A 72,089-nucleotide genomic window follows, 5' to 3' on the forward strand; every position below is an offset into this window, starting at 1 on the left:
TTGTGGTCGTGTCGTCGGACTTGCGGCCACATGTCTTGGACACTCGGGTGAAGAGAGGGGCGGAGCTGTCAACTGATCACCACCTGGTGGTGAGTTGGCTTCGATGGTGGGGGAGGATGCCAGTCAGGCGTGGTAGGCCCAAACGTGTTGTGAGGGTCTGCTGGGAACGTCTGGCAGAGCCCCCTGTCAGAAGTAGCTTCAACTCCCACCTCCGGCAGAACTTCGACCACATCCCGAGGGAGGTGGGGGACATTGAGTCCGAATGGGCCATGTTCCGTGCCTCTATTGTTGAGGCAGCTGACCGGAGCTGTGGCCGTAAGGTGGTCGGTGCCTGTCGTGGTGGCAATCCCCGAACCCGTTGGTGGACACTGGCGGTGAAGGATGCCGTCAAGCTGAAGAAGGAGTCCTACAGGACCCTTTTGTCCTGTGGGACCCTGGAGGCAGCTGATAGGTACCGGCAGGCCAAGCGGAATGCGGCTTTGGTGGTTGCTGAGGCAAAAACTCGGGCGTGGGAGGAGTTTGGGGAGGCCATGGAGAACGACTTTCGGACGGCTTCGAGGAGATTCTGGTCCACCATCCGGTGTCTCAGGAAGGGGAAGCAGTGCAGTGTCAACACTGTATATGGTGGAGATGGTGCGCTGCTGACCTCGACTCGGGACGTTGTGGGTCGGTGGGGGGAGTACTTCGAAGACCTCCTCAATCCCATTAACATGCCTTCCAATGAGGAAGCAGAGCCTGGGGACTCAGAGGTGGGCTCCCCCATCTCTGGGGACTGAGGTCACCGAGGTTGTCAAAAAACTCCTTGGTGGCAGGGCCCCGGGGGGTGGATGAGATACGCCCGGAGTTCCTCAAGGCTCTGGATGTTGTAGGACTGTCTTGGCTGACACGCCTCTGCAACATCGCATGGACATCAGGGACAGTGCCTCTGGATTGGCAGACCGGGGTGGTGGTCCCCCTCTTTAAGAAGGGGGATCGGAGGGTGTGTTCCAACTACAGAGGGATCACACTCCTCAGCCTCCCTGGAAAAGTCTATTCAGGGGTCCTGGAGAGGAGGGTCCGTCGGATAGTCGAGCCTCGGATTCAGGAGGAACAGTGTGGTTTTCGTCCTGGTCGCGGAACAGTGGACCAGCTCTATACCCTTAGCAGGGTCCTGGAGGGTGCATGGGAGTTTGCCCAACAGTCTACATGTGTTTTGTGGACTTGGAAAAGGCATTCGACCGTGTCCCTCGGGGAATCCTGTGGGGGGTACTCCGAGAGTATGGGGTACCGGCCCCCCCTGATAAGGGCTGTTCGGTCCCTGTACGATCGTTGCCAGAGCCTGGTCCGCATTGCCGGCAGTAAGTCGAACCAGTTTCCAGTGAGAGTTGGACTCCGCCAGGGCTGCCTTTTGTCACCTATTCTGTTCATAACTTTTATGGACAGAATTTCTAGGCGCAGCCAGGGCGTTGAGGGGGTCCGGTTTGGTGGGCTCAGGATTGGGTCACTGCTTTTTGCAGATGATGTTGTCCTGTTTGCTTCATCAGGCCGTGATCTTCAGCTCTCTCTGGATCGGTTCGCAGCCGAGTGTGAAGCGGCTGGGATGAGAATCAGCACCTCCAAATCCGAGACCATGGTCCTCAGCCGGAAAAGGGTGGAGTGCCCTCTCAGGGTTGGTAGCGAGATCCTGCCCCAAGTGGAGGAGTTCAAGTATCTCGGGGTCTTGTTCACGAGTGAGGGAAGAATGGAGCGTGAGATCGACAGGCGGATCGGTGCGGCATCCGCAGTAATGCGGGCTCTGCATCGGTCTGTCGTGGTGAAAAAGGAGCTGAGCCGCAAGGCGAAGCTCTCAATTTACCAGTCGATCTATGTTCCTACCCTCACCTATGGTCATGAGCTATGGGTAGTGACCGAAAGAACGAGATCGCGAATACAAGCGGCTGAAATGAGTTTCCTCCGCAGGGTGTCTGGGCTTTCCCTTAAAGATAGGGTGAGAAGCTCAGTCATCCGGGAGGGGCTCAGAGTAGAGCCGCTGCTCCTCCGCATCGAGAGGAGTCAGATGAGGTGGCTCGGGCATCTGATCAGGATGCCTCTTGGACGCCTCCCTGGTGAGGTGTTCCGGGCACGTCCAACCGGGAGGAGGCCCCGGGGAAGACCCAAGACACGCTGGAGGGACTATGTCCCTCGACTGGCCTGGGAACGCCTTGGGATTCTCCCGGAAGAGCTAGAAGAAGTGGCCGGGGAGAGGGAAGTCTGGGCATCTCTGCTCAAGCTGCTGCCCCCGCGACCCGACCTCGGATAAGCGGGAGACAATGGATGGATGGATTTGGAAATCAAGGTCCTAGAGTCTGGAGGAAGAGTAGAGAGTCGGAGAATTCAAGGTGTTTGAAGTCCAGTGTGATGCCATGTCATCTGCTGGTGTTGGTCCACTGTGTTTTATTAAGTCCAAAATCAATGCAGCTGTTTACCTGGCGATTTTAGAACACTTCATGCTTCCATTTGCTGATAAGATTTATGGAGATGCTGATATCCTTTTCCAAAGTGACAAAACTACTATCAATGGTGACCATAGTATTACTGTGCTTGATTGGCCAGCCAACTCATCAGACCTGAACCCTATTGAGAATCTATAGGGTATTGTCAAGAGGAAGATGAGATACACCCAACCCAAAAATACAGATGAGCTGAAGGCTGCTATCAAAGCAACCAGGGCTTCAATAACACAACAGTTGTGTCACAAGCTGATATCCTCAATGATATGTTGCATTTATGAAGAGTTTCTTGGTAAAGGAGCCCCAACCAAGTATTGACAGTAAATGAACATACTTTTCAGAAGTTGGGCATTATTGTTAATCCTTTATGGATTGATTATAGGTAATATTATAAAACTTTGAGATACTGGATTTCTGCTTTTCATGAGCTATCTACCATAAGCATCAAAATTAAAACAAAGTATTTCACTTTTCGCCTAATGAATATAGCATATATGAAGGTTTACCTTTTTGAAATTACAAAAAACAATTACCTTTTTCATGATATTCTAATTTTTTGAGATGCACTTGTAAATTAGCAAGATCCTCACAAATAATGTATGCTTGAAATAATAAAGATTAAGAAAAACTCAATAACCATTTCAATTTCCTTGCATGATCTGGCACAAAAGACTGGAGAATTTGAATCACTGGTTCATAAACTTTTGAAACTTGATGTATTGATAAAGTAATCATTAAATTGATACATAAATTCCTTTATATTGATAACCGGGGCATTTTTTGGGGTGGAGGTGTTTAAAGAGGAGTTCAGTGGTCTGTCATATCTTAAAGTATTATGTGGATCTTGTGACGGACGCCCCTTCTGTGTATGTGCCAGGGGAGGAAGCAAGGGGTGCACAGTACCTCCCCCGGACCACTTGGTAGCACCCCCCTTGGGTGACTGTGGTGCCTCAGATACCTGCAGAGCTCTATGGGATGGAGTTGTACACAGTCCTGTTGGGATCTGGGGTGGCCACCAGGGGGTGCTGCAGCTGGGACTCCTGAGCCCTTATGGGCAGTGTTTTTACCACACCTGGAAGTGCAGCCGGAACTCGGCAATCAAGCACCTGGAGCACTTCCGGGTGAACTATAAAAGGGGCCAGTAGCCACCACTCCGAGAGCCTGAGTCGGGAGGAGGAGGGCAACGCTTGCTGGGTATAGTGGTGGTGGAGGAGACCAGTGTGTTTTGTGTAGTGCTTGAGCTGCTTTTGGGACTGTGTACTGCCTGTGGGACACGGGGAAGACGTGCCCACAGGTGAAGAAAAATAAAAGTTTATTTGAGTTTTATACATGCCTCCAGTGTCACTCTGTGTTGGGTTGGCGCCTATATAGCGCCTTTGTTACAATTTCTAAAGTGATCATAAAGAAAATATGCTCAGTCCAACATTTAAATGCAGGAATCAATATGTGTAATGCATTCATTTCACTCTAAACATTCAATAGGCCAAATCTTGGCATCTCTTTAATTTAAACATGATTATAAACAGTTATGAGGGAACTGAATTACAATAATCATCTGTTAGAAAAATTAGATAAATGTCCTAGGAACATCATTAATTTAATATTTAAGGAACCAACTGAACAAAAAGGGTAAGGCAGACAACAAGAAATATTTTAAAACTTAGAATCTGTTAAAGTATACACATATTTCATTTTCTCAGTATTTTTCAAATGTCAGTGGACTTTGATTGAAACAATAATGTGCTATTTTTTGCTACAGTCTAAATGTAAAGAAAGAAAGAAAGAAAGAAAGAAAGAAAGAAAGAAAGAAAGAAAGAAAGAAAGAAAGAAAGAAAGAAAGAAAGAAAGAACACAGTAAATATTTAACATCTAGTTCATTGAAAGTCATGGGACCTCTGGAAGGTGTGAGAGAGTATGAACATAAACTGACTCTGACCCATGTGAACAAGATACCGATATCAAAAGAAGCTTGATTAGGATGTCAGTGATAAATGATGGAAAATTCAGACTGCATTTTCAGATAAGAAGTTTAATGTGAGATTCTGTAGTCAGTCTTAATCATTTTCAGACCTATAGCACAGTCCTATATTATTTTGAAAGCAGGAAAAAATATCTTTAACACATCAAAAGCTCTACAGCAAAGGAATGGTGAGTTCTTTAAATGCTGTAATTAGTGCAGTTTCTGCATGAAGGCTTTTTCATGACACCATTCTATCTGAAAATATTACTTATCCAGATGAAGTTTTTTTTGTTCTTTTTGTTTTGGCAATATCATTAAAATCAGCAAATAGCTGAAATGCTATCTTCAAATGTTAGGGCAGGCATTGTATTTTGTCAGGTGGCCTGACTGCAAAATATCTTCTTGTTCATTAAAGTAGCTTCCTTTTCCACAGTTGTACAGTTTACATCAGCTAAGGCCCAAAGAGATCAAGTGTCTTTGCGATCTGTTTCAGCAGATGAACCAGAATTCATACTGCAAACATTCTGCTGCTGTTTGCTTTTCCAGTCACATTATGTTGTTTTATGTGTGTAAAGCAATGAGATGTGATATTGTTTACTTTGTAACCCAATAAATTTCATGCTTAGATCAATGTGGATGTTTTGACAAGGCATGCAAGTGAGCTCTTTGTAAAATTCCACAAAGCTGAACACAGGACAGCGTGAAATTTTCTGTTTTTCTGACCTGAACGGAATAAAACAGAACACAGATTCTTGTGGAAAGATAAATACTGCAGAAATGAACATGAGCCATGCTGTAATATAAATGTGAACTGTCCAATCTGTTGAAAGTGCTTACATTGTGTGGTGGCTATGTATTTTTATTCTGATAATAATGAATGCTCACATTCAGAGAAAAGCTTAGCAAAATGAGAACATATTTATATAAACAAAGGATAGCCCACTAGAAATGTTAGCTTTTTGGCATTCTTATGAGAATCATAGCTATTCATGAGGAAACTGTGGTTACAACACATCTCTGTAGTCTACAGAAACATAATCATGTTTGTCATAATTGGTGTGTTGGTATTCCCAGTTTGATAATGTAACCAACATATCCCTGCTGTAAACCATTTCCCTTTAGGGACTGAAACCCATTTTGTAGCTGCTGCTTAAATCAAAAATAATCCATTACAGCAAAGTAAAATTATTTCAGCTCAAGGGGCTTATTACATATTTGACTGCATGCAATGACATCACTCATAACAGGATTAAAACTTGAGCTTAGTTACCTTCTCCACCTTTCAATATTACCTTGCATCTCAACAGACTCCCCAGCACTCCCACAGTTAGCATCCCCTGACATGAAACACTCTCCAGACAGGATATGAACACACATCCTGTTACTTCATGTTTTGTTAGCTGAAAATAATTAAATTTTTGCAGTTTAACACTGTTACAAATCATATGAACTTCTAGATAGACTCAAAATTATCAAAGAAAAACATCAGTAAACCCACTATGACTGCTACAGTATCTACATAGGAACTTACTGTAAGTATTTTTATTCTTCTCTCTCTGTGTCTTTCTTTTTGTCCAAACTCTGCTTCAGGATTACTTATGCAATATTTGCTCAGCCTACAGGAGAACACCCTGATACGTAATATAAACATTATTTATTAAACCAAAAATTATGTGCATCAAAATATCATAACTTTCCAAAAAGGATTCTTCAAAGAGCTATTATTTATTATATGCCTGCAATAAATATATAATTAATATATGTAAATATATAATTGATTAACTCTATAATAAAACACTAAAGTCTGTGTGTCAGACCTCTCTGAGCAATCTGATTGGTCAGTTTGCCTTTGGTGATGCATCAAAACAGGTAAAACAAGGGTGAGACATACAAGGAGGAGAAATGGCAAGGGAGGCATGCGGGGAGTCATTTTCAAAGATGACGAGTATAAAAGCAGACAGAATTTGAGTAAACTGTCTCAAAATAATGAGGCAGTTGGAGAAAGATGCTTTATGGGAACGCACTCGAAAGATGGCGCTCTGGCTAAGAGACGTTCACATACACAAAGTATCTAAAAGTGCATCGGGGGCAAGAGAGAGAGTAATTAAAAAATATTTGGTATTACCTGTCTTTGCCAGGTAGCATGGTTAGTATATATATATAGAGAGATATATAAATGCAAAGTGGACTCACTCATGAACAAAACCAGTTTTTCCCTTTTAGTTAAAAAATGGGCAGGATGGTACATGTAGATCAGTAGGCGTCTGCTAAGAAAGGACATTTAGATATATCAATATTTAGGAGTAAACCTCACCTTACAATAGAGAAAGTAAATATTCCAAAATCTCAAAAATGCTTTGGCTGATTTGATTGAAATTTGGTGATGTTATGGATAAATGAAAATTTGGCATGCTGATTTAGACAAATAATGACTGCATGCAGGAGCAAAAGAAATGGATGAAAGTTCAGTGAGGATTAAAGAAAATGTGGTTAGCAAGTGTGTTATTAACTTCAAGTGTGTGCCAAGTTATGTAACTTTGAGCATCGCTGTCAATGGAGGGGGAGAGAGAAGAACAGGATGAAATGGCATCTTTGGGTACAAGCACTGCTTGAAGTTCAAATAAATAACCTCAGGAACTCCATATCTTTCCTATTTTGTAGGCTTTTTCCCTCCCTGGGAGGTCAATCAGTGAATTTCAAACAATTGATCTAGTAAGAAAGACGTTTAATTTATTTACCACCACCCCACCTTCATCTTCTCTACAACTTTGTGAAAAATGCTGATATGGGGACTACAATTCCCATCAGCCAGTGTGCTGTGCCAGAGTATTTGATCAGCGCTCATAAACTTTAAACAAGAGCATAGCAAATGCAACATGTCACTGAAGGTACCAACTGCTGTGTTTCATTTTTCTCAACAACTTTGGGACAAGAATTTTATTGTCAACACTGGATTACAGCATTTATCTTTTTGTCTCATCTTGGATTATGTTTAGAAATGTTGCATTTGCAAAAGACACTTTTCCCACGTTTATTTTAATCTGGATCCTTTTCTGAGACTGTATGGGTCCAAAAGGGGTTTATTCAGTGTTGCCAAACCCTTAAGGAGCAATCTTTCCTTACCCCAATATTAAAAGCTTCTAAACCCAAATGCTTATTTTTAGTAAGTTTCACCATTGCAAGCTTGCACATGAAACGTAATCTATTCGAAAGTAAACTCAATTGGTTTGCTTTTCACTACCAATTGCAATATTATAGTTGACATAATCTACAAAGTGAGATTCGGGCAAGCAAACAGTGGCAGTGTGATGCACTTGGCCAAGCGTGCTCTTTTCTTTACTGTGTACACGACATGTAGTAATAAATCTGAAATACACTAACTTGTAACAGCCGACCCCTTACCCAGCCAGCAGCTACACCTCCAAGACCTGTGGCCTGGATAATTTACTGAGGTTAAATCTAACTAACAAGCCGTACCTCTAACAAATTAAACTTTTCCCCCACAATCGACAGTGTAAATGTAAGCACACAAAAGCAGATATGTAAAATTAAATGATTAATTATATTAAATGAAATAACAAGACAAATGCCAAATAGAAATATATACATATATAAACATAAATATCCCTCCACCACACCAACAACAAGACACCACCATATATAAATACAACAAACCCTCCCTTGCCCCTGTAACATATAACAAACAATGAACAACAACAATGAATGATATATGGAATGAAAGATCGTGAATTTTAGTCCGGTTATAAAAACTGTCCTGAATACGGATGACTGAACTAGAGATAAATGAGTTGTTTGATTTTCCCGGCAATTGGAGCAACCTCACCGTGATTCCTCGGTTTTTGGTGGACGAAAATCCGACCCCGGAGTTTCTGCAGATGAGGGATGGAAGACAGTCCGGCAAAATGAAAAACAAACTGGTGCGAAGGCGCGATGTGAAATAACAGCATGTAAGTTGAATCCGTGGTTAAAAAAATGGTCTCCTTTCTTCTCCTTTCTTCTCTCTTTCTTCTTTCCTTCTTCTCTTCTCTCTCCCCTTCTCTTCTCTCCTGATTGCTTAAATAGTCCTGTGACAGCTGTAATTGATTAATAGTGAACAGGTGTTTTCCAGGTTTGGGGTTGCGGTCTCCTTCCATCATCGGGGGACGGCAATCACTGATACACACAAAAACAGCAAACGGGACAATGGAAACAAGACGCACTCAGTACTAACATTTGACAACACTATAAACTATGTAGCCCCGCTACAAACTGAAATACACTACTTTTTTTGTCAATGCATAGCCTTGCATTTTTGAAAAAGCCAACACTGTTGTCACCTGCCTATTGACATTAAGTTCACAATACCAATCAGCGTCAAGAAAAAAAAACCCCTCCAAATTAACCAAAGGAGCCATGTCTCAACTGTACAGAATTAAGTGCAAATTTGTCTACAGCTGATGGAGTTACTGTTTTTCAGAATGTGACAGAAAGAGAACAGTTCAGTGCTTTTGAATGAGCAAAAGTAAACAATAACTTTTTTTTTCATTGGTAGCTGTTTATTCAAACCCATTGTATTATGAGGCAGTGCTAATTTTAGGTTTTAATGCTAATGGAGTATTGTTATTTTTAGCAGTTTTTAAATCACCTTATAACATTACCAAATACTGCTATTGGTGATGTCCTAAGAAAAAGAGCTCTGCTGTTATCTCTTCCACTCCAACAACCACCCCTACCCGACACCCTGCCCAATCACTATACATGCTTTCCAGGGTCCATGAAGTACACAGTTGATGATATTATTTCTTTCCACTGTTCTTTACTGTACAATGCTTAAAACATACAGTTCATTGAATCATTCACATGAACAGGCTAGAAATATAATTTCTATTTGCAATAAGTTAAAGTAAAACACAATTCAGTGTTAGAATCTTATTGTCTGACTATGGGTATGTATACAACTGAGTGTTATCTGAGTGTTATAACACTGCTTTTGGTGCCAGGTAAGGTCCTTGCTAGCGTCATCCTCAATAGAATCTATGATCACATGCTCACCTACCAACAAGCGGAGCAGTCTGGTTTTACATCTAAGGAGTCCAAATATGACCACATTCTTTCACTGAGGGTTCTCATAGAGCACAAATGCAAATATCGGCAGAGTTTCTTTGCAGCCTTTGTTGATTTTTGTAAAATGTTCAACTCAGTTGATCGAGGTGCCCTGTGGGACATCCTGAGACCAGGGGCAGCCTTAGGCATGTGCAAACTGTGCACCTGCGCAAGGCCACCAAGCCAATATATATTGAATATAAAACAGAAAGAGAAAATAACGGCACAGCTGATGGCAATGTGGTCGAAAAACATTGTGTTTCTTGTTAATTAGTACGCTGTATTTACTAATGTCGCTAGAGTCGGAGCAGTAAGCTATATGTAGTATTATAACGTTCTGCAGTAATGAGAATATCATGGGCCGCCACTTGGTTTTCAAGTTACGGACACGTGCATATAGAAGCGAAGCTAGTGCAAGTGGGCAAGTCATCTTACAAGTTAATGTTTCACCTAGTTTTAATAAAGTATTAGTGTTAGCACAATAGTCATAGTGAATATCTGGTCGGATAGGGGACACAAGACATTCGCAAACCCATTCTAAGCAAAATGAAGAGATTTCGAGTACACGAATCTGGTTATTCGAAACGAAAGAGAAAGGCGGCACAGGAGGCTTTCATTGCCTCACAGGAAGGAGCAATCCTGAACTTTATCACCCAAGGGAAACCAAAAGATGGAGAATCCTCCGGCCAGAGTACTGCTGATACGCAAAGTGAAACAGGCATTGATGACCATGCAGTGTCCGCAATGGATGTGGCCATCCGCCATGCATAAGATACCATATTGACATTGGCGGGCGAAGGGGCCACCAATTCTTTCTCTGCCCAGGGCCGCCACGAGCCTAGAGCCACCCCTGCTGAGACTTCTTAGATATCAGTACCTGTACACTGTGAGTGCTGTACAGAGAGGAGGCAGAACCTCTGTGTTTTTCCCATTTGTTTGTGGAGTTTGTCAGGAGTGTGTTCTTGCTACTACTCTGTTCAATGCTTGCATGGACTGGGAGTTGGGCAGAGTTGTTGGATCCAGCGGCTGTGAGGCATCTGTTGGTGAAGAAAGATTCAGTAATCTTGACTTTGCTAGTGGTGCTGTGATCTAACAAGAGTCAATGGGGGCTCTGATCAAGGCTCTCAAGAGACTGAGTGAGGAGTCTGAGTGTCTGGGCTTGCAAGTGTCCTGGGTAAAAACCAAGTTCCAGGCCTTTAATGACCTCTTAGGCACAGCTGTCAGCAGTGCGTCTGTCTGCGGACAGAGTGTCGACCTTGTTGAGAGGTTTACTTACCTTGGCAGTGACATTCATGTCTCTGGTAACTGTTCCTACAAAGTCAGTAAATGGATTGGGAGAGCATAGGGGTTCATGAAGTCACTGGAAAGGGGTGTGTGGCACTCTCAATATCTTTCCAAAAGGAACGTCCAAGACTTTAGAGTCCTGGTGCTTCCTGTTTTGCTATATGGTTGCAAGACATGGATGCTATCCAGTGACTTGAGAGGAAGAGTGGACTCCTTCAGTACTGTGTCTCTTCGGACAATCTTTGGGTACCGCTGGTGTGACTTTGTGTCGAGTGTGGACACTTTTTGTGACTGAAGACAGAGAAGAAAATTAAAATTAGTCAAAACCTTTTATTAATACATACCAGGCAAGGGTAAAATGTCAGAGAAACACAGTCCTAGGACACCGCGCTTCATCTGCCTCGAGCGCAGATGTCCTTGTTCTTTTATACCTTTCTAATCTCCTGATCGTTGACCACGTAAGCAAAAAATAGCATCCTGACTCATTGTACTTTTCCAATTTTGTAAAGTCATTACCCTAAAGGTATATTTTCTTGTCACACACATCATCAAAAGAAAACTTCCAGAAAGTATACATGCTTCTTGTCACGTACGCAAAACACAAACAAGTTTCATCACTCTGTCCTATTTTCTATACACACATACATTTTGTTCAATTACATCTTTTTATGTTTTCACACTCCTCCCTTTTTGAACAAAAATGATGTGGGCCTATATAATTCTATCTTGAAATGGTTGATGAAGGGGAAGGGGGAGAGAAAATGGAAGAAGCTACACGAGACATGCGCTCCTCATGTAGCATATATGCCCTTTCCATAGAGGCGGTAAAGTACTTAGATATTATATAGCGAACCAAAGGAATAATACAACAACCAACCAGGAGGAGGAGACAAAATGTCACAACCAAAGAAATGAAAACAGATCTTATCCATTGTCCCCAGGATCCGAAGGAGGATGCAAACCACTGATCCCAAGGATTTGTAATGCCAGAATTAGTGGAAAGTTCTTTAGAGAGAGCAGTAAGGCCTGCCAATGCACGAGTTATTGATCCATCTGGCGCGGTATTATTTGGAATATATGTACAACAAGCATCACCAAACATAGCACAGACACCTCCCTTTTCCGCAAGTAACATGTCCAGGGCTAGACGATTTTGCCAAGTCATCAGAGAAGTACGATCAAGCTGTTCATGTATGCCTTCAATAGCATCTTTGGTGAAGTTAAGGAAACGTTGTTGGTTATAATAAAGGTAATTAATCCAGTCTACATTCTTATTAATAGTAATTTGGGGTATGATAGATTCAAAACCGGCTGCGACTTGATCCCTAGCTTTAAATCTGTCTGGGACACCCCTAGGGACTCCAATAGCATCTATGTATACTCCAGGGCCATGTAAGGAGATATTAGTAGGCGTATGGAAAAGGGAGCGGGTATGTCGGAAATAAAAAGGAGGTGTGGAATAATATGGGGAGTGAGAGGGAGGTAAGGATAGAAGTCTAAAAGGCATAACTAATTGGATTGGAGCACAGGTACCAGACCAGTTAGGGGGAAGGGTGGCAAATAATTTGGACCTACTGCACATCCACCAAATATCTGATCTAGGAGTGGTTTGGGAGAGAAGAAAGGAAGACAGAACGGTGTTCAGAGAAAAGTTAACCTGAAAAGTTTGAGAACAGAAAGAAAATGGTAATTCTCCTACCCATGTCGTTCCATAAGATTTGAAACATGTATAATTTCCTTCGTGAGTTTGAAACATAGGGGTATCCATGTGACGGGTGGGGGGAAAAAGAATAGATAGATTAGAACACTTTGAACTAGAGAGGGGTTTCTTGGAAGTAGTGAATAAATACAGAAGGCAGGGCAACCCCACGGAGTCAGAAATGTTAGATAATGGGAAAGGGACTGTAGCTAAATGAGGACGGGCTGCAGCGCACGCATAACAATGAGAACGATTAACTTGCTTAGCTGAATAGAGAACCCACTGCAACCATCTATTCTGATCTCCATAACCAGTTTCTACTGAAAAAGTGGATGAAAGGGTGGAAATATTCATAATCTTAACAGGAGAAAAATCTGAACCAAAAGTTGGGGAGATGGGTGTGTGTGCCAGAGAATGAGGGGTGTTAATAACAGGATTGTCAATCTTAATTAGAAATCTCCCTAAAGGGTCTGTTCCAGATACATATGCCCCTAATACATAAATACCTGAGTCATGTAAAGAGGGGTTCTTCAAAGTAATGATCAAGGGGTTACAATGGTTGTCAGCACATTCATGAGAGGCATGTCCTTTTATGATAGAAAACCGATTTTTCAAACCGTATTTTTGGGCCTCAAAAGGTTGATAACCCCAGTCCTCAGTTCCAGTGTTAGCAAAAACCCATTGCCAGTTGTCGCAGTCACTTCCCCTCATACACACGTATTTGTCAGATCCGGTCCACTGGGCTTGTCGACCAGTCCCACAGTTGATAATAGAGCAGAAATCAAACTGCACTGATGTGGTGATTCCTAACGGGAAAGTCAAGGTGACCAGGGCAGTAGACAAGGGAAAGGAAAAACATAGTAGCACAGCAATCAAGGGTGCCATCTCTTGCAATGTGAGGCGTGAATCCAGGCAGGCAGTCCTTCAACTTTCACGGCGTGTGGTGTGGATAGAAGAATTTGGAATGGTCCTCTCCACCTAGGCTGATGCCAGTGTTTCCTCCGAGTATCTCGAACCAGGATCCAGGTGCCCAAAGGAATTGGTAAATCCTTGGAAAGGGGGCTGGTCCTCCAGGCTTGATTAACCTGCTGGTGGATTTCCTTCAACGAGGTTCGCAAACCTGCAAGACTAGAGAGAAGATCATTGTCCACAGTATGCAAATTCACATTACAACCATGCCAACGGGCATGGGACGTCCGGTCAGAATCTCAAACGGCGATAGTCCCAGTTGTCGGTGTGTTCCGTCCCCCTTAGTCCCATTAAAGCTAAGGGTAGTGCATCCGGCCATGATAAATTAGTTTGTTCACAAAATTTTTGCGAGTTTAGCTTTTAAAGTGCCATTGCATCGTTCTACGATGCCTCCGCTTTTAGCTACTGTTTTGGCATCGCTGTGTTTTGAAGGGAAAACCTCTATTCATCGGGAGAACACATCGACAATCACAAGACAATATCGGTACCCTTTAGACGGGGTTAGTTCAATGAAGTCCATTTGGAGGTGTTCAAACGGACCCATTGGATTAGGGGTAACGGCGGGACTTACCTGGGTACCCTTTCCCACATTAAACTTTTGACATATTGCACAGCATCTGCAAAATTGCTCTGCATATGTAGAGAAACCTACAGCTTCCCAATGTTTTTCAACATCTTGAACCATGGCATCTCTACATGCGTGATCGAGGCCATGGGCGATTTTTTGCCATTCCTGGGAAAGAGGCTTTTGGGAGAAAAGGTTTGTTAGTGTGTTTATGAGTCCAGACTCCATCAGAGAGGGACCCTTCTTTGGACCATTTTCTCCTTTCGATATCCGTGGCTGCACTCTGTAAAGAAATAATTTGATTATCAGGGTCCTGGTCATTTCTCTGTTGGAATAAAGAAATTGGTGTGTTATTATATGCAGCCTCTTTAGCAAAGTGGTCAGCTAATTCATTCCCTTTGCTAACAGGATCCTGTGTATCATTTAACAATCGCTAGCTTCGATGGTTTGGTTATGGCTTCTAAAAGGGATTCGATCAATTTCTGATGTTGGATGGGTTTGCCAGTACTGGTCTTGAGTTGTGCTTAAAGGTTATCTATGCAATATACTTAAACGCGTCTTTTCCTTCATGCTTATTATTAACAAGGAAAACATACGTGCTTGAACCTTTATTCGTATCAAGTGTGCTGACCACTGCGTCACCATGCTCCTCCTTTATAGTACCTAAAATACACAACTTCCATTCATATCACAATTAGACACACATTCATATCACAATTAGACACACATTCATATCACAATTAGACACATTCCGCTTATCGCCAAAAAACTTGTCTCCCTTCTCATGTAATATTATTAAAAGAGTATTTTTCCTTCAAACTTGATCAGGGTTTAAAAGGAAAAATATTTTTGTATATTTACAAGCCTTAAACAAAAGTGGAGACATTCATTTGCGCTAAACCAATTACACAAATCGATAATTATCTTTTTCAGTTTTTTAGTTAGAGCTCTCCAGTACTGGTCTTAAATCCCCTTAGTTTCCATAGTGTTCCATGATCATGGCAGACTCCAAAAGCATACCTGGAATCTGTATAAATTGTTACGATCTTCCCTTCGGACAGCTGACATGCTTGAGTGAGTGCTACGAGTTCAGCTGCTTGTGCACTTAAACTTGATGAAATTCGATTTGCTTCCAGCAGGCGGTCCCCTTGGACCACTGCGTAACTAGTTGAGATGTGAAGTTTTGGCTTGTACTAGGATAGAATGTACAGCGTGAGGCACTTTAACTGTTAGGGGGCTCATGAGAACTACATCCGTGCTTGCTAATACAGCTTCTGTTGTTGCAGCCACAGCACGAAGACACGGAGGAAGTGCTGCGGCCACTGGATCCAGTTTTTTTTTTTTAGAAAAAATAAGTCACCGGTCTTTGTTTATCTCCATGTTGTTGCGTCAGTACTGCATTCATAAATCCCTGCTTTTCGTCCACGAACAAAGTGAATGGACGAGAATGATCAGGCAAACCTAGCGCGGGCGCAGATAAAAGAGTAGCTTTGAGGGTACAGAGAGCCTTCTCAGCCAATTGTTGCAACGGCTGTGCTCTTTCAGTAAAATTTAGAACCCACTGTCTGCAGTAGCCCAGAATACCTAAAACAGACATAACCTGTTGTTTTGTTTAGCTGCAGCTTAACCTTAGAAACTTTATGGCCATTTTTCCCCCAGAAACAGCAACAATTTCTGAGTATCTATTGTACAATCTTCTTTCCGTAGCGCTACATATCATTGGCCATCTACATACTGTATCAATGTCCTATTTCCGGCCAGACGCCTTCTAAATTTTGGGCAAGAGCTTAACCATAAACACAAAGGGCTTCTCTGTATCCCTGAGGCATGACGGTCCATGTCCATCGGCGGTACCGCGTTTGACGAGATCGGAATGTACGGCGGAGATGCCAGCCTCTGCTTCGGGAGACAAAGGATATTGGGCACGGTGCGGGCGGAAGGAGGATTTTGGATGGATCACCAGAGGCTCACAGTGGGCTATCCTTTGAAACACTACTTTAGTTATTAAATGGTCAGGAGTATCAAAAATACCTGGAGTAACTTGTAACCAGTCTGTTCTTTCAAGGCATTTTTCCACCCATGGTCCTATTTTCTCCCATTTAACAGTGTGTGATTTAGCTAAGGAAAAAATATGAGGCACTATTTTGCCAAGATAATATATGTGCTGTGAGCATGTAAAATGAACAGAAGCAGCTGCCTTTGTGGATGAAATAAAAACACAGGAGATGTGAAGGGTTTCGGGGCAAATACCAGAAATAAGGAAAGATTCTAGCCAGGTGGTGTCTAAAGTATTGGGCAGTACAGTGTAAAATGTCAGGGGCCTGTAAATTGGGAAAAAGACAAGGGGAAAAAGAGTGTAGGGCTTTGAGGAGAATGGTGTGTGGGGAAATATCTAAAGTCCATGCTGCAAAAGAGGGTTTGGGGTAAGGGGTAATTTGACACAACAACTTTAGGGTTGAACAAAGTATGTCCGCCAGGACGTGACTGGACTTGAAGAGGTTTTGATACTTGAAGAAGGTGAGGTTGTCCAGAAGCAGTAAGCACAGTAACAGTTTCGTTCGAAGCAGGGACCTTTGCCAGCGAGCGAGTAGATCAAGTGGCACCAGTGTCGATTAAGAAAACAGTCTCAGTGCCATCAACGAACAATGTCAGTAAAGGATCAGTCTCTGAATTATGGGTGAGCAAAGGTAGTTGAAAAGAGTGGCTGGAGGTCCCAGCGTTTTCCTATGGCCAGTATTGTTAGTCAGGGGTGTCAGAGAAAACAGGTGGAATAAGGGGAGGTGGGGGCTGTTGCTGTCTGTGAGGGCACTCTCGACGAAAATGTCCAGTTTCACCACAAGCGTAGCAAGAGTAGGAATTAACATTGGGATTAAAGGGAGAGGGAATAAAAGGATTCTTAGTGTGGTCAACAGGAGGAGCTCTAAAACCACCTCGTCCTCTTCCTCGTCCTCGTCCCCTTCCTCTAAAGCCATATCCTCGACCTTGGTCAGGAGCATTCCTGGTATAATAGTTCATCTGTGCTGCCAATAATTTTGCATGAGAGTCCGATTCGGCATGTTCAGCATGTCGTTTGACTTCATCAAACGTGGCACTTTCCCACTCAATACAGGAAGTGCGGACCTTGTTTTGTATATCAAGGCGCAAACCGGAAACAAAAGGTGGAACTGCAGCTCGGGTGCGGTCATCAGCATTTCCCAAGCCCGAGTGATTAGCCATAAGGTCTTGAATCCTATGTGCCCATTCATCAACCGTCTCGTCTCTCTTTTGTTTTACAGCAGAAATAAGGGACCAGTCCGTTCCTTTTTTATATTTTTCTGCAATATTTTGTCTCAACGCCTCCCATTGTGGGTTAAAATCGCCGTCTCCACCTATCCCCTGTCCTCGAGTTAAAGCTGGGTTCCATACCCATGGAATGTCATTGCGGACACCCCTGCCAACAGTGGCCCATGTGGTCCCAAGCTTTCGACGAAGTACCTGGGTCCATTCAGCAGCGTTAGGCTTATACATGCTATCTAACTGATCAAGTTGTTCAACAAATTTTAGTCCTCCTACTTCCTTTGGATCTGGAAGTGCATTCACGACATCTTTTAATTCTTGGATGTCCCAGTTCCGATGTATCATAACTGTTGTGGGATTTTGGGGTCCAGCTGGATGGGCAGGGTTATAATGGGGATTGGGAACTTCTATTAAAGGGCAAGTAAGTGAATGTGAAAGATCAGAAGAGAAAAAAGTTGGAGCTGGTTTGTGAGTGGAGGTTTGACTTCGAGTGTATTTGGAGACGGGGGTTTGTCTAGTACAGGGTGGGTCATCACGATGGGTTGAGGGGTCATAGTGATCTGTACCTGGGGAATCATCAGGGGAAACTTCTGCTAGTTGTAGTGCAGGGGGGGGCAGTCGGAATGGGGAATAGAGGAGGGGATAATAGAGGTGCCTGAGGTTGGTTCTGAGGAGGGGAAAAAAATAATAGGATAAATCTAAACCTGTCTTCTTTACTATAAATTTTCTAGGAGACCCATTTTTACGGGGCGTCTGTTGATCCTCCGAAAATAATTCTTCCAGCACTAATGATTTTGATCCCCCTGTGCGGCGATTAACAGGCTTACTGTTATAAGTTCCTATTATGTCCCCTTGCTCTCCCGGGTTCTGTATTTAATTTTCCAACTATATACTGATTCGCCTAATCCCTTGTACGTATGAATCAGCGAGGCATTAAGTGTGCCACTCACTAAACCTAAACTGTTCCCTTCTTAGTTTCAAGGGGAGACACCTAACTATCGGTACTGATCCAGTTCCCAGGAGAACACGGCTTTGTTGCTTATTCCGTATGTAGATTTATTTATTTTCCCATAGCGCTACATATCTTCCATAGCTACATATCTTCCATAGCGCTACGTATCATTCCGTTCCTAACAGCAATCCTGTAATCTGTGCTCTTTTCGGTTTATATTTCCATACCACCCCGTTACTCGTCCCGTTAGCCTGTCCGCTCACATCCCCGGATTCCAGCTCAGGTGACTTCGTGTCCGATTTGGTTCAGCAGAATACTACATCAATACGTCCAGCCGAGTCTAGGATATGGGTGAGGCCAGTATCCTTTCGTCAGACCTTTCGTATGCGTCAAACTGCTTGGGTCAAGTCTCCATCACCTTAAGCAACCCGTTGAGATATGAGTATGACTAGACGGTCAACAGGAAACTCGCCCTCCCGTTATTTAGAAAATAAAAAAAATATTCGGAAATCCCCCGGTGCTTACCCCAGTCTGGAAGTGTGCAAGCTCTGTCTGGAAATCCGTTCAGTCACTGTGGATGTAGCAAAGAGGAGACCAGGGGCTCCTCACGCAAGAACTGTTTCAGGACAGGGCAGTCCTAACTTTTGCCGGAGCTGCATGCTCTGCTGCCGGAACTCAAATTGACGGCAGTCCGCTGGTAAGACGGATCACTGAAATGGTCTCGCTGGAGGAGTCGGCCGGCCGTCTCTTGCCCCACGTCCGGGCGCCAAAAACTGTGGACACTTTTTGTGACTGAAGACAGAGAAGAAAATTAAAATTAGTCAAAACCTTTTATTAATACATACCAGGCAAGGGTAAAATGTCAGAGAAACACAGTCCTAGGGACACCGCGCTTCATCTGCCTCGAGCGCAGATGTCCTTGTTCTTTTATACCTTTCTAATCTCCTGATCGTTGACCACGTAAGCAAAAAATAGCATCCTGACTCATTGTACTTTTCCAATTTTGTAAAGTCATTACCCTAAAGGTATATTTTCTTGTCACACACATCATCAAAAGAAAACTTCCAGAAAGTATACATGCTTCTTGTCACGTACGCAAAACACAAACAAGTTTCATCACTCTGTCCTATTTTCTATACACACATACATTTTGTTCAATTACATCTTTTTATGTTTTCACACGAGCAAGCGGTTGCACGCAGAGTCCCAAATGAGGGACATTACCTGCATTGTGAAGAAGCATCACTTATGGTACTATGCCCATGTGGTGCGATTCCCTGAGGGTGTTCTGGCTCATAGGAACCTCATTATTGAGATACTGATGCCCTAACAGAATACAATAACACAGTCCGTCTTGAGAGGCGCTGCTATTTCTCTAAGATTATAAATAACAATGCTAGTAATCCCAGAGTGTTATTTTCGACAATTGATCATCTGTTAAACCCAGGTAACTCAAAGGAATGCCTTCTAAGTACTTCCAGTAAAACCTGTGAGGCTATCGCTGTATTTTTCAATCAAAAAATTAATGATATTAGAAATAACATAGTATATCTCCCCAACACTAAGGATCCCCCGAAACCCCAGTACTCCATAATAAATAAATTAGAGTCTTTCACTAGGATAGATTTACCTGATTTACATAAAATAATTTCTCAAATGAAACCATCCACCTGTGCCCTTGACCCAATACCAACAAATTTTTTCAAAGAAGTATCGGGTGTGCTTATTGATAATGTTCTTGACATAGTAAATTCGTCATTAGATACGGGGGTCTTCCCAGACTGTCTTAAGACTGCGGTAGTTAAACCCCTACTTAAGAAAAATAATCTCGACCCCTCTTCTCTTGAAAATTATAGACCCATCTCTAACCTGCCTTTCTTAAGTAAAATTCTAGAGAAGGCAGTCATTATGCAGTTAAATGAGCACCTCAATAAACATGCTATTCTTGATAAATTTCAGTCAGGTTTTAGAACAAATCACAGCACAGAAACTGCACTCGTTAAAGTAGTAAATGACTTGCGGGTAAATGCAGACAGAGGCCATTTATCTGTTCTCATCCTCTTAGATTTGAGTGCCGCATTTGACACTATTGATCATAATATTCTTAAGAATCGCCTTAGTCAATGGGTGGGCCTCTCTGGCAGTGTCTTAAACTGGTTTGAATCCTACCTGGCAGGGAGAAAATTCTTTGTTAGTTGTGGTAATTATAACTCAAAGACACATGATATTCTATATGGTGTTCCACAAGGCTCTATCCTGGGTCCGCTGCTCTTCTCAATCTACATGCTTCCATTAGGTCAGATTATCTCGGGACATAACGTGAGCTACCACAGCTATGCTGATGACACACAGCTGTATTTATCAATAGCACCTGATGACCCCAAATCTCTTGATTCGCTAACACAATGTCTAACCTGTATCTCAGAATGGATGAATAGTAACTTTCTCAAATTAAATAAAGAAAAAACCGAAATCTTAGTGATTGGCAATAATGGATACAATGAGGCTATTAGAAATAAACTGGATGCATTAGGATTAAAAGTCAAATCGGAGGTAAAAAGCTTAGGGGTAACCGTTGATTGTAATCTGAATTTTAAATCGCATATTAATAAAATCACTAGGACAGCATTTTTTCACCTAAGGAACATAGCAAAAGTTAGACCTCTTATATCATCGAAAGATGCAGAGAAATTAGTTCATGCGTTTGTCTTTAGTCGGCTAGATTACTGTAATGCACTCCTCTCAGGACTACCCAAAAAAGACATCAATCGTTTGCAGTTAGTGCAGAATGCAGCTGCTAGAATCCTTACCAGGAAAAGAAAATCCGAACACATTTCTCCAGTTTTGATGTCACTACACTGGTTACCTGTGTCATTCAGAATTGACTTTAAAATTCTGCTTATGGTTTATAAAGCTTTAAATAATCTCGCCCCGTCTTATATATCGGAATGTCTGACACCTTATATTCCAAATCGCAACCTCAGATCCTCAACTGAGTGTCTCCTTAGAATTCCAAGAGCAAAACTTAAAAGAAGTGGTGAGGCGGCCTTCTGCTGTTATGCACCTAAAATCTGGAATAGCCTGCCAGTAGGAATTCGCCAGGCTAATACAGTGGAGCACTTTAAAAAACTACTGAAAACACATTACTTTAACATGGCCTTCTCATAACTTCACTGTAATTTAATCCTGACACTCTGTATATCCAATTCATTATAATAACTATTCATTCAAAATTTGTACTAACCCCTACTCTCTCTTCTGTTTTCTTTTCCGGTGTCCTATTGGTGGTGGCTTGTGCCACCACCATCTACCCAAAGCACCATGATGTTCCAACAATGATGGATGGATTAAAAGCCAGAAGTCTGTATAACCATCAGCATCAAGTGACTCCGTGAGAACCCTAAATACAAAGAGGACTATTTCATTTATGTTAGGTAGAATGCCCAAAGGGGACTGGGCGGTCTCGTGGCCTGGAACCCCTACAGATTTTATTTTTTTCTCCAGCCTTCTGGAGTTTTTTTTTGTTTTTTCTGTCCACCCTGACCATCGGACCTTACTCCTTTCTATGTTAACTAATGTTGTCTTATTTTAATTTCTTATTTGTCTTTTATTCTTCTTTTCTTCATTATGTAAAGCACTTTGAGCTACTTTTTGTATGAAAATGTGCTATATAAATAAATGTTGTTGTTGGATGGTCATTGCTGAAGTGGACCATGTGCCTTCCTGGGGGGTTGCCAACCAGAATCCAGAGCTGTTTCGTAGTATGGTGGATGCTTTCTAACATGACCTGTATACAACTGATGAAAAACATGAAAAGAAATGCTTGAGTGAACAATGTAAACAAATGATAATTATAAACATCTAATAATGATTATAATGTATACTCTAAATTCACATTATTCTTACTGATTCACCATTTCCATTCAAAAGGATGCAGTTTCCCATAAAAGTCTGTTTTGAAATGACCATTAACAAAAGCCAAGGTCAGTCATTTTGAAAAGTTCAAATTTATCTACATGTTCAATTGTATATAGCACATTCAAGAATAAGGAGTTCCAGTTAACTAAAAATATTAGTCCCTGGTAAAAAAAAAAAAAAATCACAGCAACAACTGAGCATGTGCAGCTAAAATAGTAATTTTAAGCCAGTTTCTGCACTGTGCCTCAGTTTTACAAGTTGGGGACCTCACCCACAGATTGAGGAGGAAACAAGAAGAGAAAAGGAGTGGACAACACAGTTATAAAAACAGATTAGTAGAATGGACATCAGAATGTAAACATTTGTTATAGCTTGTTATTTAAAAAAATCTCAGAAATGTAATGTTTATAAATACTGTTTTTATAAATAAGTACAATGAACTTAAATGATAAGTTCAGTATTTTTCAAGTCAATGTTACTTTGTCACAGTCATGGTATATATCAATTTACAGCATAACATTTTGTTCTAAAGTGAAATATTTTTTTCAGAAATTCTAAAAAATGCCTACCCTACGTTTGTGCTTTAAAACTGACAATTTCAGTGCCAACTCATACAATAAAAAAAAATTATTTCATGTGTGTGACAATGATGGACAGAATTAGGAACGTGTACATGAAAGGTTCAGCTCAGGTTGGACGGTTTGGAGGCAAAGCTAGAGAGGCAAGATTGCATTTATTTGGACATGTGCAGAGGAGACATGCTGTGTATGCTGAGAGAAGGATACTAGGGATGGAGCTGCCAGGAAAGAGGAAAAGAGGATGGCCTAAGAAGAGATTTATGGATGTGGTGAGAGAGGACATGCAGGTGGTGGGTGTAACAGAACAAGATGCAGAGTACAAGAGGATATGGAAAAAGATGATAAGGGAGCAGCCGAAAGATGAAGAAGACCACCTCTTCCCTTATGAAAATCACAAAATTTATGAAAGCTGACAAAAATACATTCTCACAGCAACTGGGTTCCAGGATACAGCTACATTATGGGCTTATTTGTTTTTTTTTTTTTTTTGTAAAATCTGCATGTTCATCTATATTGTGTGTGCAAAGATTTCTTCTGGGTACTTTAATTTCCAAATTATGTAAAGACTGACTGGATTGCACTGCAGTTAGTCGGTGTAGGCATTTTTTGAGTGTAATATTAAATAAAATTATGGCATAGTTTGTACAGTATATTATGAGTGCCTTGGAGAAGGAGAGAGCTTTTTTCCCCCTTACACAACTTTCAATTTATGGGTAAGACCAAAACATAAAATCAGTTATTATGTTACTATAATTCTGGTAACCTATTAAAACTATAAATATTTTATGCTAATACAGAAATATAAATGATGTTACTGAAATATAGTATTGATTTTTAAAATGCGTTTTTTCAAAAAAGCCATTAAATATGTCAGCCATGACATGTCAGCTTATTCTAAAGTTGGCCTTACAATTACAACATAGCATAAAATTCTCAAACCTAACAAATTAGGATTTACAATTACTGAGGACTAGTGGTTTCAGTGTACAGTATGTTAGCATCCCCTGTACTCATGTACTGAACATCTATCCATCGCATGGCTTACTCACACACATACTCATACCCTCACTCACACATACAATTAAATTTAGAATCATGCATCAATTTACCTGGCATGTCATCAGGATGTGGATGGAAAACTCACATTCACATGGAGAAAACATACAAACTACTGTGCCCAAGATGGGACTCTGCCTTATACATTTAATTCATTAAATCCATTATATTCCTTTTCCCAAGTATTTGTTAAATATTACAAATGACATGAAATAACTTATTTGAGTTCTAAATAAATTTAACACATTCTACAATATTTTACTTTTTCTCTTCTTAAAAAAATGGCAGTAAATGCTGATTACTTAATATTGGGAAGTATCACTGCTACGATTAGAACCATTTCAAAGACCTTTTTTTTCTGTATTCCCACAGTTTTATTTAATTAGAAGCAGGTGTCAGTTAATTAGTTATTCACTCAAGTAATTTAAATGTACTAACGCAAGCTAAAATTTTATGTCCTGGTTAAAAGACTAATTTTTACTAGATAGATAGATAGATAGATAGATAGATAGATAGATAGATAGATAGATAGATAGATAGATAGATAGATAGATAGATAGATAGATAGATAGATAGATACTTTCTTGAATGTGTCTTTATGTTTCATTGATTTTCCTTTTGTTTCTACAGTACCTCTTAATTAAGAGATCTTCCTCAGTTATGAACGTATCCTTTATATATCCTTAATATATTGTAGATTTCTCTTGATGTAGAGTAAGTACTATAATAACACTACTATAATAACATGGCATGAGGTTTTTGGTTTTTAAAATAAATAGTCCTTTTGATAGAGGTTGTTTAGTTTGTACATTTTTGGATGTGAGTGCATTTCAGTATACAGTCAGAATTTATGTTACATATACAGTGTATACAAGATATCAGAATTCTGTACATCTTTATTTTTATTGATGTAAAGCTGAAATAAAGACAAATATTTTTTTCTTTTAAAAAGCTCCCATAACTAAAAATGTGCAAGTAAAAAATAAATAGATAATCCCTGGAAAGACAATGTAGTAGAAACAAACCTTCAATGCCATGCTTAGAATGTTATTCATATCAATTAAGTAACAGTTCTGTTTTGATTACAACATTAAATTTGATAGGAGAGGAATTTCTGAACTTATTATATCTAAATTTTGCAATTTGAGTCTGTTCTTCTTTGCACAGGAATTCATTCTGTGCCAAGTGTGAAGAGGTTTTCTGTGTGCAACTCCCTTCTGGCGAGTGCAACCAATTTTCTGTAGAACTGAGATCCAGGCTGTGACTGAGCAGTTCCAGAACATTGATCTCTCTTTATTCAAATCCCTCTTTGATTTAGGTGGTTGTGTGTTTGAGATTGAAATTCTTCATTAGCTTCAACTTTCTACCATTGAAGAGCAAATATTGTGCAAGAATAGCTTGGTTTTTTGGAAGCAGTCATTTTTCCTTCCATCCAGAACTGTACAAGAGAAAGAAAAAAAAAATGATTGAAACTGCTTGCCTGTTAACCTGGGATATCCTGACTTCATTTGTACCAGAAAATTTAAATTAGAAAATGAAATCATAATAGCATTTAATCTTTTTTTTTAATTTTATTGATTTATTGTAATCACACAACATTCCATACAAATAGATACATTTTTACAAAAAATAGGATTGAAAACAAATCAACCCGCACCCCTGAGAAAGAGAGCATGGCAAACGCAGTAAAACTTAAAGCTAGTATAAATAAATAAATTGCTAAGTTTAGTAAGTGGATAAAGATAAATGGAGAAGAAAAAGAAATGGGAAGAGAATCTTCTTCCTCAGTGCTTTAAGAGCTTATTCTAAAATGTTATTGATTAGATCCTGCCAGGTTTTGAAAAAGTTCTGCACAGAACCTCTAAGTGAGAATTTGATTTTTTTCCAATTTCAGATAGTTTGTATGTTTGCTGACCAATAATAAAACTGAAAGTTAGGTAGAGCTATGCCACCTTCTGCCTTAGGTCTTTGTAGGGTCGCTCTTTGGATATGTGGATGTTTTAAGTTCCAAATAAATTAAGTTATGGTTGAATCCAATTGCTTAAAAATTGATTTATTGATGTATATTGGAATGTTTTGAAATAAAAAGAGAAGCTTAGGAAGGATATTCATCTTGACTCTAGAATGAGATGAAGTGTTGACCATCTACGCAAGTCTTGCTTAATTTTTTCCATACAGACGCCAAAATTCTGTTGATAAAGAGCTTTATGTTTGTTTGTGATATTTACCCCTAGGTATTTAAACTGGTCTGCAGTGATAAAAGGTGTCCAATCTAATATTGTATGCTTGAGAATTCACTGGAAAGAGTACACTTTTATTCAAATAAATTCTGAGACCAGAAATCTTTTGAAATTCTGTTAGTGTTGTTAGGACTGCAGGCACGGTATTTTGTGGGTCTGATATATACAGTACCATATAATCTGCATATAGAGAAATTTTCTGTTTAAGTCCTTCTTTGATAATCCCCTTTATCTGATAAGCAATTCGACAGTGAACTGCCAGTGGTTCAATGGCGATTGCAAAAAGTAGTGGTGACAGGGGGCATCCTTGTCTGGTACCACGTTCTAGTTTAAAGTAGTCTGAATTAATGTTGTTAATATCTATCTATCTATCTATCTATCTATCTATCTATCTATCTATCTATCTATCTATCTATCTATCTATCTATCTATCTATCTATCTATCTATCTATCTATCTATCTATCTAATACAAACTGAAGCTTCTGGATTGGTATACAGTAGTTTGATCCATGCACAAATGTTCAAGTCAAACCCAAATTTCTCTAATGTAGTGAAAAGGTAGTTCCATTCAATCATATCAAATGCTTTTTCTGCATCCAACGATAATAATATCTGGGGTGTTTGACTTTGCAGGTGAATATATTACATTAAATAGGTATTGAAGATTGGAAGCTAAGTATCGGCCTTTAATAAATCCAGTTTGATCTTGTAATAATACCGAAGGCAGCACTTTCTCCATCCTTCTAGCTAGGACTTTGGAGAGTATCTTTACATCATTATTCAGAAGTGAAAGTCCTTATTTTGTTTAGGAAATACGGTGATTAATGCTTGGCGAAAAGTTTGAGGTAGAATTTGATTGTCTCTAGCTTCTGTAAATGTTGCTAATAAGAGGGGAGCTAGCTGAGTGGAGAATTTCTTATAAAATTCGACAGGGTAGCCATTAGGGCTTGCTGCTTTCCCACTCTGAAGTGACTTTATAACATCTTGTAATTCTGATAGCATCAAAGGTTTATGCAATTCCTCTGCACTAAGAGTATCTATATGTGGTATCTGTAGTGCATCCAGGAATGCATTAGATTGTGTGTTGACTTCTTTAAACTCAATAGAATATAAGGATTTATAGTAGTCTCTAAATGTGTACATTATATTTTTATGGTCAATTATTTTATCTCCGTTCGTGTTGGTGATTGCTGGGATTGCATTGTGAACTTCTTGCTTATGGATTTGTTGAGCTAAGAACTTATTAGCTTTCTCTCCATGTTCATAGTGATGATGCCTTGATTTAAAAATGAGTTGTTCAGTTTCTTTGGTTGTTAAGAGATTGAGCTCTGAATGCAGAGCATGCCTTTTCCTAAAAGAGCCTCACTTGGACACCTGGCATGTTCTTGATCTATCCTAGTAATTTCACTGGTTAGCTCTGATACCTTCTTGGTTTGTAATTTATTTCTATGGGAAAGATATGAAATAATCTGTCCTCTTAAGAAGGCCTTTAGAGTTTCCCAGAGCATTCCTGCAGAGACCTCTGAGGATGTATTTGTTGTCTAGAAAGAAACTAATTTGTTTTGATATAAATTCTGTACAATTCTCGTCTGCTAACAGAAGTGGGTTAAGATGCCATCTGCGAGATGAGTATGTGGGGCTTAATAATTTTAGCTCCAAGATCAGAGGGGCATAGTCGAAAATAACAATAGCCTCGTACTTGCAGGATTTGATCGTAGACAAGAAATTATTATCTATAAAGAAATAATCAATTCTTGAGTAGCAATGATGCACTGGTGAGTGGAAGGAATATGTTCTTGAGTTTGGGTTTAGAAACCTCCAGGGGTCTGATAAGTTGTGGTCAGTTACAAACTGTATAATTGTGTTTGCAGTGTTAGATGTCATCACCCCTGTGACAGGAGACCTATCTAAGAGTAGATTTAAAACACAATTAAAGTCCACAGCCATTATAATTTTATGAGTGTTCACATTGGGAATGGATGCAAATACATTTTGCATGAATTTCCTATCATCAACATTGGGTGCATAAACATTTATCAAAATCACTTTACAGTTAAATAAATTGCCCATGACAATCACATATCTCCCTTCAGGATCAGATACTACATCTGATGCTACAAATGAGACTGTTCTATGTATGAGAATTCCCACGCCTCTAGTTTTCTTTGTAAAGCTGGAATGGAATATTTGGCCAGTCCAATCTTTTTGCATCTGGAACTGATCCTTGCTTAGTAAGTGGGTCTCCTGTAAAAATACTATTTTAACGTTTAGACCTGTTAGGTGAGAGAATACTTTCTTTCTCTTTAATTCGTGATTCAGGCCTTTAACATTCCAGCTCACAAAGTTAACTGTCCCATCATGGAGACATTGATTCTGAACTTTTGATGTAATTTTGTAGTCTTAACTGGAAGTGAGACAGCTTTAACCTTAATTTCCAATTTTCCCATGAGTTATTGCCATGCAGCCTATTATTATGTTGGTAATTATAATTGTAAGGATTAAAAGGATAGATTAGATATAGCTTGCTCTCTTTCTCGCCCCCCCCCCCCCCCTTATCCCCCCACCGCCCCATTTTGCCTCCCCACATGAGGCTGGACCCCACTTCACAAAGTCCCAGTCCTCTGACATACCTAGAGACAGAGCACGTCCAAAACAAAACAAGCCCCCCAGCAGCGGCGTTTAAGGATTAAAAAATAGAGAGATATCTATTGCCAATAAAGTCTAAATACTATAAGCATAAAATATAATCTTCAACAGTCTTGAAATATTAAGGTAGTAAACCCAGGGAATGGTGTTAAAAATTGGCCCTGGATAAGCATAGTAAACACTAATGCAATAATAACAATAACAATAAACTAAGGGTATGATGTTAAACAGTCTCCTTAAGAATAGTAAAAAAAAAAACTACTTTAATTTCTTCCACACACGCATATAATTGTAATTAAAACATAAAAAGAAAGTGGGCGAGAAGAGAAATGGATGTATAATTATTGTACCCATAGCATTGTAAGTGGATCAGACAGCAGGTAATATCTTCTTGCCATTGCATGACAGGATGCGACTCACTATTGTATTTCAAAAAAATGTTGGGATCAGCTTTCTTAACTCCTTTTCTGCTTCCTCCGTGGTGGTGAAGATATAATATGTGTCTTGAATATCCACTTTCAATTTGGCAGGATACAAGATGCTGTATCTGATATCAGCTTTCCGTAACCGCTGTTTAATGTTGTAAAAAGCGTCACGTTTAGCAGCTGTTGAGGGTGAGAAATCAGGGAAAATACGAATGTGGTTATTTTCAAATATAATCTCTTGTTTCTGTCTGAGAAGTAACATTACATTAAGCCTGAATTTAATCTCGCTACAACACCAACAACAACATTTATTTATATAGCACATTTTCATACAAAAAGTATCTCAAAGTGCTTTACATAATAAAGAAAAGAAAAATAAAAGACAAAATAAGAAATTAAAATAAGACAACATTAATTAACATAGAAAAGAGTAAGGTCCGATGGCCAGGGGGGCCAGAAAAAACAAAAAAAAACTCCAAACGGCTGAAGAACAAAATAAAATCTGCAGGGGTTCCAGGCCACGAGACCGCCCAGTCCCCTCTGGGCATTCTACCTAACATAAATGAAATAGTCCTCTTTGTTTTTAGGGTTCTCACAGAAGGACTTGATGATGATGGTCATGCAGACTTCTGGCTTTTAATCCACCACTGTTGGAACATCACGGTGCTTTGAGTAGATGGTGGTGGCACAAGCCACCACCAAAAGGACACCAGAAAAGGAAACAGAAGAGAGAGTAGGGGTTAGTACAGGCAAACAATTAGAGTCCTGGGTTTAGAGGTATTTGATCCACGTACGCGAGAAGCTGCTGCTATTCTTGGTATCTCATTTAAAGTCCTCTTCAAATATTTTTGAGAATAGTTTGGCTACGAGTTTCACTGAGTTTGGACTTTCACGATTCTCAGGTAGACCTTCGATTCTAATATTATTCCTTCTGCATCCATCTTCCAGTTTTTTCCATTCAGAATTCGCAGCTGTAGCTTTTCCATCAGCGGTAGATGCCAAATGTTCAGCTGTTTCAATTCGATTCGTGAATGTCTGCTTAACGTCTTCCAGCTGATCAGCAAGTGCTCTCAGTTTGGACGCATTTTTCTGAATGTGTTCCTCGATTTTTCCCAGCATACCTTTAAAGGCTGCATCAAAGCAATTATATATACGTTTTTCCAAGTCTTTATTATCCTGCTGCAACTCCTGCATCTACAGCCACAGTTTCTCACTTTCTTTCTTTATATTTTTCTGAATGCCTTTCTTGAGCTCATTTATGGTCGTGGCCATTGTTGTGATCATTACTTTCAGTTTGGATAGATCGTTTCGGCTTTCGTGCTCCGCGGGTGAGGTGGCAATCCTTGTTACAGCCGATGCTTCTGGCTCGCGAGGAGTAGATAAAAGTGCAGACTGCAAGGCCATTTCCAGTTTCAAGTGATCTTCTGGAATCAGCGAGCTATCGTGATCTGCATCACTTGCACATTCGCTCCCATTTTCACTCTCGACAGGAAACAATGCAGCGAAGCAGGGTCCTGGGGAGTCTGTGCTTTAGTCTGTCTTTTCCAGGTCAGTCTCTGAAAGGCCGTACCTTGCACATGGACTTAATGCCTGTCTAGACTTGGATGTAGCTTTAGGTTTCTTTTCCGTTTCTTTCTGACCCCCTTTCTTGTTGCTCATGTTTATATACTGTGGGGAACAGCCCGGACACAGACAGGTAGACACGATGGTTTCACCCAACACACGTTTATTTATCATATTTATAGTGCACTTACCCAGTGCTGAAGCACCATTCACCCCTTTAAGTCCTGGCCACAACACAATGCCTTATTAGTCTCTGGACCGCCTCCACTTCTCTCTACCAAGCTTCGTCCTTCTTCCACCCGACTCTTGCCCCTGACTGGAGGGAGGCGGCCCCTTTTATTCACCCCGGAAGGGCTCCAGCTGCATCCTGAGGGCTCGTAGCCACACCCCTGTGTGGCGGAAGCTCCAGTGGTGAAACCGGAAGCCCTCCAGGTGTCCTCAATACTCTTCCCCCCATCACTTCCTGGTGTGGCGGAAGTACTGAGGTCCAACACTCCCAAGGCATTGGGGCACCCTCTGGCGGTGACCGCGGGCCCCTACAGGGATGAGCTTCCAAGCACTGTACCAGTGGTCCCCACAGCAACCAGGGAGGACGCCCCCTCATGCTCCAGAGGATCCAAAAGCCCTCCTCCGGTCCTCCTGGGCGTCCCAGCCAGGCATGAACGCCCGCCGGGCACCACAATACTGTAGTAGAAACTTGGGTAAATACAGGATACCTTGGGATAATAAGAAATAAGAGAAAAAATAAAAGCCGCTGCTAACGGAGCTCCGCTTCAGACGTCCATCTCCCGTAACGGACGAGACCGATATTTAATCTTTATATTTTCTTCTTATATTTAACCAGACATTTACCCATGACTCCTAATAAGTAACTATTTTGGGACATTACATAATACTTAATGGAAGAGGGGTGCTGTATTATACCACTTATCTGCATGGTGATTAGTGTGACTGAAATGTTTCATAGTCATTATATGTAAATGAACCTAGCTGATTAAAGAAAGCAGATTTATTCAGTCTAGCATGTCACATTAAACAAAGCAGGTGAGGGCTTCTCCAGCTGGTGTAAATAAAGGATGACCATGTTTGAGTTTCAGATATAATGATGGTTCAAGACTCTTCTTTATTTACTAAGTATTTGTCTGCATCAGAACAAACCCATTGTTTTGTATAAGAAACCACCATAGCATAATGCTACCAAGCATCATATTTAACATTAGATTTTGTGTTATTTGACTGATGATCTTTGTTGGCTAGGCAACAAATGCAAATATTTTTTTTTAAATTAGGCCAAGACATGCTACCTTGTTCAGATCATTTTCCTCACATGAGTTTGAGAGAATATATGTGTCCTCATAAACAATTTCTCCAGATTTGAATGTTTTGCTTTTCTGTGAGAAATGAATTCTGTCTTAACGACCTGCCCTATAGGTCAAACTTACTGAATATACTCTTTTTTTATCTAAGGAGTGGCTGAGTATTGCAATAAACAAGGATACTTGGCACTTGGGAGAAGATTAGTTGTCTAGACAATAACTCAAAACAAATGACCAGAGCCCTAAAAATAATTTAAAAAATTGTAGCTCAAACAAATTCTGGACTTCTTTCCAATTTGAAATATATGAAACGAGCTCCACCTTTTTCTACAAATACATTCCACTAACCAGCTTCAAGGAGTTTGAAAAAGAAAAAGAATTAAATATGTTGCATTGTGCATTTTGGCAGAGCCGGTGGAACTTAAAGGATATAGATGCATCTACCAAATATTAACTCAAGGGGGCAATATATAGTTACACATACTGTCTGTATTTTATTTACAGTTTTTGTTAAGGATCTGTAGAAAAGTTGTTTGGATATTAGATTTTTTTGTTAATTACAGTAATGGCAAACAGCATGATTAAATAAAAATTTCAATTAACATAATAAATAGAGATATAAATAAAGGTGTATAATACTTTTTATGTTTTAAAGTGTTTGACTATGTAAACTTTAAGCACTCTTAAGTGAAGTGAATTTTTATCATCTTACTATAAAAGTATGACAATAATGAGATGCTCAATCAGGCAAACACTTCGTAAAACAATGTATTTTGAAAGGATACATACTACTGTACTGAATATGCAGGCTAATTATTCCAAAAGGCTGAAATGCCTGCCTTTACTGTTTTTTGATAAGTAATAATGGCTTGTAATTTAAATAATTAACAGCCAAACATCGTGCTGAAACACCGGCCAGTATTCTGTACTGGTCAAAATAACCAAATGTAGTAAATTGAATTATAATTAATTTGTAATCATATTGAAATTAATAAAAATCCATCTATGCAATTGTATGTGTATTTTTATAGGTGTGTAGTGATATTTAAATTAAATTATCTCGAAATCCAGAAGAATGTCATTTTAGTATTTTACATTCTTTCATTGCCCTCAAAAACTCGGTAAAATTTACACCATGTCATTAAAAGGACCAAGAAGCTGACAAAACCAGTGAACACCAACCATTTCTTTGTTAGTTTTGGAAAACCCAATTATGCAAGGTGACCAGGCTGGTACCCTAACTCTGTATTGTTGTCCTCTCTTTCTATTACAATATGTTTAAGGTTTCAAGTGTTGTTTTGTCTATGGGTGTTGATTTAAAAAAATATTTTTACATATTTTCTTTAAAAAAACAGACTTTTTATTAATGTACAATGATTGTTTCTCTACTTAATCACATTTGGTTCAGGGTTAACCCCAAACCCAGTACACAGGCAGCACTTGTGTAGGAGGAAGTCAGCAAGGATACCAGGTCAGTCCTTTGAAGCCAGTATACAATCACAGTCATAGGTGGCAGGGACAATGGAACATCACAATAAAACTAGCAGCATGCTTTGGAATGAAATCAGAGGAAATCCCTCAGAGTGCTGGGAAGACATCCACATAAAAGGCATCATAGCCTCCATTTGAACCTGGTAACAAATTGCTTTGAGTCATTGAGTAGGAATATGTTATGATTTTTAAATAACATAGTTTATAATGAAGGTCCAAATAATATAACATCAGGGAAAGCTGATATTGTTAAAAGCAAAATATCAAAATGAAAATATATTGTATCACTTATTATCTGTCTGTTCATCTATAATGCCTTGAAAATAAGTATGAAAAATACACAGATTTTAATAGATAACAAAGGTTACAAACATATATTTCTTTTGAAAACTCACATAATCAAGGATAAGAGTTTTAAGGACAAAATGTGTTATTTGTCAGCAGGTATATGTTGCTTACATAAGTATTCACTCCCACGTACTTTATAAATAATAAGGAATTTTGGGGGTTTTCACACAGCCCATTATTTTTGTTTGCTCATTTCTTTTGGCAGATTTAAACCAGCAACAGTTCATTTAATTTTCTAGGCCAATACTTGGGAAGCACAATTATCAAATAGAGCCAGATATTAAAGATGAGATAGGCATTGGGGATTCTTTTGGAGTGTGTGTCACTACAAGGACATTGACCATTTTACTTTGAGTCACTCCACTGTTACTTTGGACTTCTGCTTAGAATTGCCCTGCTGAAACTGAATCAGCAACACTTTGAATTGCATGTCTTTCATTACAGTGTACTTTCATTGTAAATACTCAGTAGTTACCAGTGTACCTAAGGTATAACTCAGCATTATTACTGTCTACTGACTGAGTAATCAAAGAAATGGTGTACAGAATGTGGTGCAAAATTAGAAAGACAAATGTGCAGTTATTTATACAGTTATACGATTTAAACACCGAGTACTCAATAATAACTCAGCTACACTGGAAATTACTGAGCAATTACAATGAAAGGACATTGTAATAAGAGACAGTATATCACTGCCACAATGCCACTAAGTATTCTCCCAAGTGTCATTTTAGTATATTTTTGTCATTGTTTTTCATCCGTTTCCCTTCAGGTATACCAGGTTGCTTAATCTCTGTTGATGAGATACATTAATGCTGCTTCCATGATACCTCACTGTAGAGACGGTGTTCCTTAAGCTATGGGTAGTATGATGATTTGTGCTGCACATATTCTGAGGGCTTTGTTTTAATTTGTATTTTATGAAGGTGTGGAGCCATCTGGCCACAACTTTTCAGGACATTCTAATGATTCTACTGATCTGAATATTGTGGTCATGTTAGGAATTTGATAAGGTCATCTAGATTTCATTATATGTAATGTTTGCGCAGAATTTGTTGTTAATTTTGGACTTGATTCTTTTCCATATTCTGGTAATGCCACCATGCCATAATTTTGTCAGTTTACTTACTTACTGTATATTATTTTGCATGAGTGCCAGCATATTGTCTATAGATGTAATGTGCATGATGCAGTTTCACCACCATTATAAAAGAGTGTGACACATATTCTTCAATGGTCAAACTTTTCAATAAAAAGGCAAGACTCAGCTAATAAAAACAAACAAACAAATTGCAAAAGGAAACGTTTAAATAAGGTTTTGATCATATTCTGGTTCCTGATTTTGGGTTATTTTTTGACTTTAGTGTTTTGGCTACTTGTTTCTTCTTGTTTTGATCTAACCTACGTGTGGCCATTCTTTAACCAAATTCCTTAAACTTATTTGCATCTCTGCTGCTCATTAACTTTTTATTACAAAATAAAACACTTCTTTACTTGACTTTCTGAATCTATTATTACGATCAGGGTTATCTGATGCCTAAGCCTGGTGGTCATAGTGGTTTCTCATCAGTATCCCATTTCATTGTAGAGTGCGCACAGACAAGCACATTGTTTACTTACAGTCTGGCAATTTGGAACAAGAGTGTGATTTTTTTATGATGCCCTTCATATTCCAAATGTCCCAGAACAAGGAACTGACAGCCAGATGCTAAGCCATTAAGGCCTACTTTAACAGACACAAATTTCCCTTACCACATGCAATTTAACTTTAAACAGGAGCCCTGAGAGGAAAACTGAGAGAACTTTGCAAACTCAGACAGCAAGCAATGGAACAACAAATTAAATTAACACCTATTACTGAAGCATTAATGCCACTCTCTAGACAGCTATGTAGCCATTGTCTGCTCTTCTGATTTTTGTTTTCTTTTAATTTTATTTCTGGTATATGTGAATGTAAGCCTTTCTTAACATTTTTGATATTTGTCATCTAAACTATGTTAGCAGTGATGGTCTTAAAATGGGCTGAGCAAAAGCATCTCTGAAGAATAAAATAAAGAGCTGATAGGAGGATGTGTGCACTTTTGTGAGGTAACACTGATTAAAATCGTTTCATTATTTCAATGCAGGTCATGATGTATATTTGCCCTTCATCCTGCCATGCATTAAAGCATCACACCCCATTTTACAATATGTATACACAGATTTCTTGAAGTCTCATGAGGAAAGGCAAGACTGAATTAAAGACTTTCTGTTAAACACAAATAAAATTATACCAAGTTGATGCCCTAGCAATAAAGTACATTGTGATTTGTAGCTACATGCCATTGACCTGAAATATATCAACCCTTACCAAAAATTGCATTAGCTGATATTTTCCTTCCCAATGCACGCAGGAAAAAAATGTAAAGCTTGTGATTTGTTAGGAGAACTTAAACTGGTGCCATTTTGAATGAAAATACAGTGTATTAATTCATTAAGCCAGTTGCAATATAAAGCATAAACATACATTGATGAGTTTCTGTGTCCAACAGCCAAACAGAAATAAAAATGTTCTGATCTGCAGTTGATTTCAATAAGAATGCCAATGTATGCAATTTGGCATGGGCCTACTCTGTCATAAGTTGGCAGTTGATGAAATGGTACCATTAAAAAATAAGTTTTAAGTTAAATTTAAAATCAGATGGAATCTAAGAAAATGTCAAAAGGAATAAAATCAATTTTTTGGTGCAGATGATTTTCATTGGCACAGCAGCTGATTGAGAAAACGTATGGAGATCAGTGTACACTTTAAACGCAATGTTGATGTGTAAGATTACATAGCTGCATGACTGCATATTCTGTTGATTTTACTGGAAACATCAAAAAGTAACAATGAAATATATTTTTTGCAATTTCTTAGACTGACATTATGTTCAGTGAACTTATAATTACTGTACACAAATCTTTTGGTGTTTTGGTATAATACAATACATTTTTGAATTTTTCTCACAAAACCAATCCACACACAAGTAAAATGTCTTCAGTTCAAATCCCAGTTCACTCACTTTCTAGGAGACATTTGCACATTTCTCAATGTCTGCATCTTGTTTATCTCTGTATTTGAATTTTTATCCATCTCAAATACATTCATGTTAAATTAATTGGTGAATCTAAACTGGCACTATATGTGTAATGGATTGTTGCCGTGTCCGAAGCTGTCTTGTGCCTTGCACCCAGAGTTACCTAGATCTGGTCACTGCAGTCCTGAACTGGGTTTGATAATGGATGGATGGATAATGTGCATAGTGCAGAGGTTCTCAAACTTATTTTGTCTACCGCCCACTTTGAGAATCAATTATTTTCTAGCGCCCCCCAAAATTTTTAACTTTACCACATCTTAAAAATCACAAATGCAATCATTACTTTAATTACAGCGTGCCATATGTGTCTTATCCTGTTTCTGAGTTCAAACATACATTTTAAATGATACTTTCTAACTAACGGGAGCAATAAAAATGCAACTTTATAATATTTAAAAAGACTTTTATTCAAATTAAAACAAACATTTCAATTAAAATTTTAAAACTTATCTAATGTGAAGGATGAATCTGATGATTTTTAACAAGTTTGTTAATATCAGGTTCGAATTTACTCAAAAACAGCCGTACGTCACCGTGTTCGGTAACATGCAAACGATTCCTCTTTTTAGTTAGCAGCGTTGCCACAGCACTAAATCCACGTTCACACAAATATGACGATGGGAATGCTACCAAAAATCGTTGAACAATCGACCACAATCCAGGGTACAATTGTGGGATTGGCTTTTGTAGCCAAAATTCTTGGTAGCCATTTTTGAATTAGATTTTTATTTCCTCGTGCGTTGTCAGTTCTATAAGTTCTTCCTCAAGCTGGGATGATCCTGCTGTGTTGACATTTGAAAAAGGATCCAACACCCAGTCCGGTATTTCCAATTTTAAAATGTCGTGGAACCGTTCTTTGAAATCACTGTGGAGGTTCTCCAAATGTTGGCAGTAAACAAGCAATTCGTCGTTGATGAAGGGTACTGCTGATAAATTAGGGAAATTGTGAAACTCACATCTGCCGATGTTTTTCTTGTGTAAGAGCAGTTTGGCTACGAAAGCAGCAACGATATTTTTTGTTTTAATCAAGTTTAAGTCGTCACCTTGAAGTTGGAGATTGATATCATTAAACAATTTACACAGGTCTGTCAAGTACGCAATATCATTCTTTGATGTGATGAGGTTGTTGCACAATTCTGTATCTTTGTTTTCCAAGAACTGTATCACAGAGTCAAACAGATTATAAAATCGAGTCAGACAAGTACCTCTTGATAGCCAACGCACTTCTGTGTAAAACAGCAATCGGTTGAAATCTTCATCATTAACAACACAAAGCTGATTAAATAATCTGTCATTTAAAGAGCTGTTTCGGATTTTATTGACTGCTTTGATGACATGTTGCAGTGATTGAAACAGCCGTTCACTCAAATTTCTCACAACCAAATGTTGTCGATGAATGACGCAATGAACAGCGAGCACATCTGGAATTTTATTTTTTAAGTACGCTATGAAGCCTTTGTGACGCCCCGTCATAGCCAGAGCGCCATCCGTAGCAGCTGATATAATATTCTTCTAGGGAATTTCTTTCTCATCACAAAACTTTTCCAGTGTATTAAATATGGTTTGTCCGGTTGTAACTGTCTCTAAATTTCTAGCAAATAATAGTTCTTGACATATTTTCTCATCTTTAATAAACCTCACGTATGACAACAATAGTGCTTCATTAGTTGGTAAAGTGGACTCATCCAACTGAATTGAGAATTGACTAGTCTTCAGATGATTGCACAATGAGTCTTCAATATTTTCAGCCATTTCATCAATTCATTTTTGCACAGAATTATTGCTCAAAGGAATTTTTCGAATAATATCTGCCGCTGGTTTATGGAGCACAGTAGTTATTACTTCTTTTATTGCCGGTAAAATTAACTCTTCTCCAATAGTGTGTGGTTTGCCTGTTTGAGCAATTAACAAAGAGATATTGTACGAGGCTCGAAGTCCGTCATCCTCTTGCTTAGAAGCCGCTGAAAAAAGTTTTGATACAGTTGGCTGAGCTATGTACTTCTTTTCCAGAACTTGAAAATAGGCCACATTTTTTTCTTTCTTATCTGGATGCATTTTATTCAAATGATCTTGTAGCCTAGAAGGCTTCATCGCTTCATTTGAAAATGTTTTTTGACAAAGAAGGCACATAGGCGAAGATGGATTTGTGGGATTTTCAACAAATCCGTATTTAATATATTCCACACTGTATTGCCGTCTCTTCTTTTTTGCTTCCGACATGGTTTTGTCTTTACAAATACGTGAGTAAAGTATCAAGCTTAAAAAACTTTCTAACGATTGCGCGCGAAAACGCTAATGAAAATAAAAGAAGTATTACGTGCTCTTATATAGGATTAAAACACAGCACGCACCGACAGGAATAAGACAAACATGCACAAACTCGTTTACCTCATTCGACGGAATTCGTACTGAGCAAGTTAGAACGGTAACCGTCATTTTTATCGAAAATAAAAAATATCGAATTAAAAAATGTGTCAATTTTAGTATAAATAAAAAATTGGTTTAGGGGTTAAGGCTAGGGCTAAGATTAATTTTTTATTTATACGAAAATTTCAACATTTTTTAATTCAATATTTTTTATTTTCTATATTTTTTATTTTTGATAAAAACGACCAGAATCAGTTAGAACAAGTATCGATGATCCGGCCGCTCGATACAGGATTGCACAAATCGCGTTGTTTAATAAAAACTTGTTAAAACTTAATTGCTCATGGGCTACCTACGAAAACCATGATAAATTATTTATATTTATACAATCAAACAGGACAGGAATAAGAACGAAATAATCGATGTAGTATAGTAGGTAGGTTTTGATTTTAGTTTAAATTTTAAAATATTAGAAGAACACCACAAATCAGCCATCACCCCCCTAAACCGCTTCAACACCCCCCAATATTCTCTGGGCCCTTTAACGCCCCCCTGCAGGCCTCCAGCGCCCACAAGGGGGCGTTATCGCCCACTTTGAGAAAGACTGGCATAGTGGTATCAGATAAAATATTCATCTCTACTAGCATTGAAATGCTGCTTAGCTTAACTTAATGACTCTCCAGTTATAATTTGTTTAGAAAAGGTACCTATATTGTATGTAGTATTGTTAGTTACATTTTTTAGGCATTTTCTAATTGGAGAGCATGGTGGCACTGTCTCATGGATGCAGCATCCTTTTGTTTTCATTCCACAACTGCTGCTGTCTGTGCATGAATTCACATGTTCTTTTAGTGTCTGTGTGGGTTTCCTTTAAAGTACTTTGTTTTTTCTCTCACTTCCCTAATGAAGTGCAGGTTAGGTTGTCTGATCATTCCAGATGAGAGTATAACTGTATACTAAAATTGGCTCTCCGATGGAATGGTGTAATGTCCATTGTTTTCTTGCCTTGATTCCAATGTTCTGACCCCCCCCCACCACCACCACCAAAACCACAACTGTGAATTAGATAAAGTGGGATTAAGAATGTTACATTATATTATTTGGCAACACTTTTCCTTAAGGGTGAATAGTTTCAGATTTATATTGGTGCTGCAAAAATACTGGTAAAGATATACAGAACCATTTGTAAAAGAAACAAAAGAGAGCCAGAAAAAGGTTTGTGGATCCACCCCGAGTATTAAATGCTTACTTTCTCTGTCTCTGAGGATTGAGTCTAGAATGAGACTGTAAGGGAAAGGTAGGTAGTTGACTTTATAGGCAGTTACAAGGAAGAGGGGGGTCCAATGGGAACAGACTAAAATGAGGTCATTAAGAGGGAGTGGTCTGGAGACGGAAGTGGAACCTGGTTGGCTTCAGGTGTTTCTCCCATCAGATGATCTGCAGAGTGGGGAAGAAAAGACATTAGTGCACTTCATCAACCCCTGACTCATCGTTCCATCTTTACTTAAGCCCATTGACAGCCTCCTAAGCACATGTGTGTGACATATTATTGAATGTTTATTATTGACTTGTTAATGAAAGTTATTACAAATTGTTATATATATAATAAATATATGAATTATCATTTAATGGTATTTATAACTACTTAAATGTACATGAACTCACAATTTGACAATTGCTATCTAAGATTTGTTTATAATGTATAAAGTGTTAGCTATTACTTTATCTGATATGCTTATGAAATACTAACCAGTTTTTCTATAGTTAGCATTGTATGTTAAATTTTATTTTTATTTAATGAAAATTAAAATTTTTAATACAATTTTAAAAATGGTGACATTGTACTGGCAAAACCATATGCTGTGGCATTCACTCTGCTGTTTAGTCCAGGAAAGTGGACCCTTATAGAAAGGCAGATCTCTTTAAAGTTTTCATCATATTCAACTATGCATGAAATTTGTTGTAGAGGCAGCACACATAATGTCAAAAATTATTGAGGTAAAATATACAGGGCATGTTTGGGAAGACAGAAAGGTATCTCCTTAAATTTCTAGAAGAAATTTTCCTGCATATTGTACTGTACTGTCTTATTCAATAAAAGTCTCTCCCATTTCCATTTTTCCAAAATGGATTTTAACTGAGGCAGACAGCTGGTGCCATTCCGACAAACAGTTATAAATAATGACAGGCCATTTATACCACCTTTGAAAGGTCACTTTCTATAATGGCCTATGAGCACCAGATAGTGTCACCCGCCGCTGGGAAGGGTCCAGGCTTCTCCTCTACTTCTCAGGTAGTCTTAGAGGGACAAGTCTCCAAGAAAGCTATCTGTTGATTGGACTGCCTTCTGATTTTTTCTAACAGACAATAAAACATGCACTAAAACAGCTCTGTGTGCCCTGGCAAATCACTTTCTCACTGTGTGGGCTGTCTGGAGCTGTCAGGCAGCTAATTAACTCCAAATGTCCATGTTTGGAAGATGAGGCTCTTTAGTCCTCAAAGAAACCTTACTCCTTTGGTTTCAGAACCTTCTGTGTAGCAGTGACTCCTCTGACACTTGATAAAGGGGAAAACCATTAGGAACCCATCTGAGCTGTCTGATGTACAAGACCCCATCACTCCCTGCTTACTCAAACCGTCTGTAGACTCTTTTGTTTATATCTTTGGAGTTTTTTCACATGTCTCTCACATGGAATATATCTTAGGCCACTGGCTAACCTAAACTATCAGAACCCACTCTTGGGACTGGTATTTTCATCAGTCAAGCATTGTTAGTGTTCTAGTTTTATATATATACTATTCAAGTTAGAATAACCCATCTCCATTTTAAATAAAATGTACTGATGTTCACAATCAATCTTTATATCATTGAAAACATAAATTTACATAACAGGTTTACAGCTAGAAAATACACACTCATACTATTTGTAGGTACTTGAAAAATTAAGTATATTGATTGATTTGGAAACTGCAGGCCTGCACATATGCTCAAAATATTTTTTTGCAATAGCTTGATCTTTATTTAAAATATCAAGTAAAATACATATTGTTAAATAAACAGTTTGAATATATTTCTTTGGGAAAGAATTTCAAGGTGGCATGGTGGCGCAGTGGGTAGTGCTGCTGCCTCGCAGTTGGGAGACCTGGGCTCGCTTCCCGGGTCCTCCCTGCGTGGAGTTTGCATGTTCTCCCCATGTCTGCGTGGGTTTCCTCCGGGAGCTCCGGTTTCCTTCCACAGACATGCAGGTTAGGTGGATTGGCGATTTTAAATTGGCCCTAGTGTGTGCTTGGTGTGTTTGTGTGTGTCCTGCGGTGGGTTGGCACCCTGCCCGGGATTGGTTCCTGCCTTGTGCCCTGTGTTGGCTGGGATTGGCCCCAGCAGACCCCCGTGACCCTGTGTTCGGATTCAGCGGGTTGGAAAATGGATGGATGGATGGAAGAATTTCAAGCTGTTTAACTTGAGGGCATAGTGAGTGTCTTGCATTAACACCAGAGTAACTAAAAAGAAGATTACATTATCTATAAGAACATTTTCCAGTCCTGTTCCCAAGAATATTAACATCATATTTGCTCCATAGTGATCTTTCCACTTCCACCCTGGCCAGAAAAAAGTCGACAAGTATCACTTTCATTTGACCAGGAGGTGACAGGAAAGCACGCATTGGTGTTAAGTCATTGAGTACGTTGACATGCACACATAAAATCGGGTTAAGGTGTTAAACCCAGTGAAGGCAGAAACCTGGTTTCTTAAAAAACCCTCTTTATGTGCCTGAGTCCACTTACGGAGTTCAGCAGCCAACGTGAATCCAAAAACACCCCTGGAGCTTGTGTCTTCCAAACTTGTGCAGCTGAGCTTAGCATTCATGTTCAGTTTATCATCATGAATTTAGTGACATCTGAAATATTGAGATGGATTATTCCAACCAAGGGAAGGAATAAATTGATCTTCAAGCTCCAAGCTCCAAGCCTCAGGATATTTATCTTTATGGAAGCTTCCACCATTTTCTACCTGTGGCTGTTGGATGAGTGTACAGTAATCCCTCCTCCATCGCGGGGGTTGCGTTCCAGAGCCACCCGCGAAATAAGAAAATCCGCGAAGTAGAAACCATATGTTTATATGGTTATTTTTATATTGTCATGCTTGGGTCACAGATTTGCGCAGAAACACAGGAGATTGTAGAGAGACAGGAACGTTATTCAAACACTGCAAACAAACATTTGTCTCTTTTTCAAAAGTTTAAACTGTGCTCCATGACAAGACAGAGATGACAGTTCTGTCTCACAATTAAAAGAATGCAAACATATCTTCCTCTTCAAAGGAGTGCGTGTCAGGAGAACAGAATGTCACATAGATACAGAAAACAATCTCTAGCAAAAAAATCAATAGGGCTGTTTGGCTTTTAAGTATGCGAAGCACCGCGGCACAAAGCTGTTGAAGGCGGCAGCTCACACCCCCTCCGTCAGGAGCAGGGAGAGAGAGAGAGAGATAGAGAGAGACAGAGTTTGTTTTTCAGTCAAAAATCAATACGTGCCCTTCGAGCTTTTAAGTATGCGAAGCACCGTGCAGCACGTCGTTTCAGGAAGCAGCTGCACAAAAGATAGCAACGTGAAGATAATCTTTCAGCATTTTTAGACGAGCGTCCGTATCGTCTAGGTGTGCAAACAGCCCCCCTGCTCAATCCCCATACGTCAGGATCAGAGAAAGTCAGCGCAAGAGAGAGAGAAGAGTAAGCAATCTAGCTTCTCAGCCATCTGCCAATAGTGTCCCTTGTATGAAATGAACTGGGCAAACCAACTGAGGAAGCATGTACCAGAAATTAAAAGACCCATTGTCCGCAGAAATCCGCGAACCAGCAAAAAATCCGCGATATATATTTAAATATACTTACATATAAAATCCGCGATGGAGTGAAGCCGCGAAAGGCGAAGCGCGATATAGCGAGGGATCACTGTATAAAGCAAAGAATGCACAGGCTAACAGACACAGTACAACAGATGAGTGCAGACTATGAATTCCCTAACTGCACCCTGGGTAATTATTTACATGGCCATATAACAAGGTTACTTGTGGAGAAATCTGTGTGTTAACCTGATTTCTCAGAGACATCCTGGTTTATCTCACCAGAATAAGGGTATACATAACATTTTTGAAGCTTTTCTGTGAATAACTAGGTTATTAAAGCACATGTAAATGCTATAACGGAAGACTGACTCATTCTTTCAAACTTCCTTTAATTATTTGGGACCTTTTGGTTTTTATTTTCATAGTATTAAAAGGGGTTAATTGTTTGAAACCCTGACTCTTTATATGCCCCTTTGTCTTCTGACTTTAGAAAGGGTATACCTGGTAAAAGATCTTGGAATGACAGAGTGAGTTACCCATCTTCCTTTTCAACATTAGCCAGTAAGACCACAACCTTTATTTGAACATAATACGGTATATACTAGGCTGGATTACTGTAATGCGCTCCTCATTGGGATTCCTGGCAAGAGTATCCAGAGACCAGTATATTCAGAACAGTGCTGCCAGGATCCTGATGGGGCTGCAAAAGCATGATCACATCACCCCCATCCTGAAAACCCTTCACTGGCTCCCTGTCCTACTCAGAATAGAGTACAAGGTCTCCCTCCTCACCCATCAGTGCATTTATGCACATGCTCCCCTTTACTTACAGGAACTTCTCACCCCTCATACCTCCTCACGTACCCTCCGCTCTGTACACACTAACACCCTCCAAGTCCCCAGAACTAAGCTCAGCAGCATGGGTGATAGGACTTTTTCATCTGTGGCACCGAGGCTGTGGAACGCCCTCCCTGATTACCTGAGAGCCCCACAGTCGACTAATGCTTTTAAACGAAACCTAAAAACTTATCTTTTCAGAAAGACTTTTTGTTAAAGTATTTTATAGATTTTTTTTTTTTATTTCGACTCTGTAGCACTTTGAGATTGCTAAAATATAAAGTGCAATACAAATAAAATGTATTATTATTATTATTATACTTGGGGTTAAGATTGTCATTTCAACAAGATTAAATGCACTGTCTATCTTTAATGCTCAGAAAGGCAGTTTAATAACAGTAAGCAGAGATTTTTATAACTAAAAGCCATGCTGTTAGTTAAACCAATACAATGTGTTCTAATGGAATTTGGATTTGAAACAAAGATTTTCAGTTTTAGAGGAAGCAAAGAACATAATAAAAAGAATTGTGAGCCTGGGAGAGCAGACTGTGGCTGGATCATACTGTATCTTAGATTTCACAAGCATTGTTGACAAATACTGAAACCAAGTGGATGGTCTTATATACCAGTTGAGAATAATGTAAAAGATTCACTGTTATCATACTTCAAAACCCTTCTTTCTTCAAATCCCATACCTCTAAACCCTGACTTTATTTCTCACCATCCAATAAACCTCCAGGTACAAAAAAAGAGACCTTAATTATAAACATCTCCAGCTTGAGACCATCTCTGCGTTAACCACAGATGCTACTTCATAAGTCTTATATGCTAAATCCCTGGGGACAGATGGCTAGATCTCCACCTGGCAGATGACCCTGCAATTCTGAGGTCCAACAATTATTTAAAGCGCAAATATTTTATCATGTTATCAGATCACCTATGACATGCACTTTACACAAAAATGTACAAACTAACCGCTTAGGTGTTTTTTCTAGATTGAGGATAGGCAGAAATAAAAAAAGGCTATGGAATTGTTACCTGTAACCTCTTACCTGTCTCCTTGTCCATGCTGCACCTGCTGTATTTCACCTTAGGGCAGGGGTGGGCAAAGTCATTCCTGGAGGGCCGCAGTGGCCGCGGGTTTTTGTTCCAACCCAGTTGCTTAATTAGAAAACAATCCTTGCAAATAATTACATTTCATGGCTTGTTAGTGCTTTAACTCTGCTATGTCAAGTTATTCTCATATCCTAGATTTTTTTTCCATTCTAAGGATATCATACAAATACTTTGAAGTGTAAAACGGATGGGTAATTCTCAATCCTTCACTTTTTTCTCTTCTCTTTCCTTCCAAGTATTTAATTAAACCAAATAGTGCATGATAAATACACACAGGTGTAAAGGGTAACAAGCAAAATGGATAACTGCTGGTTTCTTTTGTCATATGCATCTTATTGCTAATAAGGAGCAATTAAAAACCGAGAATGCAGCTGTTTAAGACTTAAATAAGCAATAAGGGTTCAAAATCTTAATGAGGGAGATAACTAAAATGAAGCAGAAGTGTTTCTAGAGCAATAAGTGCTTCTTATTAAACAATTGGGTTGGAACAAAAACCTGCAGCCACTGCGGCCCTCCGGAATGACTTTGCCCACCCCTGCCTTAGGGAACTCTATAGCAGACTCCACTGGGGCTGTCATTATTTTAAAATCTTTACTTGAACCCAGTTTACTACAAGTAGGGGGCTTCAGAAAGGTGCCCCTTTGTGCCATTAAAGGAGTGCTGCTACACGATTAATGAACAATCTAAGCACCCGAAATGACATGGACACTGGCTTTAAGGTTTCATTCAAATTTTATATATATATTTTGGCATCAAACCCAATAACCAAAAGTACAAAGTGATAAATAGAATCATACAATTGGGTTGGGTTAAGTCTTTGTGTGGCCCATATACATGGTTGAATATCTAAATAATCCAGTTCTTTAGTTACAGATTATGTGGTCTCAATCCAAATGAAGATAGAGATGGACAGACAAGTCTGTTTGACAAATGTCACTTTGTGTAAAAGGCAGCAGCTTTCCCCCTCCCTTCTTGTCCAATGAGCACATAAACCAAGTAACTCTGACTCATTTAGCGGCAGATTATCATCACTGCTAGAAAGACATGTTGGCAGTTCCCAAAACACATTGAAATTACATATAAAAATAAAACAAAAAAAACTCAAACAATATTACAAGCATCATTATCACTAATTAGCAAAAAAAAAAACTCTTCCCACACCCACTCAGTGATTTTACTAGGACTGACTGAAAGCTAACTAAGCAAAACACTCTACAGTACTGTTTTGTATTTTGACTTTCTCAGCTCTGCACTTCTGTTCAGCTTGATAACACTTCAAGCAAAAGGCCTATTACCTGATATCTGTCAGATGAAAAGTATCTGCTATACAGCAAGATAACACAGTACTGTTTTTTAGTCCTGCACCAACTATGGTTTCATCCTGCTCCCACATAAACTTCCATTCTTCTCCTCTCTACATTCCAATTTTCCCCTTTAAAAAGCACTTGAATTGGGTACATAGCTAAGTAAGAGTATAAAAACAATATAACTTATAAGGGGAGGGTGAATAAAAAGGGCGGAGTGGTGGCTCTGAGGCTAAGGATCTGCGCTGGTATCCTGAAGGTTGCCGGTTCAAATCCCCGTCACTGCCAAAAGAGCTCCTACTCTGCTGGGCCCTTGAGCAAGACCCTTAACCTGTAATTGCTCCAGGGGCGCTGTACAATGGCTGACCCTGCGCTCTAACCCCAAGGGGTATGCGAAAACTAACAAATTTCTAATACGAGAAATCGTATAAGACGAAATAAAGAACAAAAAAAAAGAATAGGGAGAATCACACAGATGCAAGTAAATGTGTTTAACACTTTTTTTCTTTTTCACAATACAATAAGAGTTGATGTATTTATATTGTTTTCAATAAACAGATAAATTAATAGATAAAGGGTGACCAGACATCCTCTTTTTCCTGGTATGTTCTCATTTTTATACTTAAAAGAGTAGTGTGGCTGGTATTTACAAAATCCCCAAAACAAACATCAGTCCTACAGCTTTTGTCTGATCTGTGTGTGACACATATATGTTTTGAAGCTGCATTCAGTGTAACTCGTGTGCAGTGCTAGGTTTGTTTAAAAATAAAAAAGCACATATGGTAGTTTGACACTAGAAGGACTGCGCAGAGTTCTGTTACTATTCATCACTAACTTGCAGTATAAGTACAAAAAGTGGCCTAAAAACAAAACTGCACATCTACAGTACATATAATTAAAATAATAATATTTATTATTATTAACTAGGGGGCTCTGTCCCTTGCTTGCTTTGCTCGCCAACCCTCAGGGGGAGGCGCTGGGCATCTGCTATCTCACGGCTGAGCTGCTTGAAGGGCTTCAGGGCACTCTCCATTAGAGAAAGTGACTTTATTTAAAGAGATGATTTATAGAAAAGTATCCAAGGTGTGGGAGGAAGATAGTTTGGTGCTTAATTATTATTGATAGAAAATCAGGTACTAGAGTATTTCACTACAACTCTCTACTGTATTTTAAATACCAATGAATAATAAAACGTAGTAAAAGTAAAAAAAGTAAACGTAAAGAAACTATTAAAAAGTAAATAAAAAATTTAATTACATTATCGGCTCATCAAAAACAATACTATGAATTACTTTATCCTCTAACTTACATTTTATAAATTTTGCTCATTTGCATTTCTGTTCGCATATTGTTTGGGATATTTTTCCCTTTTTTGTTTACTGGACGGTTTTCTTTGTTCTTGATTTTTATTATATGCAGCTCTTTTTTGGTCATTTTATTTTTTTCAATGTTCTTAATCAGCTCTTGCCGCTCTTTTTCATCCACAATCTAAAATTCAACGTTCTTGAACAGAAAATTTACTTTTCTCCCTTGCCATTATAACTGACTCCATTGAAGAGTGAGTTAGCACTGAGAGTGTCACCGGGCGGTACAGAGAGAAGATATGCTCAGTGTTCAAGGCTGAATATCTTGGATATGATAGAAAACCTTTTTTAATACAATAGAGAGATGCTAATAATAATATCCATGGAAACCAGGGGTGTTCCAGCTGCTCCATCCCCGACACAGACAGGCAGAGACACGAGTTCCAGCACAGCACGTGTTTATTTACAAAAGTGGAAGCGCTTCTCCCTTGCTCCTCTCAACAGCACCGAACACAGAGCACCAAATATGTATTTCCTTCTGTCTTCTTCTTCTGCCTCCACTCCTCCATGGTCAAGTTTAATCCCTGTTCCTCCCAACTCTGGTTCGTTCAGTGGAGTGAGATGGCTCCTTTTATGTTGGCTCCGGGAGTGTTCCAGGTGGCTCGTTAATCAGTCCTGGAATCACTTCCAGGTGTGGTGCAGCTCCCCCTGGCAACCTCCACGGAGCCAACAGGGCTGTGCCAAACTCCAACTCCCAGTGTGCTTTGCAGGAATCCATGGTGTCACAGCTGCCCAGGAGGCTGCCCTCTAGTGTCCTGGGGTAGGTAGTGTCTTGTAGATGCTCTCTCCCCCGGTCCTTGCATCCAGCTGGTGTCCCGGCCAGGTAATGGCCGTGGCCACCCATCACACCATGTATTTCACTGGAAGCTAACTAGTAGAAAGCCAAATGCACATTTAGGAAATATGACATGTGCTACTTGAACTTTGTTCTGAAAAACACAAAATTTCTTTATCCTCCTTAGCATTAATCTCGAGAGTCACTCGGGCAACTGTATACACATGTCTCACTTAAGAACCGAGGATTACTCGGGCTGTAAAAACTACCAACAGCATTAGTGCCAATCATTATGTGGGCAACTGTGTAGACTTGTCTTCTCCTAGCCTCATAATTGTGTCTCATAAGAAACGTCATCTCAGTGTTGATTAGGGAATCCATTCCCGGACGGGTTTCGCATTTCATTCCTGGGAATCCCTGGCTCCCGGGGATGACACAGTGCATGGGCATCTCACATGTGAACGGTTTTAGAATGACTGACACTTATTTTTAATAAAACTACTGCAATATGTTGACACAAATAAAAGACTAACTTTATCTACAAGCAGTTCATGCTGTCATATAAGTACATGTATCTTTAGTTGCGGTAATAAGAGCATAGAAAGCACAACGTGTCCAGCGTGCAGTCGTCCAGGCAAGAGCGCACCTTTGTGCAGAGTACACCAGTCGCTGAGAAAGCATGCTCTGCCTCCACTGAAGCAGGCGGCACAGTCATCAGATACTGATACACTTGTTCTAAACAATGCCTGCGCTTGCCGTTGCTCTGAAACACCGGCATTTCAGCTTTTACTGATGCATCCAGTTTCTTGTCATAATTCTGTGATGGCAAGTTTCTTGGCACAGATAATGCGGATGCAACAGACTGTCGCATTGCAATTTCAAGTTGCTGTTCAAAGCTGTTGTCTGATGCAGTGCAAGCTGCAGCAATGACGCCACCTTAATTATTTTCAACTATAACTCTGTTATTTCTTGATCGATTTTTACACTTTTACACGCTATATATACAAGCTTGGCCATTCCCGTTTTCCCGGGAATTACAGCAGTTTCATTCCCGAGAATGCGGGAATGAAAAATGTCCAGGAATGGATTCCCTAGTGTTGATGAAGTGAATCTATCTTCAGGCAATAAAATTGAAATGGTCAGTGAAACCAAAAGTAATTGTGGTGAAAGTGACACTAGCCTCACTTGCACATGTACAGTGATCCCTCCTCGATCGCGGGGGTTGCGTTCCAGAATCCCCCGCGAAAGGTGAAAATCCGTGAAGTAGAAACCATATGTTTATATGGTTATTTTTATATTGTCATGCTTGGGTCACAGATTTGCACAGAAACCCAGGAGGTCATAGAGAGACAGGAACTTTATGCAAACACTGCAAACATTTGTCTCTTTTTCAAAAGTTTAAACATGCTCCATGACAAGACAGAGATGACAGTTCCATCTCACAATTAAAAGAATGCAAACATATCTTCCTCTTCAAAGGAGTGCACATCAGGAGCAGAGAATGTTAGAGAGAGAGAGGGAGAAAAGCAAACAATCAAAGATCAATAGGTGCTGTTTGGGTTTTAAGTATGAATGTCAGAGAGAGAGAGAGAGAGAGAGAGAGAGAGAGAGAAAAGCAAACAATCAAAAACCGATAGGTGCTGTTCGAGCTTTTAAGTATGCGAAGCACCATGAGGGAAGCATGTCGCTTGACAAAGCAGCTGCAAGGAAGCCCAGCAAGGAAAGGAGCAATGTGAAGGTAGTCTTTCAGCGTTTTTTAGACTAGTGTCCGTATCCTCTAGGGGTGCGAACAGCCCCCCTGCTCAAACCCCCTCCGTCAGGAGCAGAGAATGTCAGAGCAAGAGAGAGAGAGAGAGAGAAAAGCAAACAATCAAAAATCGATAGGTGCTGTTTGAGCTTTTAAGTATGTGAAGCACCGTGCGGGAAGCATATCACGCAACAAAGCAACCACAAGTAAGCCCAGCAAGGAAGGGAGCAATGTGAAGGTAGTCTTTCAGTGTTTTTTGAGGAGCGGCCGTACCCTCTAGGGGTGCGAACAGCCCCCGTGCTCACAATATATTTGAGTTTTATTTAATACGTAATATGTGCTCTGATTGGGTAGCTTCTCAGCCATCTGCCAATAGCGTCCCATATATGAAATCAACTGGGCAAAACAACTGAAAAAGCATGTACCAGAAATTAAAAGACCCATTGTCCACTGAAACCCACGAACCAGCAAAACATCTGTGATATATATTTAAATATGCTTACATATAAAATCCACGATAGAGTGAAGCCGCGAAAGTCGAAGCGCGATATAGAGAGGGATTACTGTACAGTGTACCGTTCAAATTATTATTATTAGTAATAGTTGTAGTAGTACTATTTGTATCTTTATTAAACTTTATACGTTTCTGAATTTGTACTTTTAGTGCTTTGAACATTTTACAGTAGAAAGATGAGATTTAATAAAAATGGCATTTTTCAAGTCAAAAAATTCAATACTTTTTACATATTTTTGGAGAAAAAATGTAATGCTGACAAAGTTAAAGGATGAGAGTTTATCAACAAATATGACGGACACCATGGTGATCCTTCTTCATTATATTTCAAACAGTTCCAAAAATACATTTTAAAATTAATGAGGGCTTTATGTAGGTTACAATGCATGTCGCAGTTTCCATACAATACACTAAAAAATTAATTACTAAATCATTTTAAAATAGTATGCTTTTGTGTTTTTCTTTTTTTGTTATTATGGAAGAGCAATAGCAATCATGCAAGTCCTTAAAAACTTCACTAAGTAGTTGAATAAAAACTAAGATGTTTAAATTGATTGAATTGTTTTATTAGAAAAATTAATAAAGAATCACAGTATTTGAAGGCGTATCTCTAGTTTCGATTATATCCTTGATCATCTTAATAGATAGACATGCCTGCCTTGGTGTGCGTGGTACTAGGACAAGCATTTAAAATTGTGCTAATCTCACATGTACCAGGCAAGATATGAGATTAACACAGCACAGCACTTCCAAATACGCCACTAACCCTTAATACACAAAAGTCATTTGGTACTCCAACTAGTAGTCACATCATGCACATGCCATACAAGTTGCTATGCATATACACCACAATGCCAAAAATGATTCATTAGAAAACTTATTAAAAGAAAAAAGGAGACGCCACATTACTGATGTGCATTGTAACACACGTGTAAAGTTGGTAATCCCATGCCGGACCAGGAGGTGGCAGTGTGCGCTAATCCTTTCTCTTTTTCTACTGCAGACTACCTGAGGGAATTTCTGCCTGAGCCTGTCAACATCACTTCTTGTTCCTTGGCCCAGTGAAGTCACTTCTGGTTCCGGGACTAATGATGTCACTTCCTCCACCTGTCTTTAAAAATGGCATTTTGTTAGAAATTAATTAGTTCTGTTTTGGGCTTAACTCTGTAAAGACCTATTGATGATTTTTTGATCTTTTTCCAGCCAAATCTTCAAGTATATGGAGTGGCTACTCCAAACCTTTATCTGTGTTCATCTCTTTTATTCACAGTACACCCTTATCTATTCTTCTTTCCTGACTGTATGCAATGATAAATTTTACTAGTCAAATAACTTTAAATATAGTCTTGTGAGCTAATATGTGATCCTCCAGTTGAGAACACACATCTTGAGACAACTCACTAAAATGTTTATAGTGGATATTGGTGAAACCTGCTGCTGAAAATACTACACCCACTGGTTTCTGTCTAAAAAAACCTTTCTTCAATTCCCTCCAATGAGTGTGCTTCAATATTCAGGGTAAAACTGAAAACATAAGCTAGCAAAATGTATTGAATGTTTCAAGGCACCATTAATAATAACATGTATGTTTAGAGAAGTATTGTGGTCTACACACTGTAATGCGAAAATGTAAGTACACCCCATGAAATGTTTTGTTTTTTTTAACATACAGTATGTGGAAATATAGTGAGTGAGGAGTGTCTGTATTCTTTTGGTTTGTGTGTTTCTGCAACACAATCTTTATATGAATAAGTAAGAGTTCATGGTATTGCTGGTAATGCAAAAGAGGTGCTTCACTTTAAAGACTTTAAAAGGGCTCCAGTGGAAAAGGTGAACAGTAGGAAGGGGTGAAGCTTACCTGGGGTGCTCTATTTCAAAAGGGTGAGAAGAACAAGAAAAGACATGTTGGTAAGAGTGGAAAACATGAGTCTTAGTGACCACTTAATTATTCAGGATATCCTGGTTAACCCAAAATCTGTGGGTTTTGCAGAAGGAAACAGTGCCTGGACTGGACATGAATGGTTTCTGAAGACATCTACTGATAGGCTATTCAGGGTATGGTTGTCCATTTGGAAAAAAGCTTTCTGCAACCCATTCTATTGTCCATTACTCATAAATTCAACTGTTTTTCTGTGGGGGCATTTAAAGGTACTGTGACCATTTAAAATAGTTTGTTTCATTCGTCAGGGTTAGTATTCATAGTTCTATTTGGGAAGGTTTTGTGTGGGTTTGTAAACAGGCACTTCAACTTGTATTTTTTTCATTTTTTAAGCTATATTCATATTTTTCATTTATAGTGAAATTGTGTTTTTTTCTATCCTGGTGTGAGGACAGTAGTAATATTGGTCACCTGTTTCTCCGGTTATTTTTGCTTCTACTCCAGGGGTGGTAATGCATAATCATTGCACCTTTAGTTGAGTTATTTGAGCGGAGCATTATGGGTAAATCAAGATTTGATATTCATTTAAATGGTAACTTTAGATAAAGGGTTAATTCAATTGGAACAAAAACAATCAGCATTTTTTATTGCAATATTTTTTTCAACAAAAAATAAACTGATACAATATATCTTTTCTGTCTTTGGAAAAAGTAAATATATCCTAGGCTCTAAGATGGTATTGCTCCCTTTAGGAGATAAAACTTTAAGTAGATGTTTCCTATATGTGTCTACCAGTCTGTGACATCGACTGGGAGAAAGTTTTTCTCATTCCTCCATGCTGCGTGATATGTCTTGAACACACAGCCAATTTCAAATGCCCCACAGCATCTCAATGGGATTGAGATCCAGGCTTTAACTTTCCCATTCTAGAACCCTTACTGTGACTGTATTGTGGCATGACACATATAACATTTATATTTAGACCATAATATTGACAAATCTCATATGTGCACGTCTGTGGATCACTCTCTGGGCTCATCTGAGGTATGTACTACCACCCCAGGTTAAGGTATGCGCTGATGCTAACTTTGTCCTCTTCTGTTTCCTCCACAGTGCTGAGAAGACGCCATGTGAGGGCAATTGACTCCGGCCCTCTTGGTCCTCCAATTTCGAATTAGGCATTCCATTTTGAAAAGAACGCACTGCAGGACAGAGGACTTTCTGGGAACTGCCAAGTCTGATGGCTTATCACTTATGTTTGAGGTTTTTTGTTCCAATTTTATGTTCATAGTGGCCATTTTTGTTCATTTTGTTTTGGCTGGATTAAACGGGGATGACTGTGTTGGCTCTCCAACATTTGCTCATGGAACTTGCAGTCCATTACTTGACCACACATACTTTTGGTATTATTTTAGACATGCAGACAGAAGTCAGATTCTGTGCAGCCACATCCATGATGAGTGGTTGTACTGTATTGGTATCAGTGTTATTAGGAACATTTACTGTTTCAGGTATTCTTACTACAGAAATGTGCATCTCATGTGACACTCCATTACCACTAGCAAAAAGAACTTGCTTAAGGGGAGTTCTTTTTACCTCCATTTTATTGCCACACCATTTAACTCAAATGCATATTCTAGAATTTATTTAATGTAGCTGCCAATTCTTTCAAATTCACATTTACACTATGTATTAGCATAACTGTGAATGTCAGAGACCACACACAGAAATGCATCATTCAGTCATTCAGTGATGTCTTCGAATGTCAAAGTATTATCAGATCTAAAGGAATGGGTTTTCCCTTGCAACAGATTGTTTATTTTTAACATATGTAATGTGTTTTCTGCACACATGACACCAATGTATATATTTAACAGGGGTCTTTTTAGCCATGGATGGTTTATCCATCGCAACCACAAATTTACTGTGGTTGAAAAGTGTTGAGCTCTGTCTTCAGGAAGCATTGGATCAGTTCAGAAATTTCACATTCAGTGAACTGTCTAATTGTTCCCACCCACATTTAAGCCAAGTTCATTCACAGTTTACTCTGAATGTATAGTATAAATGTTTGGCCATGCGAGGACAAGGTAGGTTGCTTCTGTGTGGTATTTATATCTTCTCACATTTGTCAGTTCTTCCCACAAAACTCTCATTTCCTTCCACACTACAAAGGCTTCAGTCTGTTTGACTGAATTCTAGGTATGAGCGTATTACCTCTGATGGACTGGCATTACATTTGTAATGGTCCCCAGTCTTGTGGAAGTGGCTGCTGGGATTTGCGCATGTACAGAAATGAGAGAAAGAATTAAGACTTTGATCATGGATAAACTTGTTGCATACAGTTGTTTCAATTTCAAATAATACTTAGGTGCCACAACACAAACTATATATTGATTACAGTATATTATAACAGGTGTATTGCAGTGGATTCACACCATAAACCATTTCATTCTGCAGTCTGTCAGATTTGCACTGTGGTAACTGCTGGTGGTCAGCTGTGAACCCACAACATCTGGATTATGATGATCCTCAGAAGCAGCCTCTTTGAAGCTTTAGCTGAAGGAGGCTGCTGACCTTGGCCATATAGAGACTGTTTTTCTGAACACTGTAAGCAGAGCGCTAGCTGGTAACCTCAGCTGAACTGTCTTCTCAGCCCCCACCATACAATGCAACAGCACCACCACAACAGTAGGCTGCAATTTTGACTGAAGGTATGTGTACTATATTGTATATTCCAGGGATCTCCAACCTTTTTTCCCCTGATAGCTACTTTTACAAAATGAAAATGGCCGAGAGATACTCATGTTTTCTAACATTTATTCTCATAGCTTATTTCAACCCAAACAAACTAAATAAACTTGTTTTGTCTGGACATTTACAAAATGTTGGTGTCCACAACTCACATTTTGCATTAAAACATCACCTAAAATATTTAGTTCACCTGCAAGTGCATTTTGTATGTCTGTATGCATTTTCTAGTGTATCTCACACTATTGAATTAAAAAATGAATGCTAACAAACAATGCAATTACAAATACACAGATATTACTTATTCATTCGTCATTTTGTTCCATGTCACTGTTTCACTTCACAAGAGTATTCACATGTCCAGTTGCATGTGTGATGTGTTTTTCAGTTAGTCAGATGACTGGCACTGCATGGAGTCAACAAGAGAGGTGTATGGTGGAGTGTAGCCACTTCGGTTCACTCTTATGAAGTCATTTAAATGCTCATCTGTCAGTCTTGTTCTGAACTTTGATTTCATGACATTCATGCCAGAAAAGGCAGACTCACAGAGGTATGTAGACCCAAACAAAGCAGACATTTTCAGAGCTGCTTGGCGAAGATTCTTATAATTATCTGGCTCTACTAAGCTCCAGAAATGCTGAGAATGCTGTTGAAGCTTTAACTGCACATTATTTTGAAAGTTTACTAATATATAATACATAAAATCCAATGTCTGTCTGCATGTCTGTCTGCTTTAAACGAGAGGACTACTTAACGGATTTAGATGGGTTTTTTTTCTATAGTTTGCTTGAACTTTCTGGTTGATTTTGTAACTTCTCTCATTTTGCAATGTATCATAGTTCACTTGTGGTACCAATTCATTTGCACGAATCCGAGAAACACGCAGTAGGCACCTTAACTCTGCTTAGCTAGTGAACGAGAGAACAATTGAATTCAACTTTGTTTGATATTTAAAATAAAGTGTTACTTAGGTCTTGATGAGTTTGAGTCTGGATATTCTCTTAAGTGTATGCCACATTGAAAAGATAGATTGCAATTCAGATTGTGGATCGTGATGTGATTTTTTGGAAAGATCGCCCACCCCTAATTTGACTAATCAATTTTTCAAATTTATGCAGGATTCATTAACCCTTTGGCGAGCTACTTGGTAGGGGGTTGTGAGCTACCAGTAGCTCGCGAGCAACGTGTTGGAGACCTCTGGTATATTCAATTACATTTAATAATAAATGAATATTTCCTTAATCATAAACAACCACTTCATTTTGTTTGTGTACCAACTGTAAAGAAAAGCAATGCCAGCTAATTCTATGGCTCCTTACAGTAATACTATTGAGGGCTAGTTAGGTTCCTTCAATTGCTATTGACCACCATCTTCTGGTGAGAGTGTCATTTATACTGTAGGTCTGAAAGGAATTGCAGCACATGGTGGTCTAGCTGAAGTTGACATATATTCTCTTCAAAGGTTTCTTCTTCTATTCTAGGATTGCAACAGAGGGAGAAGTTAGTATGTCACCATGTAACCTGCCCTCATTTCCCTTAGTGATTCAAGGCTCCCAGTCTGTTCCCTCCTTGCATGTGTGTGACACAAGCTATGCTTTTCAATCACATCAAATCCTGTCTGTGATAACAGTGAAGTCTCCCAGTAAAATTATAGTCTCAGTAGGTTTTACTCTTCTTCTTCCTCTTGGATTCTGCACCAACTTTAGGTAAGAAGGTTGAATAGTCTGAGTAACTGTTAGGCCTATATGCACTTGGGTGGACAAAGCCTACTATAGTGGAATTGAATGCAAGACAGGAACCAACTGTAGATGGACTAAAAATCCAGCTTAAGGCACATTCATTCATTTAATCACTATTCAAGCTAACCTACACATATTTAGAATTAGGAAGGATACAGTCACTGAAGGATGAGCAGTCACTGAAAGACACTGAATTGAATCTAGAACTCGTAGTTAGTTACAATAGCTAATAAAGCCTAACCGATGATAATGAAGCATTCAGAATAGACTGATGTTGCATATCACTGGCACACTACAAAAAATGGAAAACAAAAACTTAATTCTGCTTGACACCCACTATTCTGACCTCTCCATGTCTTGAAGTGACACCTGTTGCACAGGTGTGTTCGGGTTCTAATTTGGGATCCTGAAGTGGTTCATCGTGTGGTGTTGTGGCAATGCGCTATATCAGTGCATGGTCCCAACCCAACCTCCTCCTCCTTCTCCATGTCTTATGTTGCATCATGTTTGTCCTCTTTCAATATGTGATCTGTCCCTCCTCTTTTGGCATCTGGATTTCCAACCCCATACTATATAAGCCTATGTAAACAGTTGGGTAAAACTGCAATTCTGTCTAAAAGCTACACATTAGGTGTGTTTTTGCAGGATATATGGATCAAACATTTACATTGTATGACTGAGGAGATTAGTAGTTTCCTAACTTATATTCCTCCTAACCCAACCAGGATAGAGTGAGTTTGGTAAATGAATAGACAGGTTTATTATTAGAACAATAAAACTTATACAGATTCGGTGACCTGAAAAATGGTTGAACTGATTGAAAACAGCACAGGGGTAACTGTACAAACAACATATTTTTTATTTTTATTTCACAAGAATTTCCCCGTAGAAGCCCGTTGTATTTGGCGTCATGTCAGCGTATAGTACCTCATTTAGACAGGACCCTATTTTTATTGTTAATCATTTACACTTGGCATTGGCAGAACTTTCTTCAAGACTGATCCTAGATGAGTGATGGCGTATTTTTATATTTAGGCTCAAATTAAATATATATCCTTATTTCTTGTTGCTGTCAACACAGCATTAGCTGAACGATTTCTGCAAGACAGAGCATGTTCTAAAAAAACGACTTGTAATTGAACTGCTTTATTACTTGTTTATCCCAAAACTCAAATGCATTTGCAGATCATATTACTGCCTCTTTTTCCATAAATATCTAGCCATCCAACTGCAGGCTTTTAAAAAAAAATCAGATGATGCATGCTTTGGGATCCTGATAAAGCAGGAAACCCACTTTTTCAACAGGAAAAAAATCCAGATATGCTGCACATTCTCAAAAAAAACAGTGTAAGTTTAAAAATATGCACTCCCAAATACCACACAGTTACTACAAAATCCTCTTGCCTGGCATCTGACTTCTTTCTATATATCACAAGTGAGTGTTGCTCATAAAGGGATTAAACTCTGAAAGCATATGCATCTACTTGCACCATTAAACAGGAATCAGGTGCTCGGGAAAGCCTGTCTCCAGACAGACATTCTGAACATAATTGATAGCTGCTGCCTTCTGCCCTGTAATCTCAAATCTGGATACACTCATGCTGTACTTATAGGCATTTTAATACAAGGCACTTGTCTGTGCGAGAAGTGAAAGAATGTACGACTTGTCACGTTTATTGTTATTGATATACTCCTGCTTATAGTTTTTTCCTCTGCTACTCTCCTCATTACAAAATATTTTTTAACAAATACAGTTTACGCTGAATATGGATATGATATAACTTAGCAAAACATCTGCCATGTTTTCTGGCAGTACCAACCTAATAAGAAATAGGAAACTAAAGATACTAATAGGTATGATACAATTTTCTTTTAAAGAAGCAGTTTGTAATGCTCACTCGTCTGTATAGCTGATGTACTTGTGTTTGAAAACAAAAGTTTCATATACACTATGAATGTAATGTTAGGTTCGACTTTGTCATCATTGAAGCGTCAGGTTCATTTGAAGTCAAAAGCAGTTTTGTCTAGACAGTAATCTCAGATGTATTCTCTTTAGTGAGATTTGTACATTTGCAGACAAGACACTATCCCTGTGGGCATTGTAAAAATGCAGAATGTCAGGTCTTTATCATTACCTTTGACTAAAGAAGGAAATGGATGAAATATCTTATACAAGCACCATCAATAATTTTCCATCCAAGTTTAAAGTCATGGAGGACTGAGTCTGTTTCAGCAATAATGAGTACATGGCAAGAGCCAATCTATTTCAGGGTACACTTGCAGCAGAGCTCAAGTAGAAAAGACTCCTGTAAACAAAGGAGATATCATCAAAAGCGGAAACTCCAGTTTGTGACTAGAAGTGATGGAGTTATTCAAATGGCTATAACAGTTTCTGTCCATGTCGAGTTATGACCAAAGTTCTCATTCTGGGTCTCAACGGGAAATAGTTTGTGATGGGAGTGCTGCACATTACACCTGGTTACACTGGTCCTGTGAGCTGAATTGGCAAAGATATGTATCACAAAAAACATTTTGCCATTTAGAGCAAAGCTCTGCGAGAGAAATATAATATAGCTCAAGTGGAATGAGTTTGAGATGGAGAAAAGTCACCCTCAGGAATGAAACAGCTATTGAAGGTATAACATAGTATCACCATAATAGCCCCATGTTTGTGCTTGAGTAGGTCCTGTGATAGCTCACAGGGCAGGCTCTAGACCTGTGGTCAAAGCAACTGCGATAGGCTTTGGCCCTCCACAACCTAATGAGAAGAGGTTTTCATAATCGCTAATTCTTGGGTGTGACTTCCAATTTTGCATCTCAGCTACTTTGTCTTTCACCTGTTTCTGCTGTTGAACCAAAGTGTTTAACTGAAACAGAAATAGCTGTATAAAGGAAATAAATCTTGTGCAAGGGCTAAGGATGACTATACAGAAAAGGTGAGTGTTGTGGTACTAGTAGTGGTTTAACCTGTAAATCTTAGATCATGGCAAAAGTGAGCACAGTGCCAAGACGCAAAGTGGTCATCCTGCATCATCAAAGTCTCTCCCAAGCAGAAATTTCACAACAGGCAGGTGTTTCCAGATGTGCCGACCAAGCTCTTCTACAGAAGCACAAACAAAAAGACAAAGCCTTAGGACTAGTAATGCAGTGCAGCAAACAAGAAATAGATCAAGCTTATTTTACTTTTGAAATTAGATATCCTTCAGTGCAGAACTAGCACAAACCACTGGGCCTCATCTACAGTCTGGAGAAGTTTTATCAGAAATGGTCCTCATGAAAGAGTTGTGACCATAAAGTCATTCATCCAAGATGAGAATAAAGCCAAATGACTCACCTACACAAAAAACACAAGCACTATGCTCTAACTGAAAGCAGTTTGTCCGCTGAGGGGGTTGAAGAACAGTACATAAATGAATGACTGCAGGCAGCAGTGAAGCACTGTGAAGGTTCTCTGCAAACAGATCAAACTTGATTGCCCTGTAAAAGCTGAAAAGTATGTATTCTTATTCAACATGCAATTCCATCAAGGTAGCATATGTTGAGTCCCATCTTCATTTTACTGCATGAAAATGACCCCAAAACACATAGCTAAAGTCTGCAGTGGAACTGTAGCAAGTCCTCCAAGAGGCTTGGAAGAACTTACCACATAAGTACCTTCAGAAAGGGCATGCGAATAGACCGAAAAGAATTGCTGCTGTTTTTAAGGCAAAGTGGGGTCACACCGAATATTGATTTTGTTTATCATTTTCTATTTGCTGCACATTCTAAGAATCTTATTGATTAATAAAAACTATTTATGGCATTATATTTGAAAACATTACTGCTTTACATTTTTTTCATAAGTGTGTAAAATGTCTACACAGTACTGTAAGTCTTTAAATATTTTATGAAGGGGGTAAAGAGGAGTGCAGAAAAGTTGACATTTGTGCCAAGCAAACTCAACTCATAAATTTAGTATTTATGCAATGGAAAAAAGTTAAATGCAACTATAAATTAAAATAGTTACATTCCCAACATGTAGATCAACTATCTCAAATTTAAGAGAGTCAAATATATCAATTGTTCCAAAGGAGCATGACATGAACATCTTGCAGTTTAAGTGACTAAGAGTTGAAGTGTAAATTTTAAAACATGTATGTAAAATAAAAGGTTAATCTAGCGATTGTTTCCAAAAAAAAACAAAAACCTGAAAAGTCAGTTAAACTTCTTCAATTAGACTAAAGCACTATCTATATAGCAAACCTAGCCTGTGCTCAGTAAGGTGACAGTAAAAATGTGAAGAACTCCTGAAAGGGGCAGAACACGCACTACAGGTGCATTTGCTAAGCATTTGTTCATTTCTGTGGCTCAGGTAGCTGTGGTGCGTGTGAAGTCTTACTGTGATAAGACTGACATACTGAATATGATCCATCTGGAAATACTGACAATTACTGATATTGTTGTCATTTCTTTTCTAGTGCTGCTTATCATCCTTGTATATAAGGTAAGCACAATCTTTTTTAATAAGCAGACTGGGAGAAAAAGTGGGTGTGTTTCAGTTACCAAATGATTATACTGTGTTCATATTAATTTTGTTAAGTTCACATTATATAATTTTAAAAACTCTATCAAAGATGTTGTACATTTGCAAGTAGGGATGTCTCAATCAAGTTCTTTTGCCCCAATTCTGATCCAAATTGTTTAATATTGAGTATCTGCTGATACCAAGTCCAGATCCGATACTTGTATTTTTCTAGATAATACAATTGCACAGTGTACACTTCAAGTACATTAAAGTTATTAAAATCAAATGAATATATATGCTTGACCACTGAATTGTTTACAAAATAACAAAGTAAACAAATTAAAAATATTTTCATGTGGCTCTTATCCCAATTCCACTTAGTGCAACATTTATTTTCATTTGTTTTATACCAAAATAACCTATTAAACAAACTAAAAGATGTCTTTTTAAATATTCCACTTAGTGTAGCATTGTAGTAGTAAACCAGAACACTCAAAAAGAGTACTGTAGATATTCGCGTATTAGTCGATCTCGCAGATAAGTCGAGTGTATTTTTAAGCCAAAAATTACAAAATTTGTTATGACCCGCGTATAAGTCGAGGGTAAAATTTGACAGCTATCAGAAATAGAGGGCGACAATCAGCTGTTAATGGCGACAAAACTCACTGTTACGTCACAGGCATTCCCTCTGTGCTTGGAGAAATGCTCGTTGACTCTGCAACTAATCCTTGCGTGTGCGTGAGTTGCGAAATGTAAACAAATGTAAACAAAGGCAAGATGGCACAAGGGAGCGAAGCGAGTTCAGAAAAGAAAACACTCGGCAGAGATGTTTTGCACATTATCGCTGAGTTGGACTCTGATTTTTCAGAATCGGATTTTATTGACAGTGATCAGGAATCGAGCAAGAGAGTGAGAAGCCGGCATCAGCTGAATTTACTGAGTTCTTTGAAGTGAAAAATCTGCCGAACTAGATCGGCAGCAAATCAATCAGAGCGTCACTATTTTCAAGTAAATGTAAAGTGGCCAGGGTGAGAATTAATTAATACAAATCTGAAGACATGGTTCTCTTAGGACTCATAGGACTCAAAAGTATTAGTTGATACACAATATCCATCTGACCAGGATATTCTCTGGCTGCTGCCCACAGAAGATGCGCTACTATGCCTTATTCAGACTCTCGCAAGTTTGGCTGGCCCTTTAATGGCTAGAGGTCTGATAGGGTTGCTAGGATCCATGGAGCTGTTGGGGAGGTTAAGGAGTATAACCTTGTCTGTTTTGGGTTGCTTTAACCTTTGTAGCTGACAGATTTCAGGTAAAAGGCCTAAGTTTGAAAGTCTTATCAAGCTGAACAGAATTGCATGGTGTTCTTGGGAAGCTAAAAGGCAAAGCAGGATTCAGAATACTTATTTAGAATGTGCAGCTTTTGATTCCCATTGGAATCTTAGGCTTGTGTGATAAAACTGTCTTCTCTGCTAGCAGAAAAAAAGCCAGGAACACTTATTTCCTTTGAGGGGATGAGCACAATCTTTTTTTATTATTATTATTTTCAAAAATGTTCTTTCTTTTTAGTTCAGTTCAGTTGGTGCTTTGTTTGAATAATAGTGCTTTCAGCTTGTTGACCTAGACCTTTCTCTATCTGCTAACAAGTGAAAATGGACACTTGTAAAGGTGGTCTCTCTCTCCAGCAGGAAATTGTACTTTTCGTTTTCAATTAAAGATAAATAATCTGTAGCAAAGGGCTTAAAAGGGTGCTTTTGGTAGATCCCCTATTAGTGGTACATTGTGTTGGAAAAAAAAAGACAATCCCAATCAGCGAAGTAGCCTGCTGTCAGAGATCCCCAGGGTTTAATATATGGGGTACAATACAGGTAGTGAGACAGGTAAGGCGTTTCAGATGATAGTTGTATAGCTAGTTTTGACATTTCTTCTATCCCCTATTAAGAAAAGAACCTAAGAGGTTAGATGATACCTTTCATGTTAGGTTCACTTCACAAGTAGTCTGATAACCTGATACAAAACCTAGAAATGTCTACTGTACAAGCCATGCCCGTGTTATTAGGTAGTACTTTGTGGCTGAGTCTTAAATGGACCTAACCTCACATGGAGGAGTATAGGTCAATTGTGATGAAGACAAGAAAATGCTTATGTACTGTGGGGAAAGAGGATGAGCTATCCCATTGGTCAGTTGGGGCCCATCATATTTCATAATGAGGACCAGTGACAGAAAGGGGTATGTGATTTAGATTGTTGTTGTGTTACTTCTTTTTTCTGCTTCACCTCACATTGTTTAATTATTTTTGTTAATAAGCACTTGTTTTTCCCATTTAAGTATGATTTACTGTTTTTATTCAGAGTCTGGGGTCAACTCTTAGTGCAAACTAACAACCACAGCAGGCCTAATGTTTGAAAAATTACTTTTTGGAAAGAAAAAAGAAAAAATAGCATCTGGGACTTCTGAGTTAACAGGTTCATTTTTTGAATATCAATGACCTGGCCCCTCCCCCCCCCCCCCCCCACATATTTTAGAGGAAAAGCAAGCAGCACTACAAAAGCTAAAAGGGGAGGGCCCAACTACCTTGATCACACTTACTACTTAGCTCCCACCTGACTTTCAGTTTGCTTCAAGAGTAGACACACGCTCAATGATGAAAACCCTTCATGTATGCCAATGAGATTACTGGTTTTCAGAACTAAAGGGAATATTTCAGTAAGAATTCATAAAAAGCAAGTCTATAAATTATAGAAGTTCAGACTACATAAAATGGCTCCTGTCAATCTAAAATGTTTTACACTTATTATATTAAGAGAAATGGAGCATGAAATGTTAGAGTGTAAATGCATCAGTCGGCCATTTTTAATATTAGTAGAAATATAGGAATGGAAGGTACTATGGATAGAATTTATTTACTCATCAGTGTCCCAAAAAAAAGATAATAATGAAAATAATATTTAGTTATATTTTCTTTGCGCAAATATACATGCCGATGTTTGCAAAGAAACAAGATTATAGTAACACTTTAAGTAGCAACATTGTATATAATATTTAGACCATTCTTTAGTTATTTTTGCTGACCAAGCATGTCATGCAATAGATCACATGTGAGATAATGCAGGCAGAGTTCATGCTACAGCATTTTTCATGGTTACATCTATAAAAAACTGAATGGATAGAAATGGTGCAGGTGGAAACAATAGACTAAAATAAGTTTTAAAAATGTCCTTACATTCACAACAATGACAACTTGTGTTAAATTTTACAACATGGTTTTAAAATCTTTGAATTAAGAGTGTAAAAATATTCCTACAATATGAAGAAAGTAAGAAAATCGCTGAAAGAAGAACTGAGTGTAATAGTGTGGGCAATAGAAGACAAGACCTTGTAGAGGTGAAGGGACTGTAAGTCATCTACTGTTTTTCATTAGCATATAAGTCATCTCAATAATTTATCCTTTCTTAAGTATTTCACTCAACTGAACACTTTTCTAATACCACACTGCAAGTTATTAGCATATAAAAAGTAAGCAAGTCACAGTAAGGCTGACATTTATGATTTTGTCATGAGAAGGATTAAAATCATATAATAAATTATGAAAGTTTTAAAGTTGAGTTTTATGATGATAATGAGTTAAGTAAGTTGTCTGCATTAATATTGTTTCTGGAAGTGCTAACAGTAGTATTAATATGTTCAAAGGAATTTAGGTTTTACAGAACTTTATTACATCACTCAGCTGGAAAAAAATGTGTGTTCTGTAGATAAGGAGGCAATATATGGCAATAGCTTCTAAAAATAGTCTTTCTTTATTCATTTCTGTAATACACTGCATTTTCTGAAACATGTAACCAATTACACTTCTTTGTTTGAAATCCCAAGCCTATAAATCATCTTTAATATCAACAGTGATGAAATCTGTATTCTTTGAGCACTTTACTGCTTGTTAATAATCCTACATTTATGAGATTTCTGCTCTTAATACAATAGTTGTCATACAATAAATTAGAGCAAACAGGAGGAGAAAGAGAGTTTTGCAAGCAAAAATAAGCAGTCAAAAGACATATCTAATTTCCTTGAAAAAGTAGTTGCAGGAGCATTACAGTAGGCTATTAGTGAGTGAAATGTATTGCAACATTTCATTTGTTCACTATTTATCATGCTCACTTTACACAGAGGCAGAGAACGTAGAAAGTAATGGCAGGAATGAGATGTTACTTATATGAGTCTTTTTAATAGATTTCATTAGACAGAAATGTTACAACATTTGATCTTAAACACAGCTCTCTGGTTTGGTGGAGGGGGGGGGGGGGGGGGGGTTGGGGGTCTATGGCAACGGTTTCTTCATTAGAAACCAACTCTTGATATTAATAGATAGATAGATAGATAGATAGATAGATAGATAGATAGATAGATAGATAGATAGATAGATAGATAGATAGATAGATCATTGATTGAGTAAGGATATTATGTAATGTGTAAATCTGTGTTAGTATGTTATTTCAAAATGATCCACTTACTTTCTGATTTTGAATAGATAGATAGATAGATAGATAGATAGATAGATAGATAGATAGATAGATAGATAGATAGATAGATAGATAGATAGATAGATAGATAAAAAAGAAAGTTTTATTAATTTTTCTGTTGTTTCATTCACTTGCCTTTTATAATGTTTTGTGTTTGTTTTATATTCAGATGTAAACATAGTATCATTTGCTTCAAAATGTGTTCATCATCAAATTAGAATATCATATGCAAAGACTAAATTCTTTCAATTAGACTTCAACTGTGACTACAGAGTAATTAATAATATCCTGTAGCAGTTCTGTTCATTAAAGGTGGTACATTTCCAGAATTATTGATCAAAGTGATACTAAATATCATTTAGGCATACTCTCAATTGTTTCTACAATACTGTCTATTTTATTAGTTATTAGTGTGTAATACATTCTGAACTGAATGGCAATGCACTGATCAGAGCTCCCCCTTCATATCTCTGGTGACCACGGGATAATTCCTGGTCTGGTGCCACTTGTATGAAGTGTACTACTTCACCCCATCTCTGCATCGATTATGTGTAGATGCAGCATTCCCTCCATCATTCCAAAAATGTGTAGCCTTTCATCAAAATCACCTATGCAGCCACCTGTGATGTTTGAATGAAAGTCAATACCCCAGCTTCCCATGAGACCTACTGCATTGAATCCTCTTAAGACAAAACCTAAAAAAACAGAAGTGCTTAAGTAAATGTATGTTAGGTAAAATGCCACGTGGAGGCTGGGTGGTCTTTTAGCCTTAAAACCCCTGCAGATTTTGTTTTTTCTCCAGTATAACTGGAGTATTCTTGTTCTCTTTGTGATACTGACCTTTTGACCTTATCAGACTCATCTTTAACGACTTAAAGCCCAACCCTATACACAATGACTCTGCTTCTCTATTAATTACAGTATATATCTATCTTATGTATGCATATTTTACTTTCTTGTATGTTATATATTCATTATTAAACTTATCTACTTTTAATTAGCTTGTCTTTGTTTGCAGCTATTTCTTTGAGATGTTGTAAAGTACTTTGAGCTACACCCTGTGTATGAACATGTGCTTCAGAAATAAATGTGGTTGTTGTTGTTGCTCTTATTTCATGTTAGGTTGATTAGTGACTATATACAGCTTGATGAAAAAGCACTTTTACTGATTTCCTCTATTATTGCAAGTTATTGAGACTGGATGCTTCTTCTAATGAAAAACAAATATTACATAAAAGACACTTGAATGAACAAACAACACAATTATTTTGCTTATTATAAATTAATGCAATTGTTCTCTGGGAAAATGTCACTGCCTTCCCCATAAAATTAACACCTGCTTGAGCCACCTTTAGCTGCGATGGATACAATCAAATACTTCCTATAATTCACTATTAGTTTTTCCCATTGATTTTGGGGAAAAGAACTCATCATTCCTTGCAGAACTGCTTTATTTTATATACAATCCACAAACATTTTGTGAGTGCTTTTTCTTTTGTTCTTTCTGGTATAAAGCATTCATAGGTTTCAATTTGATTTTGGTTTACTTATTGTGCTTTGTTAGATGATAGTTTGAGGTTTTGCGTGACTTACAAGAAAGATTTAATCTCCCAGTCATTTTTCTACTTTGATCTTGTTGCTTGCCAGTTTTTGATCTGTGGCAGAGCAAATGGAGATGGAGTCTATCCTTTCAGCAAATACTATAAGATGAAAACCAACCATGGATGAGGCACTAGTCCATTGGAGTGCACGCTCTGAAGCATGCCTACATTCAGCCATAAATGCCTAGTTCAGAGTCATTAATTAATGTACTTACAAGTCTTTGGAAGGTGTAATGGAAAAAAGTTTGTTTAGATGTGGGAACAATGTACAAACTCCATACAGACTATGACCCAACATGGTATTTGAACCCAGCATTCTGGAGATTTGAGGCAGCAGCCTTTATCACTAAGCTATCATGCTGCCCTGTGTCTTTCATGTGCCTTGTCTTAAATTTTTTCCTGTTAAATAACTTAAGAGCATTTTTATGAACTGAAAGAGTTACATTTTGTGGCTATTATTAATTTCTTTCAGTTTTCCACCAGGGAGTATGTGTTCTTCATTACTCTGCTCTAAGATAATTGTAAAGGCCAAAGTTTAATTCCAGAGCTCCACTGTAAAATTTAATACATCTAATTTGGGCTGAGAAGACAATTTAGTTGGGAGCTTTACTCCAGGCAGCATTTACAACACAAATTTAAATTCCTCCAACTTTACATTCACCATAACAGACTGGATGTCCTGCTCTAGTGTTTAGTGTACCTTACACAAACTAAGTAAAGCACTTTCTGATTCACCATATTATTAAAGTTCCTGCATGTAGATGTCTAGAATTTTAGGGTATATCTATCTCAGGACCAAACAAATTAGACACATGATAAGAAATTATAATAAGCACTATTCTTTTAATATATGAATATTGCAAAAATTAATTAATAAAAAAATCAAGGTTAAACCAAATCAAATATCACAAATCACATTTTCTTGTTTCTTGTTTATTGTCAGGTAGACCATTTAGCAGGGCCTAATAAAATTCTTCCCAACTCACATTTGACATCTGACAATTGTTCTCAATTTCCATGAATCTTTGCTACTCACTCATGATTTAACAGACTTAAGGAGTGTTACCTGACACTGGTGCAACGTAACTGCCCTGATACAAGTGCAGCCCCAGACCCAGGAGAATAATTCCTTTATTAAAACAATGATAATGCCTTTATCTTCTAGTGAATGACAAATTCTCAATCAAAATAATATAAACTAGAAATTGTGATTGAAGTTTTATCTTCACAACAGTGTGCTCAGGCTCAGTGGGTGTGCAAGGATGTGGGTGCACATGGCACTGGAGAATGTTGATGAGGAAATTGCATGATCATGCATTCACGTGCAGATGAGAGCAGTACTACTGGTTTCGTCATTGCTCTGTGGATCATAAATCGGGTACCTGCACTCACAAAGTATAAAGACAGCCTGAGCAGGATAGAAGTGAGGAAACAAAGGAATTGAAATTGAGAAGTAACTGATGAAGTATAGGGAATAGAAGAGAAAGGGCAGAACTGGTGAGAAGCCAGCAAAGAGGTCCAGGGAAACAAAGCAGTGGAACTGCATGAGAGCTCTCCAAGAGTAGTCTGGATCACTCCTTCTGCATAGTGGGGAGCAGGAGCAATCATGGCGTTCTTAGGAATCCCACAGATGGAGAGGTGGGTGTAGGTGTGTTGGTGGAGGCCAAGGGATAGTGACCAGGTCAAGTGTTGAGGAGGGGTTTCTTTGGATCCAGTAGAAACTTTAAAGTAGGAAAAATAAAGTTGGGCTCAGAATGTCCTGGTAGATCCCGAGGGATGGTGGCCAGGACGGGAGTCGAGGAGGACACCTTAAGGCAGGGTGTCAGCCGCACTGAAAATACCCAAAGATGGGTGAGTGGGACAAGAGTAGAGAGAGAGAGAGAGAGAGAGAGAGAGAGAGAGAGAGTGCACTGGGCAGAGAATTTTAAAGATGATTCTGGTTTGGACTTACCCTTGATTTTAATGGATTATTTATTGACTTTATTTATTTGAATTTTTTTAACTTCCTCATAATTAACTGGATTTCTATGGATTATTTAGTTATTTAAGAGGAATTTTGCACTTTATTTTTGAACACTGTTGAAATAAATTGGCACAATGCACTTTCACCATCTCTTGTTGTTATGTGTCCTCATTCGCATTAGTCCATCTCGGTTAATGACTAACAATGACCTGGGTTCAAGGAGGAAATGCCAGCTGCAGACAACCCAGGCATCACACAGGAGAAAGAGCCTATTTAAACAGTAGAACAGTTGAAGTTAACCAACCTTAAATGGGATGCCACTCCTGCTTGGCATAATCAGGTAATCTAACTCCAGTCTTAGAAGAAAGTTGAGGTAATATGCAACTTTGACAATAAGGGCATCTCAACCAAACTGGGGTTTAAATACAGTACTGCTACCACTTGTGAAAATACATCCTGGAAGAAACAGATAAATTCCTCAACTTGTAAGCAAATATATTATTTGAATATGTAAATAAACAACTATGATATGAATTACTACAATAGTAATAGTTTTTTCTTTCTACTATGACACATGTTTATCCCACCCATGTTTGTTTCCTTTCTTCTGCCCAGCTCCTTGGACTTCTGTTTTTAAATAGGTGAGATTAAGAAAAAGGATTACATTCGTGAATTCTTTCTACATTACATTATCTATAGCAAAAATGAAATCCAAAATGAGTCATATTTTGCATAATTTACAGGGAACTTTTATCCAAAGCAGTTTTTCTTGTTTTTTACTTAGTTTCTTAACTTATTAGACCATTGCTATTTTCTTTGATTGATCATAGTATTTAAAAAATGTCTGTGTTGTTTTTTTGACTTTTCACTCAAATTACCTGCTAAAATGAATCCCATTTGTATCTTAACCTGTATCAAAACATTACCTTTTTAAATATTGTGCAGAACTTATTTGCAGAGTCGTGTCAAGCCTGACTAAATGTAAAAGACAGCAAGAAATTTTGACATCTGTCATTTCAGTCAGAACCTGAATCATAAGAAGCTACATTCTGTCTGAAAGTTTTTTCTGGTTTTTGATGAATTTTTGTCTTTCCAGTAACTACATGTAGAGAAAAGCCAAGCAAAATGACACCTTTCATCGGCTAACTAAATAGATTACAATATGCAAGCTTTCGAGGCAACTCAGGCCCCTTCTTCAGGCAAGATGTAGTTGCCTTGAAAGCTTGCATATTGTAATCTTTTTAGTTAGCCAATAAAAGGTGTCATTTTGCTTGGCTTTTCTCGACATTCATA

This window comes from Erpetoichthys calabaricus, chromosome 5 (assembly GCF_900747795.2).
Source record: "Erpetoichthys calabaricus chromosome 5, fErpCal1.3, whole genome shotgun sequence".
Classification (NCBI taxonomy): Eukaryota; Metazoa; Chordata; class Cladistia; order Polypteriformes; family Polypteridae; genus Erpetoichthys; species Erpetoichthys calabaricus.